At 36.4% G+C, this 71,523-nt stretch overlaps 5 protein-coding genes and 1 pseudogene across 7 annotated transcripts; 4 read left to right on the top strand and 2 right to left on the bottom strand.

The window, feature by feature from the left end:
- Positions 1-4,613: 4,613 nt before the first annotated feature.
- LOC141446727 (uncharacterized) lies at positions 4,614-10,614 on the top strand. The gene is made up of 5 exons (XM_074113443.1): positions 4,614-7,658; positions 7,739-7,881; positions 8,671-9,042; positions 9,862-10,158; positions 10,252-10,614. Exons 1-5 carry the CDS (start codon positions 7,542-7,544, stop codon positions 10,475-10,477), a joined length of 1,155 nt encoding a protein of 384 aa, XP_073969544.1. The 5' UTR covers positions 4,614-7,541; the 3' UTR covers positions 10,478-10,614.
- Positions 6,082-6,244, top strand: LOC141447655 (U4 spliceosomal RNA; annotated as a pseudogene).
- Positions 10,615-12,350: 1,736 nt separating the features above from the next.
- LOC141446729 (uncharacterized) lies at positions 12,351-18,946 on the bottom strand. 2 transcript variants are annotated; one of them, XM_074113445.1, is made up of 4 exons: positions 18,784-18,946; positions 18,518-18,687; positions 14,318-14,983; positions 12,351-13,978 (listed from the first exon to the last, which is right to left on the bottom strand). In XM_074113445.1, exons 1-4 carry the CDS (start codon positions 18,793-18,795, stop codon positions 13,924-13,926), a joined length of 903 nt encoding a protein of 300 aa, XP_073969546.1. In that variant the 5' UTR covers positions 18,796-18,946; the 3' UTR covers positions 12,351-13,923. The 2 variants fall into 2 exon arrangements, with proteins under 2 accessions (XP_073969546.1, XP_073969548.1); XM_074113447.1 differs by having other exon boundaries at positions 12,351-12,446.
- A 20,363-nt stretch (positions 18,947-39,309) lies between these two features.
- Positions 39,310-60,392, top strand: LOC141446571 (uncharacterized). Its single transcript, XM_074113114.1, has 13 exons — positions 39,310-39,318; positions 39,568-39,704; positions 39,790-40,005; positions 40,163-40,498; positions 40,672-40,881; positions 40,952-41,173; positions 45,709-45,713; positions 46,385-46,392; positions 46,741-46,886; positions 46,960-47,172; positions 47,263-47,505; positions 59,772-59,978; positions 60,059-60,392. The coding sequence occupies exons 1-13, from the start codon at positions 39,310-39,312 to the stop codon at positions 60,390-60,392; spliced, it is 2,286 nt and encodes a 761-aa protein (XP_073969215.1).
- LOC141446743 (uncharacterized) lies at positions 60,083-62,187 on the top strand. The gene is made up of 2 exons (XM_074113461.1): positions 60,083-60,669; positions 61,776-62,187. Exons 1-2 carry the CDS (start codon positions 60,443-60,445, stop codon positions 61,996-61,998), a joined length of 450 nt encoding a protein of 149 aa, XP_073969562.1. The 5' UTR covers positions 60,083-60,442; the 3' UTR covers positions 61,999-62,187.
- A 135-nt stretch (positions 62,188-62,322) lies between these two features.
- On the bottom strand, positions 62,323-68,124 carry LOC141446726 (peroxisomal N(1)-acetyl-spermine/spermidine oxidase-like). Of its 2 annotated transcripts, XM_074113441.1 has the most exons (4): positions 67,906-68,122; positions 66,425-66,739; positions 65,752-66,099; positions 62,323-63,518 (listed from the first exon to the last, which is right to left on the bottom strand). In XM_074113441.1, the coding sequence occupies exons 1-4, from the start codon at positions 67,962-67,964 to the stop codon at positions 62,471-62,473; spliced, it is 1,770 nt and encodes a 589-aa protein (XP_073969542.1). In that variant the 5' UTR covers positions 67,965-68,122; the 3' UTR covers positions 62,323-62,470. The 2 variants fall into 2 exon arrangements, with proteins under 2 accessions (XP_073969542.1, XP_073969543.1); XM_074113442.1 differs by lacking the exon at positions 65,752-66,099 and having other exon boundaries at positions 67,906-68,124.
- Between the last annotated feature and the right edge of the window lie 3,399 nt (positions 68,125-71,523).

The following is a 71,523-nucleotide window of genomic DNA, read 5'->3' as shown; positions in this document are numbered from 1 at the left end:
CAGTAAAACAGAGTGTGTAAAAGCACAAAATTTCATACGAATAAACTGTTGTTTACTATGTGAGTTATAAGGGCCCCATTTCACAGCAAAACCATGACCAAAAAAAATTTCAACTCTCAATATCTTCTCAACTAATGGATCTGTACTCATGAAAACTATAGCATACTACTCAGTAAAACAGAGTGTGTAAAAGCACAAAATTTCATACGAATAAACTGTTGTTTACTATGTGAGTTATAAGGGCCCCATTTCACAGCAAAACCATGACCCAAAAAAATTTCAACTCTCAATATCTTCTCAACTAATGGATCTGTACTCAAGAAAACTATAGCATACTACTCAGTAAAACAGAGTGTGTAAGAGCACAAAATTTCATACGAATAATCTGTTGTTTACAGTGGGAATTATATGGGCCCAATTTCACAGCAAAACCATGACCCAAAAAAATTTCAACTCTCAATATCTTCTCAACTAATGGATTTGTACTCATGAAAACTATAGCATACTACTCAGTAAAACCGAGTGTGTAAGAGCACAAAATTTCATACGAATAAACTGTTGTTTACTATGTGAGTTATAAGGGCCCCATTTCACAGCAAAACCATGACCCAAAAAAATTTCAACTCTCAATATCTTCTCAACTAATGGATCTGTACTCAAGAAAACTATAGCATACTACTCAGTAAAACAGAGTGTGTAAGAGCACAAAATTTCATACGAATAATCTGTTGTTTACAGTGGGAATTATATGGGCCCAATTTCACAGCAAAACCATGACCCAAACAAATTTCAACTCTCAATACCTTTTCAACTAATGGATCTGTACTCAAGAAAACTATAGCATACTACTCAGTAAAACAGAGTGTGTAAGTGCACAAAATTTCATACGAATAAACTGTTGTTTACTATGTGAGTTATAAGGGCCCCATTTCACAGCAAAACCATGACCCAAAAAAATTTCAACTCTCAATATCTTCTTAACTAATGGATTTGTACTCATGAAAACTATAGCATACTACTCAGTAAAACCGAGTGTGTAAGAGCACAAAATTTCATACGAATAAACTGTTGTTTACTATGTGCGTTATAAGGGCCCCATTTCACAGCAAAACCATGACCCAAAAAAATTTCAACTCTCAATATCTTCTCAACTAATGGATCTGTACTCAAGAAAACTATAGCATACTACTCAGTAAAACAGAGTGTGTAAGAGCACAAAATTTCATACGAATAATCTGTTGTTTACAGTGGGAATTATATGGGCCCAATTTCACAGCAAAACCATGACCCAAACAAATTTCAACTCTCAATATCTTCTCAACTAATGGATCTGTACTCAAGAAAACTATAGCATACTACTCAGTAAAACAGAGTGTGTAAAAGCACAAAATTTCATACGAATAAGCTGTTGTTTACTATGTGAGTTATAAGGGCCCCATTTCACAGCAAAACCATGACCCAAAAAAATTTCAACTCTCAATATCTTCTCAACTAATGGATCTGTACTCATGAAAACTATAGCATACTACTCAGTAAAACCGAGTGTGTAAGAGCACAAAATTTCATACGAATAATCTGTTGTTTACAGTGGGAATTATATGGGCCCAATTTCACAGCAAAACCATGACCCAAACCAATTTCAACTCTCAATACCTTCTCAACTAATGGATCTGTACTCAAGAAAACTATAGCATACTACTCAGTAAAACAGAGTGTGTAAAAGCACAAAATTTCATACGAATAAACTGTTGTTTACTATGTGAGTTATAAGGGCCCCATTTCACAGCAAAACCATGACCAAAAAAAATTTCAACTCTCAATATCTTTTCAACTAATGGATCTGTACTCATGAAAACTATAGCATACTACTCAGTAAAACCGAGTGTGTAAGAGCACAAAATTTCATACGAATAATCTGTTGTTTACAGTGGGAATTATATGGGCCCAATTTCACAGCAAAACCATGACCCAAACCAATTTCAACTCTCAATATCTTCTCAACTAATGGATTTGTACTCATGAAAACTATAGCATACTACTCAGTAAAACAGAGTGTGTAAAAGCACAAAATTTCATACGAATAAACTGTTGTTTACTATTTGAGTTATAAGGGCCCCATTTCACAGCAAAACCATGACCCAAACAAATTTCAACTCTCAATATCTTCTCAACTAATGGATCTGTACTCAAGAAAACTATAGCATACTACTCAGTAAAACAGAGTGTGTATGAGCACAAAATTTCATACGAATAATCTGTTGTTTACAGTGGGAATTATATGGGCCCAATTTCACAGCAAAACCATGACCCAAACAAATTTCAACTCTCAATATCTTCTCAACTAATGGATCTGTACTCAAGAAAACTATAGCATACTACTCAGTAAAACAGAGTGTGTAAAAGCACAAAATTTCATACGAATAAACTGTTGTTTACTATGTGAGTTATAAGGGCCCCATTTCACAGCAAAACCATGACCAAAAAAAATTTCAACTCTCAATATCTTTTCAACTAATGGATCTGTACTCATGAAAACTATAGCATACTACTCAGTAAAACCGAGTGTGTAAGAGCACAAAATTTCATACGAATAATCTGTTGTTTACAGTGGGAATTATATGGGCCCAATTTCACAGCAAAACCATGACCCAAACCAATTTCAACTCTCAATATCTTCTCAACTAATGGATTTGTACTCATGAAAACTATAGCATACTACTCAGTAAAACAGAGTGTGTAAAAGCACAAAATTTCATACGAATAAACTGTTGTTTACTATTTGAGTTATAAGGGCCCCATTTCACAGCAAAACCATGACCCAAACAAATTTCAACTCTCAATATCTTCTCAACTAATGGATCTGTACTCAAGAAAACTATAGCATACTACTCAGTAAAACAGAGTGTGTATGAGCACAAAATTTCATACGAATAATCTGTTGTTTACAGTGGGAATTATATGGGCCCAATTTCACAGCAAAACCATGACCCAAACAAATTTCAACTCTCAATATCTTCTCAACTAATGGATCTGTACTCAAGAAAACTATAGCATACTACTCAGTAAAACAGAGTGTGTATGAGCACAAAATTTCATACGAATAATCTGTTGTTTACAGTGGGAATTATATGGGCCCAATTTCACAGCAAAACCATGACCCAAACAAATTTCAACTCTCAATATCTTCTCAACTAATGGATCTGTACTCATGAAAACTATAGCATACTACTCAGTAAAACAGAGTGTGTAAGAGCACAAAATTTCATACGAATAAACTGTTGTTTACTATGTGAGTTATAAGGGCCCCATTTCACAGCAAAACCATGACCCAAAAAAATTTCAACTCTCAATATCTTCTCAACTAATGGATTTGTACTCATGAAAACTATAGCATACTACTCAGTAAAACCGAGTGTGTGAGAGCACAAAATTTCATACGAATAATCTGTTGTTTACAATGGGAATTATATGGGCCCACTTTCACAGCAAAACCATGACCCAAACAAATTTCAACTCTCAATACCTTCTCAACTAATGGATCTGTACTCAAGAAAACTATAGCATACTACTCAGTAAAACAGAGTGTGTAAGAGCACAAAATTTCATACGAATTTTCCCATCACTAAAAGCCTTCTACTGATGAGTGTGTGGCAAGTTATTAATAAACTAGACATACCGAACCCTTTCAATAATAACCTACCAGGTAAATCTTGGTAGAAAGCATTCCGGAACCGTAATCCTATCATTGCAAGAAGGATAAGCGAACTGTTTCTTGAGCCAAAGTAACCAATACTAGTTTGAACGTTTTGTATAGTGAAGTTCCTCGATAATTGAATGACGCAGATGCTCTAGAAGGTTTGAACGAAATTAAAACTCTCCGGTAGGATAGTTGTATAAGGGTTGATCGTCAATAACTGCATGAAAAAGCGTAATGTTGAAAAATATTACATTATTTAGGCGGGCCAATTTAAAAACCGATTGTTATTAATTATGAATAAGACTGATTTTTTTGTTAAAAATCTAAGTGGAACAGTGATTTAGGTATTTTGAATTTTTTAGGTCGTTTCAGGAATATACTTGTGGTCAATCACTAGTCCCACCCCATGTCAAACACTGGTACCACCGAAAATTCGGTATGTCAATCACCGATCATTGAAATACTTTAAAACAAGTAATAATTTTTGGTTGACATAAAAATCGAATTTACTGAATACAAAATACAATCTAAAGGAGCGGCACAATTGTACCAACCAACACCTGGAGCCAAAATAACGGAAGATATTCTAAACGAAACTCGAATTTTTTTTTAAGCTCTAAATTACCGGTCCCTTCACCCTATTTGTTTTGTGTGAGTGCTTTTTTAAACTCATTTTTGAAAAAAATAAGCATACGCTTAAAAAAAACCCTTTAGGCTGTTGTTTATTTTAAACTTCTCTGTCATAAACCTATTTATTTCAAACATTATTCTGAACAAAATTATTATTTAACAGTTCTGAGATCTGAGTATATCTATACCGATTTAAATCTTTAGATCTTTTAAAACGATTCCTCTTTTTTTTTGTGATGGTGCGGATTTCAGCCTCGTCAAATTCGATGATAGGTGGGGGTAGCATGGTGCTGATGGGTATGGCTTACAACTTCGTTGAACTCGATGATTACCCGGTCAGATTTGGAGGTGTTTGGATCTGGCACAATTTATGTGCGCCAGAACCGCCATTTTCTTTCTAATGATTCTACCCTATTTAGGAACCAAGTCTAAGACTCCTTCTAACGGCCTCAAACACATGTATTCCCGGTGAATGCCGGGAAATTTGACAAGATCTTAGTATTACTAAAAATGCATTTCCTCATAATTTCGTAAATTTTGATTACTTAATTTGAGAAACAATAACAACAACAACAACAAGTGAACTAATTAAAAGTGTGGAAAATAAATAAAATGTGCGCAAAAGATAAAAGAAAGAAAATGGAAAGATTTTCCGAATTAGAGAGGAGGATGATGTAATGTAACATATTGTTTTTCTTTGTTAGTATCATCTAATCTGATTGGTAACTAACCATATTGTGCCTGAATAGTCCAGTAACTTTAGATCGAAGATAATTTACAAAGAAAATAGTGAATTTCTTAATTTAAAGTTAATTTGATCAAAATTTAAATTAACTCAACATCCGCACTCACAATTACTTTACAGTTTTTGCCAATCTTGAATTTCGTAACACCGTCTAGACCAGGCATGTGCAACGTACGGGGCTCGAGGGCCGAATCTGGCCACGTGCAGTGATTTTACACGGACCGCCACGTCTTTACCAAACATCATCATCGAATCTGGCCCTGCTAACCCTACGAAAATGTCCGGTAAAGATCATTTTAATATAAGAAATAGGTTTTTAATAGGAAATAGGTAGATAGGTTAGATTAGATTAGACTAGGGAGGCCTCAAGGCCGACGCTACCAGCGACCCCTTTGCATCTATTGTGGCTCCCCTCACTTTAAAGCTCACCCTCCACACCCCTCCTTTTGATCAGACTCTTAATTCTGGAGAGCAACTTCTGGGGTAAAGCTGCTCAGGCCTTGGTTTTTTCCTCCCAGAGAAGTAACATCCTTCAACACAACACGTTCAGTGCCGTTTCCTCCTCTTCCAGACAGAACCTACAAAGGCTTAACATCTGCCAGGCCCTGTGTTTTCTGAGGCTGCAGTGGCCCAGTTAATAGGCCTACAATTATCTTTAAAGCCCCACGCGGCCTTGGCGGATTAATTCTGCAGTCAGCCTAGGAAATAGGTAGATATATAGTACAATTATACAAACAAGTTAAACAAAATTTGGTTCTTATCGTTTTTATTTGTTTATATTAATTAAAAGCTCCACCCCTTGCCACGACCACAGGAAACTACACTCCAATAGTAGTGCAATTAGTAAGTACATTGATTTGTCGATTTGCAAATGTTTTCGCTAGACCTTATACAGGGTGTACACGGAGGAGAGAGAGATCGATACTTCGGGAGGAGTTTCAGCAGCTCAAATGCAACAAAAAATATTCTATTCACTTTGGCCCGATTCTCAATAGAGTCCAAGATATTTAACCTTGCGCAATGGCAATATCGCAATACCAATGAAGGCCTCCTGAGGTGCGATTATTGCTAGTTGAAAACTTTTACCAATACCCCTCCATGAAGCCTTGAAACAAGACCTGCGAAGCTAACATGTATTGTTGGTTTAGTGGGTTCGATTCCCTATCTCTAGGCCACGGATTTTATTTAATATTTAATAAAATAAATTTACAGTAAAGTATGTTAGGCGGTTATAGGCTAGACCCGCAATGCTAAGATGTATTGTTGGTTTAGTGGGTTCGATTCCCTATCTCTAAGTCTTGGATTTTATTTAATGGTTAATATGAGAAATTTACAGTAAAGTATGTTAGGCGGTTATAGGCTAGACCCGCAATGCTAAGATGTATTGTTGGTTTAGTGGGTTCGATTCCCACGGTCTAGGCCTTGGATTTTATTTAATGGTTAATATGAGAAATTTACAGTAAAGTATGTTAGGCGGTTATAGGCTAGACCCGCAATGCTAAGATGTATTGTTGGTTTAGTGGGTTCGATTCCCACGGTCTAGGCCTTGGATTTTATTTAATGGTTAATATGAGATATTTATAGTAAAGTACGTTTGCTAGTCGCCTCCGTTCACGGCACCTAATTCGGCAGTTGGACGTTAAGCCCCGCCTGAAAAAAATAGGCGATTACTTTATTTAACATTTTTAACTTTTCCGTCGATATTCGCCTTATTCACCCATAAAAACGGCCATAACTTTTCTATCCTTTATCCTACAACAAATCTGCTTATTCCAACCGAAAGAGCATTAAATTTCCCCCAATAAATCTGCTTAACCCAAACCCTCAAAACGTTTCTTTTATAATCAATGAAATTTTTACTTTAATGTCTAAAAAAATTGGTTCTCGATGATTTCTGTTAAAAGTTTTAACTGGTTATTTTTTCAATGATTAATGAATCAAGGAGTCACCCTAATTTCAGGAAAAGTTGCGCGCATTTATTGAGCTTCAAGACTATGGATTTTTTTGGTTTTGTTTTTAATAAAGCCCTACTCCGAACAGAGAGGTTTTTATGGTGGAAAACGCGAATATCGGCCGTGACTCATGTTGGGCACCTAAATCACACATCTAACTTGGACATTTTTCACGATTTTTCCGCTATTCTATTTATGTCTACCATAAAAACCCATACGCATAAATTAAATCGTGAAAAAGAAAACACTTTTACGTACGTAAAGCATTACCCAAACTTTTATCTACGTAAGATCAATGTAAACGACCAAAAGAATATAGCAAGATTTCTTTCGTAAGTCCATTCTGAACATTCTGAATTTAGAAAAACCATCCAAAATTAGGGAATTAAAGTAGATAACCGAAGTCCACAGTACGTAGCACTTACAATATGTAGGCCATTCCGGAAGTTCCTGCACAAAGCAAAAGAGGATATTATCAAATAAACGCAACCGAGCAAATCCGTTATGTCAAGCCTTTATGGGTAATAATACAACTGCCGTATATAAATACGTAACATCTTTACAACATGACAACCATTTAGTGACGATCTGGCCAACAGTTAGGTTTAAGTGTTATTTTGGCATGTTCTATTGGGTGAGTTTTCTTTTTTAAAATAAGATTTTCTTTAAAAAAAAATCTATATTTCTAATAGATATAAATTTTTTTTTTTTTAGGCTTTAATGTTGGCCTTTTTAGGCGTGAGTAATGCCCAATATTGGCATTATGGAATCCAAGACACGCCTGAAGTAGCTGCCGCTAAAGCTGAACATTTTGCAGCTGTAGAAAGAGCTAAATTAGCTACATCATCAAGTCCAGTGTCAGTGTTATTTATCATGTTTTACAACAATTAGTTGCTACGGTTTCCAAGGGGAATCCTAATAAGGGCCCTTTTATTTGGGCGCGAGGTTAGCGTACTACCTCTAACGTACCATTTCAATGAACAAATACACTTAGTACCAATTAAATCTAACCCAAAATTAGATTTTTAACCAGAATTTTAAGATTGATGAGAACTGTCTGGTTGCAACTGCCATTTCAATTAGATTGTTGCGGGTTTTAATTTTTTGGCAGGTAGTGTGTGCCATTGGCAATTTGGTTCTAATTAGATGTCTGATTAGGGCGCCATTGTTGGACCTGACAATCAACGTTTGGTCAAAATGGGCCGACCGGAAAAGCCTCTTTTCCCCGTTTTTTAAAAAGATTTTCTTTCATTATTTATTGCCAATTAAGTTCTATAACTTATATTTCCGCGCGTGGAAATATGATTGAATTTTCCTCTTCGGTACCATTTCAGATTAATGGACAAAACACCTAAGAAATATTGACGGTTGAATACACAATAAAAATTCCTAATTTCAGGTAATCAAGCTGTTTGGAAGGTCCAATGATTTTTAGTAGTTCTTAGCGATTTTGACGGAAATGGTATCTTTAAACTGCACCGGAAGTCGTGTGCAATCATACCAGATTTCTATAGCTTCATTTTTTGCATGCAACTGTTTGTGCACACATGTGCATTTTGTGGCATTATCCAGCCAAATGAAGTATTACTTCTTAACTTGAAGTTTTTTTTTTTTTAAACCAAAATCTTTTACCAAATCCATTACAGACATAACGGACCTTACAGAAGAGCCTGGACAAACGATATGTACAATCTGCCCACCAAATACCATGGACCTGTAGCTCTGCCGCCCGGCTATAACCAACACGGAGCTCCACTGCCCGTACACGATACACCGGAAGTAGCCGCTGAAAAGGCGAAACATTTCGCTCTGGTTGCTAGATCAATGCTCCATCATCAGCATCACAGCCATGGATTCTATGATAGAGAAGATGATGGTGAATATCATGCAGAAGATGATGATGGCGTTCTCTCTTATCATGGAAATTATGATCATACTCCGGGAATGTACAGAGGAAAACGGTCTGCTGAACTTGGTTTCGAAGATGGTGGATTTGGAGGAGTCAACCATTTTCAGCAGTAATTATTTTACTTTTTTTGTTTTGTTTTGGAAACACTTATTTATAAACAATATTATGTTATCATTAAGAGGGTAGCCTTCGAAGTGGGCCTTTCTATCATAAGACTAGCGTCAGTGACACCGTTTCCTTCAAATAAGACTTTTGGGGACTCTCAGAATCTGGGAGCAGTTCTTTCTTTTCAGAACGAGAAACTGGTTGCGAGGGTATCCACACCTGGTGCCCATCACAACCACCATATACAATGAATTCCCTATTTTATTTCATGGATAGGTCATTCTGTGCGACTCTCAACTACAAGGAAGTCAAGGATATTAGCAATTCCGGTTGAAGGACAAGTTTTCGTATTAGCCCACCTTGTGAGGGTTAGAATAGAGTGAAGTTATCCCTTGCCCGTCTTAAGAGACGAACAGGCGACTACAATAGGACCTCCGTATTAAGTAAGTGTTAAGTACCTCTTGAACTATAGCTGAGCGGTTAGCATACTGGATTCCCAAGCGGAGATCATTTTGCTAGCCCTTAAACTTTCAGCTCCCAAGTTCAGTGATGGGTAGTGTTGAATATAACGAGAGAATATTGTCCAAAGGCTGGCAGTGCACTGAATAAAACCATAGGCGCCAATGATCCTTATATGTTGACGCATCTTAGATTACAAAAACAAAAAGCCAAAGGAAGTTTACCCACAGGAAACTCTTGGCTTCCCTCACTTGACGTCACGTTCGTCTAAGCACTTTGCGGCTTCACTAAGTCTCAGATTCTCAAGCCGTGCATTCCAATCACCTAAATAGTTCTTCCATTAAACATTTTTCTGATCTTGCAGGCCATTATTCTTCCCTCACGGCTTCAACCAATACCATGGTCCGATAGCCTTGCCACCCGGCTATGACAAACATGGAGCACCACTTCCTGTACAGGACACACCGGAAGTAGCCGCTGAAAAGGCTAAACATTTAGCAATAGTGGCCAAAGAACGTGCATGGTATGATGATCATAGTTTAGGCGATGATGGACATTTTGATGGAGGCAATTTCGGCGATAATGGAGGCCATGGAGCGGAAGGGATATCAAGTCTGCACGGAAGCTTTGACAATGATGCAGTTTATGGAGGATTTTCTGGGTTGGTTTTATTTATTCATTACCATAGGTCTTTTTTTTTATCGATTTGTTTGTTCTGTCTTAAGAAATAATTTAAATCTTGGAAAACTTCCAGGCTACAAACTGACTGGAAACCAACATTTGGTCCTTATGGTGACGACTTTAAATACAACGGACCAATTGCTGTGTCACCCGGCTACGACAAACATGGAGCACCGCTTCCTGTTCAGGACACACCGCAAGTGAACGCTGCAAAAGCCCAACATTTTGCCTCTTACGCTAAAATTGCATCTGACCATCAGCTGGACACAAAAAATAATCTATTTTATTCTCATTTTTAAAATAATCGATTTCTAATATTAATTTATGTAATTAATGCCATTAATTTATATTTTACATTAGATATATTTTTTGTAGTTGATTTTGTAATGTAATTTTTATATAAATTTTGTTGATAAATCTATCATTTTTTTCCCCCCTCACATTTTATTGGAAGTTTGCAAATTACATGTGTGACATGAAAACCAATCGCGTTAACACAGAAACCGGAAGCGAGATTAATGGATTGATTGCAGTACTTATCCAGTGATTGAACAGGTTTATCTTGAAAGACGTTCTAAACTCTCTGCAACGAACAAAAAAAAAAAAACTGCAGGTATCAATTGTTTTTATAGACATTTTTACTGGAATTATGGGATATTACCAAGAGCTCTAATTGTCAAAGGATTCATTCACTGTAATCCGAGGACTAGTGAATGCTCTAACGGGTTTATCTTGACGTCTTAAAAGAAGATTCCTGGGCAAAATTGTCGCTTCAGCCTTCTTGGTGGATTATCTGGAATGATATTTGCAGGAAGGATGGTACGATTAAGGAATGAGGGTGACCTTTTGTGTGTGGGAATTAAACCCGGGAACAAATGGTACTTTGGCTAGATCGCGTATAAGAATGATTTTGTGGTCTTTAAGACAGGGAGCATTCTCTGGATCTCGGATTAGAGGGAATGAGTCCTTTTACAATTAGAGCTCTTGGTAGTATCCCATAATTCCAGCCTGTAAGTTCCAGATTTGTCTATCAACCAATAGATACCTGCAGTTCTTTGTTCCTTGCAGAGAGCGTGGTAATTCTTTCAAGAAGTCTTGACAGAAGAAATTTACAGCAGCAGAAGATCATTAAATCTATATTATATTTTACAATTAAACCTAAATGATTTCCTGCCTCCAAAAACAAACACTGCCATTTCCGTTAAGCTGTACTTTCTTCAGCCACAAATCTAAAGTCCTAAAGCCCCTTGCTAGGGCAACTGACTTACCTGGGCCTACATCCTAAACCTAAAGAGTCTAAACTAGACTAAACTAGTTTAAACCAGATTAAACTAGCATAAACTAGACTTAACTAAACTAAACTAGACTAAAGTAGACTAAACTAGTCTAAACTAGACTTAACTATTCTAAAATAGGCTAAACTAGACTAAACTAGTCTACACTAGACTACACTAGTCTAAACCAGACTAAACTAGTCTAAACTAGACTAAAATAGTTTAAACTAGACTAAACAAGACTAAACTAGTCTAAACTAGAATATCTCTACTAAATTTCTTTAAAGCCTCCAAATGTTAGGAATTGCCTTCAAATATGACCCACAAACATTACTGTACCAGTTCTAAAAAATGTAACAAAAGAAAAACCTACCTGATAAATTTGGTTGCAAAATGGTTTTGTTAATTTTTTCCCCTCCAATTTTTTGTTTGTATTTATTTTGTTAAAATAAATTTTACATAAAATAATAAATTATATCAAGGTCTTCTCCCTTGGTAAAAATAAATTGGGCGGGGCCCCTATTGCAGAGCTTCCATAATAATAATAATAAAAGAAATTAAATATCAGAAATAGAAAAAGTCGGCCATTATACCACCAGACTAAAACCGCAATGACAGCTCACCAACTGAACGAGCGCATAAGTCCTTGAAACTTTTGTAAGATTTTGCCACCACTTTGCGCCTATCTTTGGGGGCTTCTGATTTGGAACAAAGAACATATTGCTTTTGTTCTGTTTTTTTTTTTTTTTTTTGTTCAAGTAATGGCCGACAAAAGTTCAATTTTATTTAACAGCTTTACTAATAGCTTTACATGTATTTCTATATATTTCAAATGGATTTTAATTCTTCATAGATCTTGAGATTCACTGTCTTGGTTTCGGTTTCCGTCTTCTCGGGGCAGTAGGCTGGCTAAGGCGGTAATGAGATAGCGGTACATGAAGAAGTCGACTGCTAGTTTGGTCATGTGAGTGTGAATGGCCTTGAATGTCCAGTTCTCCGGATATTTAAAAGAAAAATACTTATTTCAGAAAGGAATCAAAATATAAGCTATAGGCTACTCCAGGAATGTCTCTATCAAAATGGGGGAAATAGAAGGATACTAGGAGTGAATAATTTAAAATTCTGAATTCTCTTAGATTTGTTGTATCCCCTAGGATATTTAAAAAATAAAAAAATTCTGGTGTTTTCTTAAGGGACTCAATTGCACCGTACGACGCATAGTCATGCCCACGTAGATTATGTTCAGCACAGAAGAAATCATCGTTCTTGGTTGAAAGCGAATGGCTGAGAATTACTTCAGCGTGGAAAAACTATTGCCTAACCTAACCTAACCTAACCTTAACCCTAACCCAACCTAACCTAACCTAACCCTAACCCAACCTAACCTAACCCTAACCTAACCTAACCTAACCTAACCTAACCTAACCTAACCTAACCTAACCTAACCTAACCCAACCTAACCTAACCCAACCTAACCTAACCTAACCTAATCCAGATCCCTGTCTTAGATAAAGGATTATTGTTGCTCTAAGTTGTTGGCTAAATCAGGATATGTTCAGAAATTAAAAAGAAAAATAATCTGTAAATTAATTCTGAACTCTGAACCGGAAAAAATTAAATTAAATTAAAGGACGATATCTTACACACGAGATACAATACGCTTGGGAATGTGGAAGTTGATACAGTAAATGTCAGGGCTAAAAATACAGTAATGTAATTAATTATGTATTCGTGGCCAACTGAATTACAAAATGTATTAATAATAATAATAAAAAATTATTATTAGAATTTTTTTGGCTTTAAAATACAAATGATTTTTAATTATTATTTCCGCTTGATAAAGGAAATATTGAGATCGTGCCAAGTTTTCACCATTTAAATATAAAGCCGACTATAAACTAGCGATTAGAATCGCTGAACCGGAAATACCGGTATATAATCTATTATCCTTTTTATGATTTAAAATGTTCATATTATGATTTATAAGAAATTGCATTTTGTTCGTAATTTTCGGAGAGTTTCCTTTGATTTTCCTAAAAGTTACCATTTTTCACTTTTTGGTGATTATGTCGTATACTTCCTTTTCCTTTTTCGTACATCCATGATACCTTTCTTCAATAATCGAGGACTTCCTGAGGCAAGAGTTTCAACTTCCTCTTGCTGCTAATAGAAACAAATTTCGATTTGTATGATCGATGTATATTTGAGACTATATTTTGACCGGAACTACATGTTTGGTAATATTTTCCATTATTTATTTTGCATAAGTAAACACACAAAAAATGTAAAAATATTTAAATTTAGCATTTGTTTCTACCTACTATCGTTTCTTTCGCTGAGGATTTGATTGGATCCTGTCCACCGGAAATGCGACATTACTGGATGGATTTTGGTTTTGTTTTATCTTTTCACTATTTTTGTTAAATTCCTGTTACACCTAGAAATCGATCTGTAGCTTGAAGTTGACGTCATCATGGTCCATACGCTTTCTGCCTTTTGGAGTCCCTAACAGTAAATCTTCTGCAGCTGCAGAACCACGAATTTATGTGCTTCATATCTTTATTTTAAGTTTTTCAAAAATTTAGTAGCTTAATAAGGAAATGAGTAATTGCAATAGGGGAAGTTATGTATTTGACGTCAGGGAATGTTGTGAATTGCGTCGAAGATGCTGAAATTGTAGGTGTACAATGTGGATTTGAGACTTCATTTATTTTAACTTTATATTTATGATTTTGCTATACATTACTTAATTAAAGAAAGACAGTCTTAGAGCGTAATAGTAGGGATAATAAAGGGAAATGATGCTGAGGAGGTATTCTTTTAGTTCGGATCTCACTTCCTTCCAAAAAAAAAAAGTAGACCTACCAATAATGTGCAGCATAAAAAGCGGGTGCAGTCAAAACGTGGTGTGCACTTGGCACAACAGCGTGTGCAGTGTATGCAATTGGTGTGGCAGCCACCAAGGAACGTCTTCTACGACCATGAAGCTGAGCATGGGCGGCCAGATGTGCAGCCTTAGCAGCGGCTACTTCCGGTGTATCAGCTGGCAAGCCTTGTTGTTGTTGTTGTTGAGCGGCTGGATTCCATTGTTGAGCGTTCCATTGTTGTTGTTGTTGGGGAACAGCAGCGTTGTTCCATTGTGGTTGTTGTGGAGCAGCATTCCATTGGTTTTGTGGAGCAGCATTCCATTGGTTTTGTGCAGCAGCTGGATTCCATTGTGGTTGTTGTGGAGCAGCGTTCCATTGTGGTTGTTGTGGAGCAGCGTTCCATTGGTTTTGTGCGGCAGCTGGATTCCATTGTGGTTGTTGTTGTTGTTGTTGTCCAGCAGCGTTCCATTGATAGTTATTTGGTGCTCCATATCCGCCAACTAAATTGAAATGTCTTGCCCTTTCAGCGGCCACCTCAGCTGTATCTTGGACTGGAAGTGGTGCTCCATTTTGGTCGAAACCTGGTGGTAAGGCTAATGGTCCTTGATACCTAGACTGTGCTTGTTGTTGTGGGGCGTTCCACTGGTTCTGTGGTTGTCCCCATCTGAAGAGGGCAAACAAATATTTTAAACATCTTTTATTTTTGCAGTAAGTTGATTCGAGCCTCAGAAACTGTAGCCTAGAACATAGCAAATCTCCGAAGAACTTCGTAGTTCCAACCAATCCCTCAATCAATCAATTATTAGCTCAAATCTTATACGGATTTATTACTTAATTTTTGTTTAGACAGAACCATGGACAGAAGTAAACTAAATCTCCAGCGATCGTAGCGTCTCTGCTGGTATCCCAGCCTAACTTCTCAAACAACACTCACCCAATGATTCCTTGTGAAGAGAAAGTTGATTTTTTTTTCTAAGGAAAAAAAAATCTAACGGCCATCAGCTGGATTCGAACCCATGATCTTTGCATGGAAATTCAGGGCGGTAACCATCGAGCTAATCGTTTCCATGGTGATTTATTATTGTAACTATTAACGTTTGCTTTTTTCCGATACACTTTAATACACAGGGTGATCCATTTAAAACGCACCAATCGCTAATAACTTTTTAGGAAAGCGGAATTTCGAAAAACCCACAAAGTAAACTATATGTTTTTTTGGGTTTAGTTTTAAAATTTTCCACCCCCGATGCTGTATCTTCATTTTTGACGGAGTTCTTGAATAAGAACTTTAAGAGACTTGAATAATGGGTGCATTAAAATGAGGTGATGGTTGCTTTTATTTGATGATAAAACAAATTTATCCCTGATTCACCCACAACCATTACATTGCACTACAACTTTTAAAATCTTCAATTATTATTATTTTTTTTCTTTGCGTCACCAATAACAATTTTTCCGCAGTCAGAGGACCTCCCCAAAACTGGTGTATTTCTGGTGGAAAATTAATATTGAAAAACCGTTTTCGAATCAGATAAAATTGTAACTTTGATCTTAAATATCTCGACAAATATTAAGGGATATCGAAACGGGATTAACGTCATTTTCCACAGTTTTTTATGTAGTTTTCATACTCCGCCAAAAATAAAGATACAGCATCGAGGGTGGAAAATTTGAAAACTAAACCCAAAAAAACATATAGTTTACTTTGTGGGTTTTTCGAAATTCCGCTTTCCTAAAAAGTTATTAGCGATTGGTGCGTTTTATTGGATCATCATCCTGTATAAGTAATTCTCAGTAGCATTAATAAGATCAGCCTTTAAAATAGCCTAAGTTTTTAGTATCAGAGAAAAAATCCAAGATTCGAGTCCCAAATCCAGATTGTTGCCCCTAAGTTCCACATAAATCTGGACACGTTCATAGATCGCAGAGTGGTCTGTAAGGAGAGACCGGAAGCCGACATTGTTTCTGAGAAGGCTTTCACGCTACCATACTTTCAGATGTTGAAGCACATAATTAAAATTCACTACGTCATTTTTGGATAGATCATCTGTTTTGAGCATTCAGCTTGAATTGATCATGCTCCTATTTTAGCATTACAAAATAAAAATAAAAATAAAATAAAAGGAAAAAAAGGAGCGTATTTTGTAAAATTTAATTGGCTCCTTCCTCGGAAACGACCTTCACTCCAGAAAGAGCAATGCCAAGGTCATCGTTGCTGTGACGGCTGGGAGGGGAGATACGACAATTTTCGCCAACTTTGGTGTTGGGCCACATTAAGACTAATTCTTACAGGTTTTTTTAAACCTTTTTCCGGAACATTTTCTGTGTCTTTTTTTTTTTTTTTATAGGTTTGGTTATGAGCCTTGAACACGAGAGTAAGGTCTTCTTGCCCGATAACTTGTAAGTTGAAATGAATTTTGTCTGAGTATTGTGGTTTTCAGCTTCAAAAGAAGAAGATTACTTCTTTCAGCTGCTATACCAAGAAAAGAACTAAATTTTCAGCAGTTTCTCTGATGACTTTATCAGCCATCAAAGCCCATTTTTGAGTAGTCTTAAGTTAAAGTCAGCATGATGTTTTCTGTGGCTTAAAAAATAAAGTTTAGCATTCAGTTATAAAATTAAATCAGTCCTAAAAATGTGTGTTTTAGGAACAGCGATTCTCGAAAAATTACAAGATCAAATTTAATACTTCTTTTGACGACTAACTTTAAGACCCAAATTGACGCCATTAACACAACGGAAACTGGCTGACCGGAAGCCCCCCTTATTGTTGAAACGATTTTCCTTTCATTTCTCCAGCTGCTACGAGTTTTGGGGATACCCCAAATTTTAGATCAATCTTATTTTATGTTTACACAAAAAATTTTCTAGGATAATTGTTAAAAGTTTAGGAGGATTCTTAGGTGGGTGAGTGAAGTAGTGAACCTAAATAATAATGATGCTTTGTGGGTGGGGAGGGATTCCCACGCAGGGATTTCTAGATTTCAGTACAGTTTACGCTTAGAGGTTTTCCCTTGCTGCAAGCCTCTTTCACTGATGATGACAGTATTACGTTTAGCGGGGAATCATTGAACTAAAGCCATCTGTGAACTCTGCTTCTTCTCACTTTGACTGTAGCAAGTTGTAGTCGATACCAATAAAAATTTTTAAAGGACACCATAAAAAAGCTAATCCCAATCCACAGTTGTAATAGGGATGAAAAGTGGAAGTCGCTCTTTTGGGGTACATAATCTACTTCTCAGGATTGAAGCAAGCTATGACTCGGCTAAGTTCCGAGAAGTGCTTCAGCTTGATCCGAAAGATAGGCTACAGATGCTGGCAGGAGATAAGAAGAAATATAAAGATATGTCCTGCTTATATGTATTGTGGTACTGGGTTTGATTCCCTATCTCTAAGTCTTAGATTTTATTTAATGGTTAATATGAGAAATTTATAGTAAAGTATGTTAGGTGGTTATAGGCTAGACCCGCAAAGCTAAGATGTATTGTTGGTTTAGTGGGTTCGATTCCCTATCTCTAAGTCTTGGATTTTATTTAATGGTTAATATGAGAAATTTATAGTGAAGTATGTTAGGCGGTTATAGGCTAGACCCGCAATGCTAAGATGTATTGTTGGTTTAATGGATTCGATTCCCTATCTCTAAGTCTTGGATTTTATTTAATGGTTAATATGAGAAATTTATATTAAAGTATGTTAGGCGGTTATAGGCTAGACCCGCAATGCTAAGATGTATTGTTGGTTTAGTGGGTTCGATTCCCTGGTCTTAGGCCTTGGATTTTATTTAATGTTTAATATGAGAAATTTATAGTAAAGTATGCTTGCTGTCGCCTCCGTCCACGACACCTAATTTGGTAGTTGGATGTAAAGCCCGCCTATAAAAATAGGCAAATTACTAAAGATATGTCCTTAGAAAAAGAAGCAGTAAAAATTTAGCATCAACTTTAATTCCATGCTAAATAACCATTGTAGATAGGGAAGTAGAACCTGTATAATGTACAGAAATGGCACGTTAGGAAGCCTATCACCACCGCATTCCCCTCTTTAATTCCCCTCCCCCAAAAATAACTTAAACATGAATTTGGTCAAGTGATTTTTTTTTACCAGAAACTAAACTCAATACTTCCTTCCTCTTACTAGAAAAGTGGAAGCGGAAGTTAAAAAAAAAAAAAAAAAAACTAACTAAAAGCTAAAAACTTACTGAGCTTGCTGTTGTGATTGTGGTTGAACTCTGGCCAATGCAGCAAAATGTGCAGCTTTAGCAGCCGCCACTTCCGGTGTGTCTTGCACAGGAGCAGCAGGTCCTACCGCCCAATTTGGGTTGTTCCAATGTTGTGCGCTAGCTACGCTCAGTACAGCAAATATTGCTAACTGTTTTTTGATTAAAGCAAAACAAATATTATCAATATGGCATTTGTTAAAAGAAAACCAAAAAAGTTGTAATATTGTATAACACGTTACACTTACCATAACCTTCATGTTTAATAGGTTTTTTTGTTTATTTTTCAACTTTTAAGGGCGGTACTGACCAAAGATTCTGGATACTAAACACTGTTTTGGAGGGCTACTCAACCTTTACAAGCCCAGTACTAAGTATCTTGTGGACATATCCCTGGACAAATCCCAGTATTTATATATATGTAGCTATGCGTGTAAAGAATTGGAACGGGCGTAGCTGGAGTGACCGTGAACTGAACTTCCATGCTATTGGATCTATCTGGCCCCCACCACAAAGCGCCAAAATAAAAAATAAAAAATAAAAAATTGAAAAAAGTAAAATATAAGTTTCATAAACTAACCAAAACATTACGTTATACAAAAATTAGAGAAATAAAAATTAATAGAGATGAATACAAAATTATCTAATCGATGATTATTTTGATCAAGGTTGAAATGTCGATGTACGTACAAAAAGATCAAGTCATACCTCAGCTTCATCAGCCAAGATCTACGAAAGGTCACAGAAATAATTAGATAAATGCTGCACAGATTACAGGAAGACGTGTTTTCTTTTTTATAAACAAAATACGATTAACTCATCTTTTCATCTGGAAAAACAAAAAAAATTATTATTAATATTAATTTTTAATTACAAAATGCGTGAATAAAACTTTTAATTACTGTAATTAAATAGATGTGTTAATATTTCTCCCTAATAATTATTACTAATTTAAACCAAAAAAAAAGGCGTTTTGTAGTATAAAGAACACGAAAACGCGTTAAAAAAAAAAAATTGGTCAATGAGTGGGGGTGTACGACGTAATGGAAAATGGAAAAATCTCAAGACACTTTTCACGCAGATGTGATGCTGGGAGATGATTTTATTTTATGCGTCGAAGCAGAGGGAGTCCAATTTCAGTTTGATGTAGAGAATTTGGCTTTTTTTTTTTTGCAAGAGTAGCGTGAGACGGTCTTTACTTCAAACCGATTGAACTAGCCGCTGATGGTGGATGAATGTCTGAAAAAAAAACAAAAAATACGAAAGATAACTTTTCAACGATACAAAATCAAGCACTACGAATCCTAACCACAATTTTCAACGTCAACAAAGGAGCTTTGTTGGTAAACATTGTCTTCTTTTACAGTAAAGTGATTTGAACGCGTGAAATACAGTAAGGAATACAAGAGGTTTCACTGCTGAGGTCGAATTATGGGGTCTTGCAAATGACCAACTTATCGACTGGAAGTAGTGGCTTGATACTTAAAAAATTATGTGCATAGTAAATAAACACTTAGCCGCTGAATACTTCAATTCGGCTCTTATCTTAGACTGTGTTCGCTTAGTCGAACTGGAGCACTGATCGGCACTTGCCCGTCCATCTTCTTCTCTGAGAAGGTGACTAAATTCAGAGAGTTGTCTTCGTTTCTGGTCAAAAAAAAACTTACTGCCTCTCCTAAAAATCTTCTAATGCATTGGATAGTACCGTTCCTGCACTACATCGTCGGGAGGTGTTGGATTAGCGCAGTGATTCCTTCCAGGATTTGATGCCATAACTCTGGTCAATCAATTCCAGAAAAAAACTGGAGACAAAAGAAAAAGGTAACCCTTGCAGGTAAGAATGGTTTCCACTGACTACCATCAGTGTAGTCAATTCTTTTCACAGTTAGTTCAGGAGCTTTACCTGGAAGGGAGTGGCCCTACAGCGCTTCAATGATTAATGAAATTTCAATAGTTATTTTTATTTTGCTATTTTCCAAAATTCCAGGATGATTTAAATTAATTTCTCAAAAACAAATCAAATTGCCAAAATATTATGGAATTTGTTGGTTAACATCAAGGCAATGAAAGTTTAGTAGATTTTAGTTTAGCAAAAATAGCAATTGACAATAATATTTTTGTAAATTCCATTTATGTAGTTTAATTTAAGAAATTCTCATATTTGTTGATGATCTTAAGCTTTACACTCATGAGAGTCTAGCTGAATTTAAAATTTTTAAATTTCTTGAAGACTGTAAAAAAGTAAAAGTAAAGTAATTGCCAATTTTCTCAGGCGGGCTTTAAGTCTAACTACCAATTAGGTGTCGTGGACGAAGGCGACTAGCAAACATACTTTACTATAAATTCCTCATATTAACCATTAAATAAAATCCAAGACTTAGAGATAGGGAATCGAACCCACTAAACCAACAATACATCTTAGCTTTGCGGGTCTAGCCTATAACCGCTTAACATATTTTACTATAAATTTCTCATATTAAACATTAAATAAAATCCAAGACTTAGAGATAGGGAATCGAACCCACTAAACCAACAATACATCTTAGCTTTGCGGGTCTAGCCTATAACCGCTCAGCTACCGTACTTGAAGTCTCAATTTGGTAAAGATTTATTTGGATCTGTCCACTGTTTTTTAATGATCTTTTCTTCTAAATTTCATTTAAATTTTCCTTTTACATAAAAAAAAATTCAATTAAATAATTTTTCCGGGAAAATCTGTTCCCGGAACCACCAAAGATGTTTGTTTGTCTGTCCACTATAAGTCATCAATTCGAGTATCGTAGTAAGAGGAAGTTTTGTGGGTGTTCATTCCAGATTTTTCTTTTTTAAGAAATGAAAATGAAATTTTATGACGTCAAGTGGCCTCTATTTTCTTTTCTGTTTTCAATTGAAAAAAAAATTCATTCGTAGCAAAACGATGATTTTTATCCGCCTTAGAACGGAAAGAAGATCGTTTCAGTTATCAGTCCGTAATAATTATACCCCACTTACATCGCGGTGTTGTGCGTTATATTGCAAAAATCTTCTGCCCCCACTGTATGCGTGTTCCACTGAAGGATGTTGATTAAGGTGTATTTAGTTCAATTTACAAAACAGATTCAGGTATGGAACAAACAAATACTGATAGCCGAGATGAGATTGAAATATTGTTGTCCCAGTAGAGAATGTTTATGGCGGCAGTAACGTGACTAGAGACAAAGCAGGAAACTAGCTTTTAGAGGGTTCCCAAAGTGCATAACTCCAGTTTGGTACTTTGTAGGGTTAAAGGGCTTAGGAGGTGGCTGTGTCGAGAACAGAGCCACTCAGGTATCAAAGCGATTATACCAGTTATCGGAGATGGATATAACCTCTCTTGTCGGGCCTTTTATTGTAGATCGTGGGTAGTTTACTTAACGTTTGTTACATCCTTCCTGAAGTGGTTATCTGCTCTCGACTTCTCAGGTACCATAGTAAGCCCAACTGATAGGCCCCTCCAAGATTGGAAAGATTTATGCCCTCTCTAGATTCATCCCACCTTCTATATTTTTATGAACAACAGGGTCCCTTCTTCTCTTCTAGTGAGTCTAGTTTCCTTATTTTGAGAGAGAGAGCCATTTACAGGATATCTCTGGGATGCACTGGTGAGTTGCGCTAACCTAACTGAAGTCCAACCTGGTGATCCTGGTTATTAGGGGAGAAAAATCTAATAGTGAAGCTAATGTGTATTGTGGTTCTGGGTTCGATTCCCGGTCTAGGCCTTGGATTTTATTTAATGGTTAATATGAGAAATTTATAGTAAAGTATGTTTGGCGGTTATAGGCTATACCCGCAATGCTAAGATGTATTGTTGGTTTAGTGGGTTCAATTTCCCTGGTCTAGGTCTTGGATTTTATTTAATGGTTAATATGAGAAATTTATAGTAAAGTATGTTTGGCGGTTATAGGCTATACCCGCAATGCTAAGATGTATTGTTGGTTTAGTAGGTTCGATTCCCCCGGTGTAGGCCTTGGATTTTATTTAATGGTTAATATGAGAAATTTATAGTAAAGTATGTTTGGCGGTTATAGGCTAGACCCGCAAAGCTAAGATGTATTGTTGGTTTAGTGGGTTCAATTTCCCTGGTCTAGGTCTTGGATTTTATTTAATGGTTAATATGAGAAATTTACAGTAAAGTATGTTTGCTTGTCGCCTCTGTCCACGACATCTAATTTGGTAGTTGAACGTAAAGCCCGCCTGAAAAAATAGGCATCACTTTACTTTACCCTTCCGATTTCTTTAATTTCAGGATAGTTTCCTTCTAAATATACAGAGGTCGCACAGGAAGAGCTGAAACATGGCCAACCATGACCACAATTACTGATCTCTACAGCATCTCTACAGCACCTGGGATGATCTCATCATCCTAGGAAGACACAAACTCTCTTTGATCTGTGCAATCTACTGCAACGCACACAGAATACCATAAAAGATCTACCATCTTGCCTTGGAAGTAATCCATATGGCTTAATGTAAAACTCATTGCCTTCAATGTATCCATTTCTTAACACATAATACGTCAATTTGATACTATCGCTAGCGGAGACAATTCCTTGTTACTAGACTCGTGTTAGCATAGCTCCTTGGAACTCCTATAGGATTACACTGTATCCAGGTACAATACTCCATAATAATTACAGGTATTCAATTTCTATAAGTAGTATTAATCATTAGATTGTGCGACCATTTCCACAATACTTGCCAGGAAGTAGTTGTGATAGGCTTTCGGAATGGTTGAATTTCCGTATAATGTTGGTTACAATCAGTATGTTGTTGATAAGAATTAAAATTTAACTCAGAGTGTTCTTTTTATGTACTGTTGTATATGAGGTACATTCTTGAAATAAATATTACCTACTGGTGAGAATTTAAATTCTAAGTTGCGCAAAAGTAAAACACGAAGAATAATAATAAAGTAAAAATTTGTGAGGAAGTTAAATGAACGAACTGCCTTGGCGGTAAAATTTGTGGTACCATCTGCAATGCGGACAGGGCAGTTTAATTTAGGAACAAGTACTTTATATATAATACTTGGGGAAGGGGACTACAGGAGCTTTGTTGCTCCCTACAGACAAATAATAATAATGCGTATCAGGAGTTCTTTATGTAGCAGAATTTCATCAGTGCTAAGAGCTTGAACTACCTAAATGATAAGTTCATGAAGGCTGTAGCTTAGCCAATGGGAAGTAGCAATAAATCAAGCTGCCTGATTTGCACTAAAAGAATGAACTTAATCAACAACGTACAGGGTGTCCCAAGCTCCGAAACTAAGATAGCTAGAAAAAAAAACTAAAAAATACGTGCCCCCTTAGATTTTTATTAGAAATCCAAATTTAATTTGTAAATACTTTTCGGTGCTTCCAGAAGCGAGATACAGGCACCAACTTCATTTTTTCAAATTGGAAGGTGCGGTTTTTATTTCAGAAATAGATTCCTCTATTTTTTTTAAAGAAAAATTTACCTGAACGGTTTTTTTCTGTGAGCGATATTTTAGAAGTTAGGAATGAAAACATGATTCTTATAAGAAATTTCAAAATGATAATATTATAACGGTTTTTTGATTGAATAAGAAGAAAAGTAAAAATATAATATTACAGATCATGCTCGAACTGGCCTCCACCATTGTGAGATGCATAGACATGCTCTTTCCAGCCAATTGTCCCTTACTGCCAAAGAAATAGATTCGGCTTTAACCGAGTTACGAGCATCTATTATTCTCTGCTTTAGTTCATGTACAGATGCAATTCCGGCTTGATTCTGATGCACCTAGATTTAGAAATGCTTTTAGGTAAGCAGAAATAAGGAAAGAAAGAAAAAAAGTTATGAATAATCACCTTGTTTTTCAGGTATCCCCAAAGGAAGTAGTCCATAGGTGTCTAATTCGGTGAACGAGGTGGCCACTGAATCGCCCCCCCGTGTTGATATAACACCATTAGGCATGTAAAGAGATATCTCGATAGGCAATTTGATGGGCGTGTTATATCGACACGGGGGACGTTTCAGTGGCCATCTCGTTCACCGGATTTGAAGTTAAAAGAAAAGTTAAAAATTAAGATTTTGGTTAAAATTGGTCAATCGAATCTATTACTTCATTAAATCGATTTTTTTTGATATTATTTAGACAATATTCCGGATGCCTACAGTGTAGCCATATCAAAATTTTAAAGTGAAAAAAAATTCCCAGTTACAAGATTAATATTTCCAGCGTAAAAGAAAAGCCGTCTTAATGTTTCCCCCCCCCCAGGAAAATTGTACCCCCAGCGATGGTTGAAAATGGCGTATTTGCATCAATAGTTACTTAATTTTTTTTTTTTTTTTTTTAAAGGAAATTCTAGTTTTATAGCACGGTTGTAATTTAAATGGCATGTTTGTTAATTCTGCTCTAATTAGCAAAAACAAATCTTACAAAACCACATTCTAGTATAAAATCGAAATTTTATTGACATGCATTTTGTATTGTTCTTGTCGACATATACATCCTTTATTTCTGAACACTGAAACTTTAGTAGGGAGGGGGGTCTTAATTTGAATTCTCTCATTGTATAATACTTACTGTTTACTCACAAAAACTTATTGTAATCGTTCAATTATCAATAATTATTAAGTTTGAGGAAAATTGAGTTAAAATCTTGAGAATAGTTTTAGCAGGAAGTCATGTGAGTGAGCTCGCCAGACAATTTTCCCCCTTCTTTAAAACATTGTCTGGTCATTAAGGCTCCAATATACTCTCTAACCTTGCGAACAGCCTAGACCTATGACAGAAAGACTCAAAGCTAGACACCTCCCCACCCACACACACAGTTCATGGTGACTACTTCCGTTTAACCTCGGTCACTGGCTTATTGCGTCACTGCCTTTATAAATGCTTGCCCTCCTAACAGTAGTGTGCTCAGTCAAAAGTCAGTTTTCTGAGGTTTTGGATTGTGGACTAAGTCCAGTCTACCTGGGAGTAATAGGGGACCAGTCTTCTTCAGCTTCTTAGAGGCCAACTATCTCATTCTTAGAAGTGCCGAATATCTTGATCGACGTGGATATAAGTGAACGAAGATTTCATCTCTTAGAGGTAATCCTGGCTGAAAAAGTGGTGAAGATTCTGAAAGAATGCATAAATGTGTCGCGCAACAATCCTCATCTAGTAATGGTGTAGGTCCTGGGGAACAGTCCATCAATAAGACCATTCTGGGATTATTTATTCCCTTTTTTTGGGGGGGCATCACAAAGGGAGTTTTTGCCTGAAAGATTGTGGTTAGGCTGAACAAGATGACAAACCATTACTTGGCCCAGTTCACCCTTGTGTACTAGGAGCACCCTCCTGACCTTTACAAAAAAAAAAAGGAGTGGTTGCTTCTGCCAGACATGAAAGGGTCCGGCCCTATAAGCCTCTTTTGGCTGCGGTTCTTCGGGAAAAAGGGTGAACATATCTAAGGGAATGCAGTAAGTTTAAACAAAATCATTAGACAAGTAAGCATGATAGTCTGGGTACTGTTAATGACTTCAATAATTTCATTGATGAAAAGTTCTAAAGTAAAAGGGCTTTTTTTTTCTATTGTAGGGCTCACTGCTTAGGGAGGGGGAAGTGGTTTTTATTGTACCTCTCTCTCTCTCTCTCTTTGCCCTCAATTTGAATAGTTAGAACAGTTCTTTCTATTAACACAGGGTGAATGGAAATGCTATTGATAAAGGTTGCCTCAGGTATGGACTGAGGGAAAACACCAGGCGAGAAATGGAGGAGAGGATGTTGGAACTCCAGTGGGACACGTGCAACTTGCAGAGGGAACCTCTGCCTGGGAACAGCGGCGGCGGCAGTGTGCCCGGGTTTTCTGAGGTAACTGCATTAAAAGTTGCGGGTTGTTCCTTCCTCCATCGAGAGATAATGCAGAGAGCAATGGTAAGTTGGATGGGGGTTGGTGGGTGGGTGGGTGGTATAGGACTTTGTAGTCAAAGTCCATATCTATGCTTATAAGCTCCGCCCTCTAAGTACTTTGAAGTAAGAGCCTTGGAAGCGGGCGGTGAAGGGACTTTAAATAACTAAGTTACTGCAAGAAGGCGCAAAGACATCTCCAGCCATTGTTCCGATAATTTAATTTGTACTTATCACGATTGAAAGTAAAATCGGAACGAGGAAGAAAAAATAATTGTTACGTGTGACACTCTCACGACTTCCTTTTACCGCCAATGACGTAATGAAATTTCCTTTAAACTTTGAATTTGAATGAGAAATTTGTAAATTAAATTGAATTTACTCGTTGAATTTATAGTTATATTGCAAAAGAATTTGTGGGAGCCCTTAAATGAAACTTTAAACGTAAGTTTAACTATAAAAAGTAAAGTAAAGTAATTGCCTATTTTTTCAGGAGGTCTTTACGTCCAACTACCAATTAGGTGTCGTGGACGGAGCCGACTAACAAACTTACTTTACTGTAAATTTCTCATATTAACCATTAAATACAATCCAAGACCTAGAGATAGGTAATCGAACCCACTAAACCAACAATACATCTTAGCATTGTGGGTCTAGCCTATAACCGCCTAACACACTTTACTATAAATTTCTCATATTAACCATTAAATAAAATCCAAGGCCTAAGACCGGGAATCGAACCCAGTACCTTAATGCATATTAGCTTTGCAGGTCTCATAAGTTTAACTATACTCGTATCTCTCCCTTTTATAACTGCCTTAAGGAGCATTTTCCGGCGTAAATGTTACAAAACAATAGATTATAGAATTACAGGTATGCAATTAGTATTTATGCTAATGTAATGAAAAAATTTCAACCATCTGTGGTATTCCATTCTTTTTTGGTTATGCTGCGGGGTCTTAATATAGAGTAATTTGTAAAAGACACTTCTTCGAGCTCAGGGGGCCCTTTAAGCGGACATTTCCGGTGAAAAACGCCAAATCGGAAGCTTTGCGTGATTGCACTAGGTTCTCTAAACAGGGGGGAAGAGAAATAAATACATTTGCCATTACAATTAATTTGAATTCATGTAATTTAATGATCATTGAACTGCACCGAAGGCTCCTCCCCCGTAAACACACGTGCGAGCGAAAGAATGCATAGAACGGGGATAGAACGCAGAAGAGCGGAACTATGACAGTAGGCCAAGGTTATCTTTAATAATAGTTCATCTCAGTAGAAAGTCCATAACTAGTCTGATTATACAACTATATTATGTAACCAAAAACCTGGTGGAATGCATCCTCTAAATATAGATGAACGTAAGCTGGAGGTAGACATTGGTCTGGGTTGGATGTGACTCATCAGTTTGTCTCTCATAACGACTGATGCTCCCACAAGTCATTTACCTTTGTTCGTACTCTTACTAAAGAAGTCTTGGTAATTGCAACTCAATTTTGTGTTATCACCGGTGGAACTCTTTTTTGATGTCACTTTAGTGTTTTATACCTGGTATGGAAATGTGAGTGTAAGGGTAAACGGAAATCACAATATACTCTCACGACTTCCTTCCAAGAACTTCCATCTTGAAATTTTCATTAAAAATTTCAGTTCTACAAAGATAGTTAAATAGTTTACAAGTTTACTACAATAAAATACTCTACTTTTAAAGGAAAGGTTACGTCACAGGTTCTGCCACCAACACACTATATTCTCTGTGAAAACGTTACCAACTGTACTGATTGGTCTAACATAAGTTTCCAATGAATTTAAAAAGTGTTTTCTGCTAATTCGCACTTGTGGTGCATTGATATTCTTTCAGCTTGCAATTTAGGTTAGACATTAACAAATATTGGACAGATGATAGAAGCATTCAATATCTAAAATGGCACTTTAGAGGACAGCCTTACATGAACTGCATATAAAGTTGACTAAAGGGCGCTCACGGTAGCCGAGCGGTTAAGATACTAGACCTGCAATGCTAAGATGTATTGTTGGTTTAGTGGGTTCGATTCCCGGTCTCTGGGCCTTGGATTTTATTTAATGGTTAATAGGAGAAATTTATAGTAAAGTATATCAGGCGTTTATAGGCTAGACCCGCAATGCTAAGATGTATTGTTGGTTTAGTGGGTTCGATTCCCTATCTCTAAGTCTTGGATTTTATTTAATGGTTAATATGAGAAATTTATAGTAAAGTATGTTTGCTAGTTGCCTCCGTCAAATGACTCCTAATACGGCAGTTGGGCTTTAAAATCAAGGGTAAGAGAAAAAGAACCCTGAGTGAGAATTATGAGCACGGAATCGGGACCCGAAAAAGGAAATCCGAGGATAGTTATGACCCCTTCACAAGGAACAGACCTGGTACAAATCATGTTAGGACGAAAGCTATGAAGCCGGAAGGAGCAGGCAAAATAAGAAGAGGAAGAATTTTAATGGATTAATCCAGGAAATACTCACTAAATTATAATTAAATTTAGTAATTCAATGAGCCAGGATTTGCGTAGGCAGTCTCTGTCCATTGAACAATACATTTCTAACGTTTCAATACACACTTCAACTGGGCGTAGGAAGTTCCTCAATTTGGGGTTAGCATTTATTGACACAAAACTACCAACGGTTCGCAAATATTGCCTTGACTTGTGCACAATACTCTATAAAGTAGCAACATTGCTGATTACATCACCAGCTGACGTTTCTCTTTAATTTTTAATTTACATCTTCTGCGCTTTGAATAGCTGACTTCATATGTGTGATCACAACTTAACATTTAAAGAGCACCTAAGAACAGTAACTCTTTTTTTCTACTCTAGGTGAGCATTAAGAATTAAGCTTAGGTGTGTGTGCTACTGAAAGGGCGTGTCTATTTTTGTAACAAAGAAACTATGATATCATAGTTTTTTTTTTAAAAAAGTTTTATCGGACTGTGCTTGACAGCTATTCTCAAGGAGCTTATAGTTTAAATCCAACCCACCCCAAACTAAGTGCACTGAGTTTTCTGCGCTAGTCAAAGTTTGAGAAACTTCAGTTTCCAGATTTTTTTTTACTTCCTCCAGTAAAAAAGGAAGTACTTCGATCGTGACCGGAAACAACAGCTTCGGGAATCTCTGAGAATAAAAAAAAATGATATTCACACATTTGTCTCCGCGTGTGTAAAACTTGAAACTAAATCAGAAAATCGCCGTAAGTTCTGACCTTGAACTAAAAAGCTTTTTGTCAAAAAACAATACACCGGAAGTGCCGCATTGCTGCATTCATTTTTTTAGATAATTTTAATTAATTCGAACTTGCATAACTTGCTTTTTTGAAACATTTCAAACATGGGAATTCTACTAAAGATCGTTCTCTGAGTACTGCTAGGTTCTGGCATCCCTCTAATGTGCCACTTATGTACTAATAGCGACCTCACCACCTGAATTAAACTGTTAGTAATTCAATAAGTAAGTGAAATTCTAAATTAAAAGTATAACGATAGGGCGAAAGTATTAACACTTAACGGAATATAATTTGGTGTTCTCTCAGTGATTTCTTAATCACTGACAACTGTAATGTTGATATAGTTTAACATTAAACTCCATAAATTTTTTCTCTGAAGAAGGTAATAATATATTTACCGAAACTTTGGTAAGAAGAAAGAAATTTGTTGGGAATTTATTGATCGCACTTCAATATTTCCCAAAATCATTATTATTACTATTATTGGGCGCCATTGGTAGCCGAGCGGTTATAGGCTAGACCCGCAAAGCTAAGATGTATTGTTGGTTTAGTGGGTTCGATTCCCTATCTCTAAGTCTTGGATTTTATTTAATGGTTAATATGAGGAATTTATAGTAAATTATGTTAGGCGGTTATAGGCTAGACCCGCAAAGCTAAGATGTATTGTTGGTTTAGTGGGTTCGATTCCCCTGGTCTAGGCCTTGGATTTTATTTAATGGTTAATATGAGAAATTTATAGTAAAGTATGTTAGGCGGTTAAGAGGCTAGACCCGCAAAGCTAAGATGTATTGTTGGTTTAGTGGGTTCATTCCCTATCTCTAAGTCTTGGATTTTATTTAATGGTTAATATGAGAAATTTACAGTAAAGTATGTTTGCTAGTCGCCTCCGTCCACGACACCTAATTGGTAGTTTTGACGTTAAGCCCTGCCTGAAAAAATAGGCAATTACTTTACTTATTATTATAATTATATATATTTTTTTAATGATTTAAGGCGCGTCCACATCTAAGGTTATTGGCGCCCGGAGCTTTTTTTAGTGCACTGCCGGCCTCCGGACAGTGTTCTCTCGTTACAGACAACACTGTCCATCACCGGACAGTAAGCTGTAAGAAGCTCCTAGGAAGAGAAAATCTAAGGGTCAGCAGCTGGATTCGAACCAGGGACCTCCGCGTGGGAGTCCAGTACGCTAACCCTTCCCTCTATTATTATTATTATTATTATTATTACTTCTCCTTACCCTACTAAGAGGAAGGATATTTTTGAATTTGAAACGGAAATATTTGTTATAAGGTCTCATGGTCAGAATAAAAAATGGGTTTTCACCACACCCTAGGGACCGTACATCCTTCTCCAGTATCAAGCCCTTTAATCAGGGAATGTCTCCTTTCTCCCAGGGGGCGCTTTTTGCTTTACCGCTAGCATCATCCCTTCTGTGGCTTAATAAAGTTCCCTTTAAGGCGGAAACAGGGATAATGGGAACTGATCTTTGAGACCCCTTAACTGCTCATTTCACTTGTTTTTGTGGAGGCCCCCTTAATGTAGATTAGATTGGGTAAAAGCTGTAAATAAAGCGAGTGTCAACAAAGCTGATAGCAGCAGCAGAAAAAAAACATAAGTTCGTTATTAATGAACTGTGTAAACAAAATGGAAAAAAGGAAAAGCGAGAAAAATTGTTTGAAAACAAAGAAAGAAAAAACCAGAACAGAGGCAGAGACAGAATCCTGTATTTTATTTGCATCATAACTCATCAATATGTCCAGGGTGGGTCCGCGCGGTGGGTTCTACCGAAATTGAATTTCTGCACTGATCAAGTTATAAACAAAGCGGTACTGATGAACCTGCACGTGCACCTAGCCCACGTGTAATTAATGGTCTACAACGTTCTAACAGCAACAATTTACTATCCCAATAAAAAATAGGAAAAAAAAGGTATCACCAAATGTATTACTCCCGTTTCAGATCATTTGCAAACGTTTATAGCTTTTGCAAATCGGCATTTACATTAAGTGGCACTCTCCCCCCCCCACACACGTACAAACATGTTTAGACATGCAACATTGGAAATTGGTTTCTCCCCCTCCTTATCCTCTTTATAAACCGAGAGGTTCTTTATCTTTTTTTGAATCTATGATGTATCGTATTAACAGTACTTTATATATATTAATTAATATACATTAATATAAGGCACCACGGTAGCCGAGCGGTTAGAGGCGAGACCCGCAAAGCTAAGATGTATTGTTGGTTAGTAGGTTCGATTCCTTAACTCTAAGTCTTGGATTTTATTTAATGGTTAATATGAGAAATTTATAGTAAAGTATGTTTGCTAGTCGCCTCCGTCCACGACACCTAATTGGTAGTTGACGTTAAGCCTGCCTGAAAAAATAGCAATTACGAGTACTTTACTTTTTTATACATTAAAATATATTAATATATTAGTATTTAATTATTTTTGTAAGCTTGTTGTAGTATACAAGATCTATTTAAAGGGTTAGAAGGTTCTATAAAGATATGAGGAGAAATAAGAGTACATATATTTAAAACCAAGTAAGTTAATTGTGCCGAAACGAGCTAAGAAATTGTATAAGCAATCAAGAGATAATTCCAAAAATATGGGAGTAACACTTTCAGCGGCTGCTTATCTCTTCTGCGAAAACCAGTTAAGGCAGTGGAAACGGAAATGTCTTTTAGTTTACTGAAGAAGGAATTACCTTCAGAAGAAGAAGAAGAAGAAGACATCGAAAAAATGGTAACTTAATTGCAAGACTTCAAGGTGTCACCAGGCGTAGATGGGGTTCATGCTGAGTTCCTTGTGCATCGGAAGACTTCTTAATAGAGTTATAGGGTATATAGAATAGATTATATATAGTACATGACGAAATGAAAAGATGTCAATAGAATAGAGACAGGAAATCTTGAGTTTGACACAAGAAAAAGTCAAGTTGGACTCCCAGGCATTACACCAGATCTCGGTAGAGTGCCTATTTTCACCAGTTTCCGGGTACGTAAACATTTGGCAAAGAAATTCCTTGGTAAGAGTACCAATGTGGGCTTCAGATCAGGAAAATCTAACGTCAACCATACTACTCTTACAAACAAAATTTTAGAATAATCCTACGAAATTAACGAGTATGAAATCTACATACAATAATTTGTTTATAGATGATTTAAAACAAGTACACGACAATTTGAGCAGAAAAAAAGCTCTGGAGCGACTTAAAGGCGCTTCGTGTTCCAATTAGGTCAACCAGGCTAATAGATATGACTTGCTAAGCACGAGTAACAACGTGAAAGTTGCACAACTAAGGCAAAGAGGTCTTCCCATGCTTTGTGGTATTTAACCTCTGCTTAGAACAAGCATAGGGCGTGGTCTTGTGGCAATTGCAGCCCTTCAATACTTGTACCCTTAATTCTGGTCTTCAGATTTCCAAAGGTACGCCTCTTCTCTCTTTCTCTTGGAAGCTGAGGAGCTTGATCTTAATTTGAGTCCTGTTTGATTTTTTTTATTCTTTAATTAAAAAAATTTACTATAAAACTATTTGTAATTAACGCATAAAACTGCCTGTAACAACAATAACAATAAACAACAATGTCAGCTAGTTCAGTTTATGAGTTGGATTACAAAAGTTAATAAGCCGGAAATCCAATTTCTACTTTTGCAGTAGCACGGACAAATGGAATGCGGGTCAAACATGCGGCATGTTGTTGCATGCATCGTTACGTACGCTAAATGAACATTGTTAAAAGGAAATGTTGTAAATCTTTTGTAGTGAGAGTGGTGGGGGGAAAAAACTACGAGTTCGACATTGAGGAAAATATGAAAAAGGAAACTGTTAATTTTCTGAGTTGATTCCTTCAAGTTAATTTGGTTAATTTCTCTAAATTCTTGTAAGAACGGAAGTACTGGTAGTATGGTATAGATATTCGCTTTTTTAGGCATACACCGGAAATATCTAATTTAAGGTCCCCAAAGTGGGGAAAAAAGTTGCTTTTTTTTTTCACTTGCTCTCTGCTGTAACCTTGCCACAATATCCTCTCTCGATCGTCGTTTTGTACACTACTTAGTTAGCCTCCTAAAGAATCTAATACCGGGAACAGTTTGACTCTGTGTCGAGTGGGAGTCACCCCATTTGTGGTGGGCTTGGCAAAGCAGATCTGTAGACCTAAATGGGAGTGTACTCTACAAAAAGGAAGGAATAGCTATTATCACCAGCCAAGTCTTAAACCACAGGAAGTTTCTTATCATTGATTTAAAATTAATACAAGATGCAATCCACGAGGTCCAAGGCAGTTACTACTGCTCCGCAAAGTGATTCTCTAGGGAATCACAGATCAAGGCTAGCTGCAGAGTTTATTGCACCTAATACTCCCCATGCCGGAAATAAAAAAAAAAGTAAAGTAAAGTAATGGCCTATTTTTTCAGGCAGGCTTTACGCCTAACTACCAAATTAGGTGTCGTGGACGGAGGCGACTAACAAACATACTATAATATAAATTTCTCATGTTAACTATTAAATAAAATCCAAGACCTAGAGATAGGGAATCGAACCCACTAAACCAACAATACATCTTAGCTTTGCGGGTCTAGCCTATAACCGCCTAACATACTTTACTATAAATTTCTCATATTAACCATTAAATAAAATCCAAGACCTAGAGATAGGAAATCGAACCCACTAAACCAACAATACATCTTAGCTTTGCGGGTCTAGCCTATAACCGCCTAACATACTATAATATAAATTTCTCATATTAACCATTAAATAAAATCCAAGACCTAGAGATAGGGAATCGAACCCACTAAACCAACAATACATCTTAGCTTTGCGGGTCTAGCCTATAACCGCCTAACATACTATAATATAAATTTCTCATATTAAACATTAAATAAAATCCAAGACTTAGAGATAGGGAATCGAACCCACTAAACCAACAATACATCTTAGCATTGAGGGTCTAGCCTATAACCGCTCGGCTACCGTGGCGCCTCCAAGCCGGATAGATACAGCTTCTTCATTTCGAAGCCAAATCACAGTACGAACTTTTCAATTCTCACAAAAAATAAATTAAAGTAATAACAATTAATAAAGATATCTTTATATTTATTATTAAGGTTAACATCTATTTATTTTATCTGCTTAACTAAGCAGATAATTTACGTTGCTAAGTTAATTTATTAGTATTATAATCATGTATCACATATGTATTATTGTATAATAATGGTCTATTATACAGTGTTTATATAAATTGACAACATAAACAAAAACATGCTTATATATGTGCATATAAATATAGTGCAAATGTATTATTTAGCTAAAATAAAATTTCCTTCAGCTATTACCTAAAGGCAATATTAATATGGTTAATTTGTATTATGTATTTGATGAGGAAGTTTATGATGGGGGTTAATTATCTAAAAATTTGGTAAGATCATTAACTAATTATCATTAACTAAGATCATTAACTGGACAGAGACAGGCGAAGGAGTTCATCAGAGGCTATTCGCCGAGGCTGACTGCAGAATTAATCCGTCAAGGCCGGGGGGCTATAAGGATAATTGTAGGCTTATTAACTGGCCACTGCAGACTCAGAAAACACATGCATCGCATGGGCCTGGCAGATGAGAGCCTTTGTAGGTTCTGCCAGGAAGAAGAGGAAACTGCACTGCACGTGTTGTGTCAGTGTGAGGGGCTTGTAGGGCTAAGGATGTTACTTCTCGGGGAGGAAAAACCAAGGCCGGAGAGCTTTACCCAGGAGTCACTCTCCAGAATTAAGAGTCTAACTAAACGGACGGGTCTGGAGGGTGAGCTCTAAAGTCGGGGAGCCACAATAGATCCAAAGGGGTCGCAGTGGCGTAGGCCTTGAGGCCGCCCTAATTTAATCTAATCTAATCTAACTAATTTCCGGTAGTTTTCTTACTTACTCGGCTCTACAGTCCATCAATGGGCCTTGGCCTCCTAGATCCGCTTCCGCCAGTCCTCTCTGTTCAATGCGGCAGCTTTTCAATTGCGGGTGTTCAGCATGTTCTTGGCGTCCAGAGCTGACACCATCAACCCATAGTAACCTAGGGCGTCCAACACTTCTTCACTGCACATTATCTGCCATTCTAATTATATGGCCTGCCCACCGCAACCTACTTAATTTTATCACCTTGAGGATGTCCGGGGCCAGGAATTGGTGTATCCAGCTTCGCGTTAGAGCGCCTTCTCCAGGTTTCCTCCCTCTCTAATAGGTCCCATATATTCGCCTGAGAATCTTTCTTTCAAACCTTAATAACAGTTTTTCATCGGCTTTTGTTATTACTCAGGCTTCTGATCCGTATGTGAGAACAAGGCAGAAAGAGCGTCTTCTAGAGGGTTACTTTCGTATTCCAAGATAGAAGTTTGCTCTTTATGTGTCGGCCGATCCTGAAGGAACATTTCTTCACCTAGGCCACTCTTTTCTTGACCACTACGGATACATCGTTTCTATAGTAACGATGGTGCCTAAGTAGGAAAATGAGTTCACTTTTTCAATACTAAAACCTCCTATATTCAAACGAAGGTAACCGAGCGGTTAATTTAATGATTAATATGAGAAATTTATAGTAAAGTATGTTAGGCGGTTATAGGCTAGACCCGCAATGCTAAGATGTATTGTTGGTTTAGTGGGTTCGATTCCCTATCTCTAGGCCTTGGATTTTATTTAATGGGTAATATAAGAAATTTATAGTAAAGTATGTTAGGCGGTTATAGGCTAGAACCGCAATGCTATTGTTGGTTTAGTGGGTTCGATTCCCTAACTCTAGGCCTTGGATTTTATTTAATGGTTAATATGAGGAATTTATAGTAAAGTATGTTAGGCGGTTATAGGCTAGACCCGCAATGCTAAGATGTATTGTTGGTTTAGTGGGTTCGATTCCCTATCTCTAGGCCTTGGATTTTATTTAATGGGTAATATAAGAAATTTATAGTAAAGTATGTTAGGCGGTTATAGGCTAGACCCGCAATACTATTGTTGGTTTAGTGGGTTCGATTCCCTAACTCTAGGCCTTGGATTTTATTTAATGGTTAATATGAGGAATTTATAGTAAAGTATGTTAGGCGGTTATAGGCTAGAACCGCAATGCTATTGTTGGTTTAGTGGGTTCGATTCCCTAACTCTAGGCCTTGGATTTTATTTAATGGTTAATATGAGGAATTTATAGTAAAGTATGTTAGGCGGTTATAGGCTAGACCCGCAATGCTAAGATGTATTGTTGGTTTAGTGGGTTCGATTCCCTATCTCTAGGCCTTGGATTTTATTTAATGGGTAATATAAGAAATTTATAGTAAAGTATGTTAGGCGGTTATAGGCTAGACCCGCAATACTATTGTTGGTTTAGTGGGTTCGATTCCCTAACTCTAGGCCTTGGATTTTATTTAATGGTTAATATGAGGAATTTATAGTAAAGTATGTTTGCTAGTCGCCTCCGTCCACGACACCTAATTGGTAGTTGGACGTTAAGCTCGCCTGAAAAAAATAGGCGATTACTTTACTATATTCAAACGATCAGTAAACGATCAGTATTTACAATAGTTTTGGCCTGGAAGTTTTCTAAGATAATCAATAAATTATGTTCCATGCTTTATTATTTTAATGCGTTGCTGTTAAATTTTTAAAATAGAGTTTCCAGAGGGAAGAATAACGGTATTGGAAATGGAAAATCTCTTTCTTTAAAGTGGTTACTTCCGGATTTTCTTAAAATTTGGAAAATTGGTCACACATTTTCCTTGTCTTTTTTAATATAAAGGATTTAGGACCGTGCTGAAATGGTACTTTAGACAATTAACACTTTCCATCATCGGCTGTAAGAAGCACCTAGAAAGAGAAAAATCTAGAGTCTGGGATCACTGTGTGGGGGGGCATCCAGTACGCTAAACACTGAGCGAAGCTTCCCTATTAAGGGAATAAATCACGTTTCTTAGCACTCCTGAACTAGATACGAGGGTCGTTTGAAAAGTCCGTGCAAAAATAAAAACTACTTAATTTTTTGGGGTAAACCTTTTTTATTTTTCAACATAGTCTCCTTTTAGGCTTATACACTTCGCCCAACGCTGCTCTAGTTTGTTGATCCCTTCCGAATAATAGGATTTGTCCAAGTCTGAAAAATAGCCATTCGTTTCTGCAATCACCTCCTCGTTTGAATAAAATCTTTTTCCCGCCAGCCATTTCTTCATATTGGGGAACAAATAGTAGTCCGAGGGAGCCAAGTCTGGAGAATAGGGGGGGATGTGAAACGAGTTGGAACCCTATTTCCATTAATTTTGCGACCACAACTGCTAAGGTGTGAGCTGGTGCGTTGTCGTGATGGAAAAGGACTTTTTTGGGGGCAAATCGTGGGCGTTTTTCTTGCAGCTCGGTTTTCAAACGGTCCAATAACGATGAATAATTTTGCACCTGCAATAGTTTTACCCTTTTCCAGATAGTCGATGAGGATTATTCCTTGCGAATCCCAAAAGATAGTCGCCATAATCTTTCCGGCCGAAGGAAAGGTCTTCGCCTTTTTTTTGGCGCAGATTCCCCCTTGGTAACCCATTGTTTAGATTGTTCTTTGGTCTCAGGAGTGTAGTGATGTATCCATGTTTCATCCACAGTGACGAAACGACGCTTAAAGTCCTGCGGATTCTTCTGGAACAGCTGCAAACCGTCCTTGCAACACTTCACACGATTTCGTTTTTGGTCAAGCGTGAGTAATCGCGGCACCCATCTTGCGGATAGCTTTGTCATGTCCAAATGTTGATGCAAAATATTATGTACCCGTTCATTCGAGATGCCCACAGCACTAGCAATCTCACGCACCTTCACTCTTCTGTCATCCATCACCATATCATAGATTTTATCAATGATTTCTGGAGTAGTAACCTCAAACAGGGCGTCCAGAACGTTCAGCGTCACTTGTGCCTATATGGCCACTCTGAAAATTTTGAAACCACTTATAAACTGTTCTAATCGAAGGTGCAGAGTCACCATAATGTTTATCAAGCTTCTCTTTAGTCTCTCCTGAGGCGTTTTGCCTTTCATAAAGTAGTGTTTAATCAACACACGAAATTCTTTTTCGTCCATTTTTTGGAAATCACTCGACTTCCTCGATTCAAACGAATGCCAAAAACAAAGAAATAGACCGATCTGGCTGAAACTTGGTGTGTGTTCTTCCAAGAGATGCTACTAACTAAACATAACCTCGATACGCGCCAGTGGTGCTATCTCTCTGACTTTGCACGCACTTTTCAAACGACCCTCGTATGTAAGAACTGCACAATGTTCAGCTGTTCTGTCTATAAATCGAAAGACAAATTAATACTGATAGTTTCGAATCGCTTGCAGTTGAAAATTTGAAGTGAAAAACTATGAGTTCCATTTTGCTAATTTTCCGTTCACACACACGATGACTATATTCTTCAAAAATGTACGTATCATGAAGAAAAATCATTTTCCAAACAATTTAACTATGGAATTTTAATGGCATAGAATTTTCCCCTTCTAAAAATTAAAGAATTTTTCCAATCAACTGATGAATTAAACAAAAGAAAAGAAAAGAAAAAAAAAGTACAGGAATAGAATAGTTATCATAAAACGGAAATTAAGAAAGATTAAGATCATCCGGCAAGGAATTCGTTGTTGCATGAACATGCAACAGGTATATTAGCTAGGATCTATCCCCTGAACTGCAACAGTCTACAGTTTGCATCTGGTGCAGTAAAAATAAAGTGAAAGAGAGTGTTGTTGTTGTTTGGTTGAAGATGAAGTTGTTGGTATGTGCTGTTTCTGGATTCGAAACTTCCCCTTTTTTTTTTCTTTTTTTTAAAAAAATATGATTCTTCTTCTTGTAAAATCGATTCAAAGATCGAAGTCAAATTCTGATTAAAAATTATGTGTATTTTTTAAGCTGCTACTGTTCACTTCCTTGGGGGTACATGCTGAACATTGGGGCGAAGTGCAGGACACGCCGGAAGTAGCCCACGCTAAAGCCCAACATTTGGCCGCCGTTGCCAAGGCTAAGGCGCACATTTTAAATTCGGCCACGTAAGCAGATTTCTTTAATATTTTTTGTATTTTTTAACATTTTTTGATTATTAATTATTTTATTGAACTATTTTTTTCTGTCTAGATGGTACCATGGGACATCGAATCCCTGGTCGATACCACATTATGCGCCACAGTTAAAATACCACGGTCCTGTGGCTCTGCCTCCTGGATATGATAAACATGGAGCTCCACTTCCTGTGCTTGACACGCCGGAAGTAGCTCATGCTAAATCTTTACATTTGGCTGCTGTTACTAAAGCCGGAGGAGACATTCATCCTTCTACTGGACCCGATCTGTAGTAAGACTAGCTTTTCTTTTTGCCAGTTTCTGTGCTTGATATCTGAGCTTTCTTTTGTAGCTGGTAAATTATCAAGGTGGAATTTCCATCGAGAAAATTCTTTCAAGATAATATCGCGACCGTCTTGTTTTTCTTTCTCATTTACCGCATTTTCCAGCTGGTCTCACGCAGGACAAAGTGATGATTGGCCGACTGTGCAGCATTATGCACCAACCATAAAGTACCATGGTCCTTATGCTTACTCCCCTGGTTTTGATAAGCATGGTGCTCCATTGCCGGTGCTGGAAACGCCTGAAGTATCGCACGCTAAACATCTACACTTTGCCGCACATGCTGAAGCTGCCGCTGCCAATGCTGCCAATGGTCATGCACATCATGGACATCATAAATGGAAACGATCGCTGCATGAAGCACATATTGCAGCTGCTAAACATGCACACTATGCAGCTGTGGAGAAGGCAAAAGCGGAAATCGCTTCGGCCGTGCATCATCAGTAAGTGACTTTCTACTTTTCTCTTAGGCTGTTGAAAGGTAGTCATGCGATCGCTTTTCACCGGATATATCCGTCTTTGAGGTCCCAGGAGTCCGAAAAAGTGATTTTTAAAAAGGAATAAGCCATGTGAATGCTGGAAAAAATTGATATCTTAGTGACTTTGGTTTTTGCAGGATCCAACAAATGCACAATGCTTGGACATTTCCACACTATGCACCTGCAGTTAAGTACCACGGACCTATTGCTCTACCACCCGGATATGACAAACACGGAGCTCCACTACCTTTCCACGATACACCGGAAGTAGCGCACGCTAAAGCTGCCCATCTGGCCGAAGTTGCCAAAGCTGGTGGACATATACATCCCGCTGGACCAGAACATCCGTGAGTATATTTCAATCGAATAGCAAAAATACAATAAACAAATATCATCAATAAATGATCAAAATTCCAGATCATTCTCCAGTGGATACGAATCATCTTGGGCTGTCCCCTACTACGCTCCCCACATCAAATACCATGGACCAATCGCTCTGCCTCCAGGCTACGACAAACATGGAGCTCCACTTCCTGTACTGGACACTCCGGAAGTGGCCGCCGCAAAAGCCGAACACTTTTATTTATACGCTAAAACTCTAGAAAGACAACATAGTCCAATCTTATTGTATGGCCACTGGCAATAGGTCTTAACCAGCCATTGTAAAACTATCGTATTATAATTTTCCAAGTCTGTGATTGCAAATTGTTAAGTGTAACAATGAAAATATAAATTTTCTATAAGAAAACCTGGTGTGATAAGTCACACGGCTTTCCCCTGACTACTACTCTAGATTTGTGAACTCGTTGGAAAATAGATCTGAAAATGGCTAAAATGAATTTCCCCCAAAAAATTATTGAAATAGAAAATTCGGAAAATTTGTTGTTTAGAGAAAATTTAGGAGAAATTTTCTTTCAAAAAAAAAAGCCAGAAAATTACTAATCACATTCTTTAATGTGGTTTAATTCGGAATTAAATCAAGATATTAAATCGCCCTTTATAATATAAAACTTGTTAGACTGTACTTTGTGCTGCACTTCAGGGAGATCAGCATGAATGCTTTTAAATCGAACTGCATTGGGGAAAGCTGTATACCAACTTAAGAACCACGAGAATGGAAAGGTTAAAGAAAATCTTTGAAACTGTTTTTATTTTATGGAAATCTGAAAGTCCAGTGGAAAAATCTCAAAGACCCAGATCATCAGTCTCTTTGTAATCCAGTGGAAGGAACCATTCGGATCACATTGCATGTTCATCAAGAGCCTCATCAACTCTCTTCAAATCAAGAGTCATCAAATTCTTTCTTTGGTCTCTATTAGTGTTTTTTTTTTTTTTACTACATTAAAAATATTTCAATTTTTCGCAGGCTTTATTCCAGATGTTTTATTCCGGACCCTTTATTTCAGATGCTTTATTCCAGATGTTTTATTCCGGACGCTTTATTTCAGATCCTTTATTCAGGACCCTTTATTCCAGATGCTTTATTCCAGATCCTTTATTTAGGACCCTTTAATCCAGATCCTTTATTCGAGACGCTTTATTCCAGATCCTTTATCCCAGATCCTTTATTCACCAGATTGCAGAATAAAACGTTGAAAATGAACTAGAATTAGAAGTAAAGTAACGCACAGAAAGGCTTCACGCCCACTATCAAGTTAGGTGAAGTCGTGAACTTAGACCAATAGCAAACCAAAACTTTTTTTTTAATCTTTTATTGGAATTTACCACTGCATGGTAAAAGAAAAAAGAAATAAAAGAAAATCATGAGTGGAGAAGGCACGCAGTGGTGCCACTCCAGTAACGTGCTTTGCTCTCACGATAAGGAGTAGATCACGAGGCCATCTTCTCTTCAATCTCCTTGGAGGATTACCTCTGGTAATGGGGAGGAAGATAGGTGTTCTATGAAAGGGTTAGGATGAGCTGCTGTAGAGTGGAATGATGAATTTGAGAAAACGAGTGTTAGCAAGATCTGTAAAGGAAAGGGATTTTGAGGTCATTATGGATAGTGAGGTTAGATACATACAGGAACGGAGCGTTAAGAGGTTTTCTAAGTATTTTTGGACTGTAATGTCTGGACCCAAACTTAATAATTTACTTTCAAATGCAAGTGAATTTATTGTTTACATAAGTGTGTTACTTCACATGCTTATTTATTTATTTTGATTAGATCATTAGATCGATATTTTGGAAAATAAATGTACCTTTCGATTAGAATAATAATCGCTGGTTTACGGTATGAGGCCTGTAAAAAAAAAAAAAAAAAAAAAAAACGGGGACCTTTGGGAATGAATAAACTGAGTTTCTTTTAAAAGGCCTAGAGAGCAGGACTCGTCCTATCGATTAGGGTTATCGATCTGATAGATTAGAATCTATAAAAGTAATCGATTAATAGAAATCTAAACAAAAAAATTGATCTATCTTTATCTGGGTTAAGTTTAAAGGCAAAATTAATGGAGAGTAAGATAACTAAATAGTTTGTGGGTAAAAATTAGTTGAGTAGAAAAAAAATACTATAAAAAGTAGTTAAAACTTTATAAGAGGAAAGTTTAAGATACAAAATAACAGAAATAAATGATCACTTTGGTCAGACATTCCTGCTGGAAACTCCAGCGAGGGAATCTTCTCCAATTCATTAACCATCCAATGCAATAGAATTTTTTAAAAGAAAAAGCAGTACTGACCTAATATTTTCTCCAGCGCCTGGAGTCCGCAAAAAAAACACCTCCAAGCAAACTCTGTTATCTCCAGGCCCTGGAACAACTAAAAATAAAAACATTGGTACAAAATAATGGGTCAAGATAAATGTAATCAAGGATAAAAGAAGAGAAGCCATATTTTCCACACCTCAAGTATACCGGAAATTGTTTCAAAATTTTCAGTAAATGAGCTTTTAAATAGTGTAACGTGAAAATTAATAAATTATTTGCAAAAAAAATTGTCCAACCTGATTTCCCTAATTAAAGCCCGCCAAAAAAAAAAAAAATTAACTAATCAGCTGAGAACATTCCCTCAACTTCCACTGTAATTCTCAAGCCTCTCCCCAACACAGATACACTTTAAAACTACGAACAGTTGAGATATAAATATTTTTAATGTTTAACAACAATATGCAGTTTCATTAAATCGGTGCATTACACTGTGAAAAATACTAACCTGACACTATGCGGTTAGCGTATTGGATTCCCACGCGGAGGTGCCCCCGGGTTCGAATCCAACTGCTTGGCCCTTATATTTTCTCTTCCTAGGAGCTTCTTACAGCTCACTGTCCGGTGAATTGGACAGTGTTATCTGTAACGAGAGAACACTGTCTCCGGAGGCCGGCAGTGCACTGAAAAAAAGCTCCGGGCGCTAATAACCTTAGATGTTGACGCGCCTTAAATCATTACAAATAAATAATAATAATATGCAGTTTCATTAAATCCGGTGCCTTACACTGTGAAATACTAATCTTACAGGGAAGCTGTTATTCCCAGCTTCATCTCAGAAATTACCATTAAAAGATATGGTTTTTTTAATCTCCAAAAAAGTGAAACACCCATTGGAGTAAAAAGACCTACTTCCGTTACAGGATTTTTCTCCATCTAAACTACTCTCTCAGAAAAATTCTTGGTCAAATTTTCTGAGAAAATCTTTCAAAATGAGCCGCTTACGAGAAAATTTTAGAAAAGCCCGGAAGTAAGGTTCTATACTTCCGGTAGACCGATTTCGACCAAAGCCTTAATATAGCTTCCTCTGTTTTAGCACCTAGACCCAGGGGGGTCGGCAACCTATTCTAAGTAGAGAGCCATTTCTCCTTAAATAATTTTAATAAATCTTACCAAGAGCCGCAAGGATGATAGAGTGTAAACAACTCTGTAGATCATTTGTATTCATAAATTATTATTTTATGATATTCAATAACATTTAAATGTTTTATATATTTATTTTCACATATTGCAAAGTAAATAAACAAATAAATAGTAACTAAACCTGTGTTTGAATGAAAATGGCGGCAGTCCTATACATTACGTACTGTATTTTAATATAATTCTATTCAATTTCAAACCAATCGCATTTAAAATTATTTTTGGAAAAATATCTTTACTTTAATAAATTTGAATTTGAATTTGAAAATGTTTATTTACAATTTAATTTTTTTTATATAAATATATATAAAAGGAGGTTTCAGGCTGCATGCCTATATCCTCTCCACAACATATCAACATTTACATTGGGTACAAGTCGAACTTAATGCTTAGGTAAAAAATTTAAAAAAAAAAACCTTACTGCATAGAGTTAATTAAAGCAAGATATGCTTTAGCCTTTTGTGCTTGTATTTTCTATAATTAAGAGAACTTAAGTTATAGTCCATAATACTTTTTATATGCGGGTAGGGACTATGTGTACAGGAAGTTACAAAGTTTTCCGTAGCGTTGTAGATAAATGTGAACACGCTGGCAACATCAAGTGCTGCATGCATGTAATCTATGGGTGTCCACCGGGGATATGACCCAACTAACCTTAAGCATTTGTTTTGGACTCTTTGTAACTTCCCGTAATTGGTGCAACAAGTATTGGACCACACAGGGGCTGCATATAGTAGTACGGAGCGGATATAGAGATAGTAGATAAGTTTTTTATTAAGAAAATCTAAGTTAGAGTTGCGGTTCAAAAGAGGAAAGAGACTGCACATAGTTCCTACCGCTTTATCGCACACTGAGTTTATGTGTTTGGTGAAAGTTAATTTGGAGTCTAACACCAACCCGAGGTATTTAACTTCCTTACTCCACGGTAGGGAGTCGCCGTTAATTTGGACAAATCTATTCACAACCGGTCTGCGGCGTGTAAACAAAATAATTTGTGTCTTGGCATGGTTTGGCCTTATTTTCCATTTTGCAAAGTATTTGAAACATTTTTCAAGGGCTATCGATAATTGTTTGGCTATTGTGTCAACTCTGAAGGAAGAAATAAAGAAGGCAGTATCATCAGCAAACAGGGAGCAACTGGATTTGAGTTTCAGCTTGGTGACGTCATTAATAAATGAAATTTTCATTTGTTTCAATAAAATTGAAATATACAATTTATTTTGGACAGGCTGAAGAGCCACAAAATTTGGATAATAGAGCCGCATGCGGCTCGCGAACCGCGGATTGCCGACCTTTTACTATTATTTTTTTTTTGGCATTGTTTTTCAGTTCCGGTTTGATACTTACGCACACACATATACTCAGACCGAATCGTGAAAACTACTTTTCCCAAACTTTGGAGACGTAAAAAACGATTATTTCCGGTAAAACTCTTACAAAAACTCTACACGATTACAATACAGTCCCTTACCATAAACAGGATGTGAACTATTCAAAATGAAAACTTCACTAATTAAGCACACCCAACAATATTGTACAAAACATTGACTGAAAAGTATTTTCAACCACAAGTGAGTAAAATTTGAACATTCTAAACTAAAACTTACTGCTAAAAATTTAGCATAATAATTGATCTATAATGTATCATTTATGGGAAAACTTGGATACCTAATATGGAAAATTACGTTAAAGCTAATTTCAGGGAAGTCGGAAAAACTAAAATACGTGAAACTCTGCTGAGCAAAGGAACTCTGATGGTGTACCCTCGTAGAATTTGAAGAAAAATCAATAAAATTTATATCTACTTTTGAATTAGAGATTTCCTGTGTTTTTATTTTATTTCCGCCAGCGGTAAGACATAGACAGACAGACTGACACTTACCAATTTTCGAGTTCAGCTTTCCTTCGATTTCTGCGGGAAATCTTATAAATAAATATCGATTGCAATGTTTTCTATAAGAAAAGGGCAAATTAAATTGTTAATGTTTAACAATTGTGATTTCAGGAAGTCGTGTGAGTGTATTCCCTAGCTTTTGCCTTGCACTTCCGGGTATTTTTAAAAAAAATTACTTAGTTCTAATTAGATATCGATTACTTAATCTCCTGTTTGTCAAAGTAGCTGATTAAAATGCAATGTACATAGAAATATGTGAATTTAGCAACAATCGCCGGTGCGTAGCCTCTGGATTGGTATAAATGTATCGCCGAGACTGACAGTAGCTACAGTTGAGTGACTGACACAGTATTAGTACCAAATTAGTGAATATGAAGTCTGTGTTGGTAAGTTCCTGGATCTGCCGGTGTTTGGTTGAGAATATATATTTTTGGGGGGTTTCTAATCTATCTGAATGATTGCCACAGGTTGTAGCGTTGCTGGCGTTGAGCCAAGCTCTTGGCTACCAACTGGGCGTTGTGCAGGATACTCCCGAAGTGGCCCACGCTAAAGCGGAACACTTTGCCGCCGTCGCCAAGGCCAAAGAGTTAACCGCAGGAGCTGGACATGGATTGTAAGTGTGATTGAACTCATTCCAAGGAGTTACTGACTGGAGGATCGTAATCCAGAACCGTAATCTGTTTTAGATGGGGCGGCGCTCTGGCTAACACCTGGGCAGTTCCACATTACGCTCCAGCGTTGAAGTACCATGGACCTATCGCTTTGCCTCCAGGCTACGACAAACATGGAGCCCCACTTCCTGTACTGGACACTCCAGAAGTGGCTCACGCTAAAGCAGCTCATCTGGCGGCTGTGGCTAAAGCTGGAGGTCACGTCTACCCGGCTGTCTATCACACACCGTGAGTAAACTCTCTAATCCAAATCACAGCCTCTTTAAAGAGTATATACATACATAACTAAAGTTAACAATCCCCCCTCTTTTTACACAGCATCCTCTCTGGAGGACATGGAGCCTGGACCGGACTACAGCATGCTCAGTACGCCGCTGGACACATCAAGTACCATGGACCAATCGCTCTGCCTCCAGGCTACGACAAACATGGAGCTCCACTACCTGTACTGGACACTCCAGAAGTGGCCGCCGAAAAGGCTAAACACTTCCATCTGTACGCTAAGACTTTGCACAATCTTGGACCAGTTGGTTTGGGCCATCATCACCATCATCACTCATGGTGAATGCTGGGAAAATCCCAGTAAATGTTCCAAGTTTTGGCCCCTCCCCTCCCAAATAACTGTGATTTTTGTCTGTATGTTTTAAAATAAAATCGAAATTATTGATCAATTCAGGTGCATTAATGGCGTAATCCTACCTCTCTCTCTGCAGGAAATCAGTAGCTCTCCTACTTCCTGCAACCCATTTCAGGATTAGCTTTAAAGCCCAATCATTGATACTATTCGAGATAACACACATCGAGAGGAAAACTGAAGCTATTTTCAATTTAAAAAAAATAAAATAAAATAAAATATGTGACTCGACAGGTTAAAACATGTTTAATCCTTACTAGTCATGGTCGAGATTGCCGAACTGTACATCACGCTGTAACCGCCTCTTTCCGCCTGACCATTCATCTCTTCCTGGAAAATACGCTGCAGCGTAATTTAATGGGAAAATGTTACAAATAAAAATTGAAGACCATCTTGAGTACTATGAATTCAAAGGAAAACCTCGGTTTCCGCTTTAAAAAAAAAGAAGAAAAGGAAAAAGGAAAAATTCTTTTAGTAAAGTGATACTTCCGGTTCCAATATTTTGATGATTACGTCATTGTTGGTCCCCTGGTGGCAACCAAGCTAAGTAAAATCATTTAAAATCACTTTTTCGGACACTTAAGGATCACAAAAAACGAATTTTGATACCTACAAACTAAATTTCTAGAATTTGATCCTATCGTCATACTTCTAAGAAGGAATATACTTATAAACGGAAGGGAATATGTAATGTGGTACTGGGTTCGATTCCCGGTCTTAGGCCTTGGATTTTATTTAATGGTTAATATGAGAAATTTATAGTTAAGTATGTTATGCGGTTGTAGGCTAGACCCGCAAAGCTAAGATGTATTGTTGGTTTAGTGGGTTCGATTCCCTATCTCTAAGTATTGGATTTTATTTAATGGTTAATATGAGAAATTTACAGTAAAGTATGTTTGCTAGTCGCCTCCGTCCACTGCCACCTAATTGGTAGTTGGACGTTAAGCCCCGCCTGAAAAAATAGGCGATTACTTTACTTTACTTTTTACTTATAAGCGGCGGGGTAAATATCTATAGATAAAAGGAAGAAGTAAACGATATCCAGGAATTTCAAAATCTCAGCCAAAACTACTTCATATTTTAAATGAACTCTTCCACTTCCTTCAGTAAACTAGTGACGACCAAATAGATAATGACGTCCAAATTACTGCAAAAAGAAAAACATTGCTTCAATAAAAAAAAAAAGAAAAAGTTTGTTCCATATTTTGTTCCTGCTCAGTTTATTTTAAGCCCAACTTGAGGCGATAAAGAAATAAGCATAGGTAAAGTGCACGTCTATTGCTTTTCTTCTTTTTCTGTTAAGCACGTGCTTTGAATGAAATTACTTAACTAAGTTATCAAACAAGGTTTTTTTTTCTTTTTTTTTTTTTTAATACAGGAAAAATAAAAATACAGCATCCAAGTTAGTATATAAAGTTTATCTTGTGGAGAAAGTTACAGAGAGGTGAAGTTTAAGGTGGGGTAGAATGAGGGCCATAAAGTTGAAGAAGCCCAACTTTGAAGCTTTTCTAAAGTATTCATTAATTCATTTGAATGAAAAAAAACTTTGGTAAAAAACACTGCTTTTCATTTTTTTATTTCTTTGTTTTTCTTTTTTGGTTTATTTATTCAGATTTATTGTTGAATTGTTTGTTTTACGTGTTTTTATGTTTCCGGTTAATATTTTAGGTTGTTACGACCTAGTTCCGCCCAGGGTAGATCTCAGGTAGGCTTGGGGTTAAAACTTCTCAAAGATAACACGCATGCGTCTACTTATTTTTGAAAGTACAACTTCTAATGGTTAGGCTATAAGTCAATTTAAGGTAATATTTGGATATGATTGTATAAAATTATAACCTCGTAATTAGGTAGGGGTAACCACACAAAATTACACGCCCACATACCACTTCTATCGTCCACCATTAAGTCTTTTTAGGCTATAAATACTCATCAAAAATGTACTCTAGAATTTTTTCACTATTTTTCCCTCCGAAGGTATTTAATAAAAAAAGAAATTAGGCAAAAATAAAAAGAAATGATTTTGAAGATTTATTTTACGTTTAACCATCTACTACGATTTATGAACGATTGCAGAATATGTTTTATTTCAATGATGATTTACCTAATTTTGATTTGATTGAAGAACTTGATCGGAATAAAACAGTTAAGTTAAAAATTACATCAATTTTTTTAGTCAAAATTTTTATTGCATAAACTGATTCTTTAAGAAATACCTACGGAGGGAAAAATAGTAAAAAAATTCTAAACTATTGTTTTCATGGAGATAATTAAGGTTAAAAATCTTAATGGCGGAACGAACAAGTGTCTAGTGGGCGTGTACGCTGGCCAATAGAACTGTAGGTAGGTAGTGGTCAATTACACGCCCACATACCAATTCTATCGTCCACCATTAAGACTTTTTAGGCTATAAATACTCATCAAAAATGTACTCTAGAATTTTTTCACTACGTTTCCCTCCATAGGTATTTAATAAAGAATGAAATTAGGCAAAAATAAAAATAAATGATTTTGAAGATTTGTTTTACGTTTAACCATCTACTACGATTTATGAACGATTGCAGAATATGTTTTATTTCAATGATGATTTACCTAATTTTGATTTGATTGAAGAACTTGATCGGAATAAAACAGTTAAGTTAAAAATTACATCAATTTTTTTAGTCAAAATTTTTATTGCATAAACTGATTCTTTAAGAAATACCTACGGAGGGAAAAATAGTGAAAAAAATCTAAACTATTGTTTTCATGGAGATAATTAAGGTTAAAAATCTTAATGGCGGAACGAACAAGTGTCTAGTGGGCGTGTACGCTGGCCAATAGAACTGTAGGTAGGTAGTGGTCAATTACACGCCCACATACCAATTCTATCGTCCACCATTAAGACTTTTTAGGCTATAAATACTCATCAAAAATGTACTCTAGAATTTTTTCACTACGTTTCCCTCCATAGGTATTTAATAAAGAATGAAATTAGGCAAAAATAAAAATAAATGATTTTGAAGATTTGTTTTACGTTTAACCATCTACTACGATTTATGAACGATTGCAGAATATGTTTTATTTCAATGATGATTTACCTAATTTTGATTTGATTGAAGAACTTGATCGGAATAAAACAGTTAAGTTAAAAATTACATCAATTTTTTTAGTCAAAATTTTTATTGCATAAACTGATTCTTTAAGAAATACCTACGGAGGGAAAAATAGTGAAAAAAATCTAAACTATTGTTTTCATGGAGATAATTAAGGTTAAAAATCTTAATGGCGGAACGAACAAGTGTCTAGTGGGCGTGTACGCTGGCCAATAGAACTGTAGGTAGGTAGTGGTCAATTACACGCCCACATACCACTTCTATTTAGGACTTTTGTGGCTATAAATACTCATCAAAAATGTACTCTAGAATTTTTTCACTACGTTTCCCTCCATAGGTATTTAATAAAGAATGAAATTAGGCAAAAATAAAAATAAATGATTTTGAAGATTTATTTTACGTTTAACCATCGACTACAATTTATGAACGATTGCAGAATATGTTTTATTTCAATCATCATGTGCCTAATTTTGATTTGATTGAAGAAATTGATCGGAATAAAACAGTTAAGTTAATAATTACATCAATTTTTTTAGTCAAAATTTTTATTGCATAAACTGATTCTTTAAGAAATACCTACGGAGGGAAAAATAGTGAAAAAAATCTAAACTATTGTTTTCATGGAGATAATTAAGGTTAAAAATCTTAATGGCGGAACGAACAAGTGTCTAGTGGGCGTGTACGCTGGCCAATAGAACTGTAGGTAGGTAGTGGTCAATTACACGCCCACATACCACTTCTATTTAGGACTTTTGTGGCTATAAATACTCATCAAAAATGTACTCTAGAATTTTTTCACTACGTTTCCCTCCATAGGTATTTAATAAAGAATGAAATTAGGCAAAAATAAAAATAAATGATTTTGAAGATTTATTTTACGTTTAACCATCGACTACGATTTATGAACGATTGCAGAATATGTTTTATTTCAATCATCATGTGCCTAATTTTGATTTGATTGAAGAAATTGATTGGAATAAAACAGTTAAGTTAATAATTACATCAATTTTTTTAGTCAAAATTTTTATTGCATAAACTGATTCTTTAAGAAATACCTACGGAGGGAAAAATAGTGAAAAAAATCTAAACTATTGTTTTCATGGAGATAATTAAGGTTATAAATCTTAATGGTGGAACGAACAAGTGTCTAGTGGGCGTGTACGCTGGCCAATAGAACTGTAGGTAGGTAGTGGTCAATTACACGCCCACATTCCACCTCTATCGTCCACCATTATGACTTTTTAGGCTATAAATACTCATCAAAAATGTACTCTAGAATTTTTTCACTACGTTTCCCTCCATAGGTATTTAATAAAGAATGAAATTAGGCAAAAATAAAAATAAATGATTTTGAAGATTTGTTTTACGTTTAACCATCTACTACGATTTATGAACGATTGCAGAATATGTTTTATTTCAATGATGATTTACCTAATTTTGATTTGATTGAAGAACTTGATCGGAATAAAACAGTTAAGTTAAAAATTACATCAATTTTTTTAGTCAAAATTTTTATTGCATAAACTGATTCTTTAAGAAATACCTACGGAGGGAAAAATAGTGAAAAAAATCTAAACTATTGTTTTCATGGAGATAATTAAGGTTAAAAATCTTAATGGCGGAACGAACAAGTGTCTAGTGGGCGTGTACGCTGGCCAATAGAACTGTAGGTAGGTAGTGGTCAATTACACGCCCACATACCAATTCTATCGTCCACCATTAAGACTTTTTAGGCTATAAATACTCATCAAAAATGTACTCTAGAATTTTTTCACTACGTTTCCCTCCATAGGTATTTAATAAAGAATGAAATTAGGCAAAAATAAAAATAAATGATTTTGAAGATTTGTTTTACGTTTAACCATCTACTACGATTTATGAACGATTGCAGAATATGTTTTATTTCAATGATGATTTACCTAATTTTGATTTGATTGAAGAACTTGATCGGAATAAAACAGTTAAGTTAAAAATTACATCAATTTTTTTAGTCAAAATTTTTATTGCATAAACTGATTCTTTAAGAAATACCTACGGAGGGAAAAATAGTGAAAAAAATCTAAACTATTGTTTTCATGGAGATAATTAAGGTTAAAAATCTTAATGGCGGAACGAACAAGTGTCTAGTGGGCGTGTACGCTGGCCAATAGAACTGTAGGTAGGTAGTGGTCAATTACACGCCCACATACCACTTCTATTTAGGACTTTTGTGGCTATAAATACTCATCAAAAATGTACTCTAGAATTTTTTCACTACGTTTCCCTCCATAGGTATTTAATAAAGAATGAAATTAGGCAAAAATAAAAATAAATGATTTTGAAGATTTATTTTACGTTTAACCATCGACTACAATTTATGAACGATTGCAGAATATGTTTTATTTCAATCATCATGTGCCTAATTTTGATTTGATTGAAGAAATTGATCGGAATAAAACAGTTAAGTTAATAATTACATCAATTTTTTTAGTCAAAATTTTTATTGCATAAACTGATTCTTTAAGAAATACCTACGGAGGGAAAAATAGTGAAAAAAATCTAAACTATTGTTTTCATGGAGATAATTAAGGTTAAAAATCTTAATGGCGGAACGAACAAGTGTCTAGTGGGCGTGTACGCTGGCCAATAGAACTGTAGGTAGGTAGTGGTCAATTACACGCCCACATACCACTTCTATTTAGGACTTTTGTGGCTATAAATACTCATCAAAAATGTACTCTAGAATTTTTTCACTACGTTTCCCTCCATAGGTATTTAATAAAGAATGAAATTAGGCAAAAATAAAAATAAATGATTTTGAAGATTTATTTTACGTTTAACCATCGACTACGATTTATGAACGATTGCAGAATATGTTTTATTTCAATCATCATGTGCCTAATTTTGATTTGATTGAAGAAATTGATTGGAATAAAACAGTTAAGTTAATAATTACATCAATTTTTTTAGTCAAAATTTTTATTGCATAAACTGATTCTTTAAGAAATACCTACGGAGGGAAAAATAGTGAAAAAAATCTAAACTATTGTTTTCATGGAGATAATTAAGGTTATAAATCTTAATGGTGGAACGAACAAGTGTCTAGTGGGCGTGTACGCTGGCCAATAGAACTGTAGGTAGGTAGTGGTCAATTACACGCCCACATTCCACCTCTATCGTCCACCATTATGACTTTTTAGGCTATAAATACTCATCAAAAATGTACTCTAGAATTTTTTCACTACGTTTCCCTCCATAGGTATTTAATAAAGAATGAAATTAGGCAAAAATAAAAATAAATGATTTTGAAGATTTGTTTTACGTTTAACCATCTACTACGATTTATGAACGATTGCAGAATATGTTTTATTTCAATGATGATTTACCTAATTTTGATTTGATTGAAGAACTTGATCGGAATAAAACAGTTAAGTTAAAAATTACATCAATTTTTTTAGTCAAAATTTTTATTGCATAAACTGATTCTTTAAGAAATACCTACGGAGGGAAAAATAGTGAAAAAAATCTAAACTATTGTTTTCATGGAGATAATTAAGGTTAAAAATCTTAATGGCGGAACGAACAAGTGTCTAGTGGGCGTGTACGCTGGCCAATAGAACTGTAGGTAGGTAGTGGTCAATTACACGCCCACATACCACTTCTATTTAGGACTTTTGTGGCTATAAATACTCATCAAAAATGTACTCTAGAATTTTTTCACTACGTTTCCCTCCATAGGTATTTAATAAAGAATGAAATTAGGCAAAAATAAAAATAAATGATTTTGAAGATTTATTTTACGTTTAACCATCGACTACAATTTATGAACGATTGCAGAATATGTTTTATTTCAATCATCATGTGCCTAATTTTGATTTGATTGAAGAAATTGATCGGAATAAAACAGTTAAGTTAATAATTACATCAATTTTTTTAGTCAAAATTTTTATTGCATAAACTGATTCTTTAAGAAATACCTACGGAGGGAAAAATAGTGAAAAAAATCTAAACTATTGTTTTCATGGAGATAATTAAGGTTAAAAATCTTAATGGCGGAACGAACAAGTGTCTAGTGGGCGTGTACGCTGGCCAATAGAACTGTAGGTAGGTAGTGGTCAATTACACGCCCACATACCACTTCTATTTAGGACTTTTGTGGCTATAAATACTCATCAAAAATGTACTCTAGAATTTTTTCACTACGTTTCCCTCCATAGGTATTTAATAAAGAATGAAATTAGGCAAAAATAAAAATAAATGATTTTGAAGATTTATTTTACGTTTAACCATCGACTACGATTTATGAACGATTGCAGAATATGTTTTATTTCAATCATCATGTGCCTAATTTTGATTTGATTGAAGAAATTGATTGGAATAAAACAGTTAAGTTAATAATTACATCAATTTTTTTAGTCAAAATTTTTATTGCATAAACTGATTCTTTAAGAAATACCTACGGAGGGAAAAATAGTGAAAAAAATCTAAACTATTGTTTTCATGGAGATAATTAAGGTTATAAATCTTAATGGTGGAACGAACAAGTGTCTAGTGGGCGTGTACGCTGGCCAATAGAACTGTAGGTAGGTAGTGGTCAATTACACGCCCACATTCCACCTCTATCGTCCACCATTATGACTTTTTAGGCTATAAATACTCATCAAAAATGTACTCTAGAATTTTTTCACTACGTTTCCCTCCATAGGTATTTAATAAAGAATGAAATTAGGCAAAAATAAAAATAAATGATTTTGAAGATTTGTTTTACGTTTAACCATCTACTACGATTTATGAACGATTGCAGAATATGTTTTATTTCAATGATGATTTACCTAATTTTGATTTGATTGAAGAACTTGATCGGAATAAAACAGTTAAGTTAAAAATTACATCAATTTTTTTAGTCAAAATTTTTATTGCATAAACTGATTCTTTAAGAAATACCTACGGAGGGAAAAATAGTGAAAAAAATCTAAACTATTGTTTTCATGGAGATAATTAAGGTTAAAAATCTTAATGGCGGAACGAACAAGTGTCTAGTGGGCGTGTACGCTGGCCAATAGAACTGTAGGTAGGTAGTGGTCAATTACACGCCCACATACCACTTCTATTTAGGACTTTTGTGGCTATAAATACTCATCAAAAATGTACTCTAGAATTTTTTCACTACGTTTCCCTCCATAGGTATTTAATAAAGAATGAAATTAGGCAAAAATAAAAATAAATGATTTTGAAGATTTATTTTACGTTTAACCATCGACTACAATTTATGAACGATTGCAGAATATGTTTTATTTCAATCATCATGTGCCTAATTTTGATTTGATTGAAGAAATTGATCGGAATAAAACAGTTAAGTTAATAATTACATCAATTTTTTTAGTCAAAATTTTTATTGCATAAACTGATTCTTTAAGAAATACCTACGGAGGGAAAAATAGTGAAAAAAATCTAAACTATTGTTTTCATGGAGATAATTAAGGTTAAAAATCTTAATGGCGGAACGAACAAGTGTCTAGTGGGCGTGTACGCTGGCCAATAGAACTGTAGGTAGGTAGTGGTCAATTACACGCCCACATACCACTTCTATTTAGGACTTTTGTGGCTATAAATACTCATCAAAAATGTACTCTAGAATTTTTTCACTACGTTTCCCTCCATAGGTATTTAATAAAGAATGAAATTAGGCAAAAATAAAAATAAATGATTTTGAAGATTTATTTTACGTTTAACCATCGACTACGATTTATGAACGATTGCAGAATATGTTTTATTTCAATCATCATGTGCCTAATTTTGATTTGATTGAAGAAATTGATTGGAATAAAACAGTTAAGTTAATAATTACATCAATTTTTTTAGTCAAAATTTTTATTGCATAAACTGATTCTTTAAGAAATACCTACGGAGGGAAAAATAGTGAAAAAAATCTAAACTATTGTTTTCATGGAGATAATTAAGGTTATAAATCTTAATGGTGGAACGAACAAGTGTCTAGTGGGCGTGTACGCTGGCCAATAGAACTGTAGGTAGGTAGTGGTCAATTACACGCCCACATTCCACCTCTATCGTCCACCATTATGACTTTTTAGGCTATAAATACTCATCAAAAATGTACTCTAGAATTTTTTCACTACGTTTCCCTCCATAGGTATTTAATAAAGAATGAAATTAGGCAAAAATAAAAATAAATGATTTTGAAGATTTGTTTTACGTTTAACCATCTACTACGATTTATGAACGATTGCAGAATATGTTTTATTTCAATGATGATTTACCTAATTCTTCGATCGCTCATTATGCTAGAACTAGAACTAGAATTGGAATCATTTGCTTAGGATAAACCTTGAAGCTATGCTGGCTATACTGCCCTCAAAGCTATGCAGGCTATGATTTCTTTAAAGCATGTCTGTTATTCCCTTATGCAAGGGTAGAGCTTACGAGTGAGGTTTTCTCCTAATGTATGGCCATTTTTAAAAGAAATGAAAATTCATAAATTGATTTTTAGAGATCTCCAAAAGATTTCGTTTGAAAATCACATGTACATTTTCCCTGGTTATTGATATTGTATTTTTTAGATCATGGTTCAGTTCTAGTGGTCGAGAGCGTGGCTTTGTAAGTGGGAGATCCCCTAATTCGAATCCCGAGTATGACTACTTTGTATTTGTTAGCAAAAAAGTGTTTACAGAAAAGTATGAGCTTCCGCCCCCTCCCCGTCCACGACACCTACTTGTTGGACGTTAAGCCACGGCTGAAAAAAAATAGGCGATTTCTTAACTTTTTGTACAGTTCTAATAACTATAGGCTTTTCCGCCCTATTTTCTGTAAATTTTTGGTCACTAAAGGGGTTTTATTTGTACATTAAGTCTACTTAAATATCACTTCCTGTTCTCGACTTCCGGAATATGGCTTTTTAGCTCGATTAGAGGAGCTGTGAGGTCTCTTTTGCTTTGATAGTGGGCAGTGAACTTGCATAATATTGTTACTAAATATTTATTTTCTTAGACAAGATCCAAGGAAATTTAATGACGTATACTGAGATACATGAAAGTCGCCTGCGAGTTTACACCAGATTTTAAGAAAATAATAATAATAAACTCTGGTTATAAAATGGTGCAACATGAAAGAAAAATATTCAAATGAAATTTGTTCATGAGATAGAGATAGATAGATAGAGAGAGAGATAGAGAGATTGGAAAACACGCGGCAGAATTTGGCAACAATTGTCGGTGCGTAACCATCTAGTTAACATAAATACAATGGTACGAACCAGAGCGCGCACAGACTGACAAACGTGCCGAGTCGTGGCTTACAACTACACCAATATGTTAGTGCTACTGGTAAGAGGAAAAATGGCTTTTCCCTTTCATTTTCTTCAATATCTAAGAGTTCGGAGTTTTTTCTAAAAGAAGTTTATATGGAAATATTAATTTTCTAGCTATTCTCTTCATTGGCGGTTCTAATCCAGACAAGTTCCGGCCATCTATGGAATGCCCCGGTGCAGGACACGCCGGAAGTGGCTCACGCTAAAGCTGAACATTTTGCAGCCGTGGAAAAAGCTAAGGCACAGACTTATAGCGCTGGGAAATCACTGTGAGTGTTGGGAAAATGATGTTTTCTTTTTTTTTTGCACAAATATTTTATTATATTTTTTTGCGTTGATGCTGCGATGATTTAAATTCACTAATTACTAAAAAAAGATGGTGTTTTAAAACGACCAATTAAATTTGTACGCTTGAATTAGTTATCTTTTAGAGGATAATGTGAGAATTTGATTGGGTCAAATCGTTTTCCAGTTTCTCTGACAACAGGTAAGAAAAACTATTGTCATTGGGTCAAATTTTCAATATTAACTTTCCCCCAGTATGACCCGTTCTGTGGTCCATTGAATCCGAAAAAGTGTTTATTAGTACACAAATTATGACGACATCTTTTAATTACGTCATAAAGTCTATTTGCAAAAAAAAAATCTGCTGTCAACAGTCAAACGTCATTCTTGTTCTCCTTCCGCAATTATTACGTCATGACAATTTCCCAAGAAAAATAAAAAATAAAAATAACCACAATATTTATTCAGTAAAGTGGCATTTCCGCATAATCGATTTTCTTAAATATTAAATTTCGATTATTATAATTGAAATAATGAGACCATACATTACTCTTGAAGAACTTTTGAGGCAAGCTTAATTCCAAGCTTCTCTCTAAGAGTGGACTTAAGGAAGTATTTTTTATCAGGGGAGATGTAGACGTGTGCAGTTGGTACAGGAAGTTTAAGGGGGGAATCCTAAGCAAGGCACTTCCGTTTAGCTAATTTGCACCAGAATCTTACTGCCGGTTCTTGTAGTGGCACCTCGACGAAATAATCAAAATTCGAGCTTTCGGCAATTTCCTGTTTCGGAGATAGCTGATGTTATATATCGACCCCATTTTACACTCTAAATCGAATCTCTGCATGAATGCATTCCTTTTTATTAGAATCGATCATTACTCTGTCAGAAGTTTCCATGATTTATTAAAGTAAAATAAATTAATCGCCTATTTTTTCAGGCGGGGCTTAACGTCCAACTACCAAATTAGGTGTCGTGGACGGAGGCGACTAGCAAGGGCTAAGACCGGGGAATCGAACCCACTAAACCAACAATACATCTTAGCTTTGCGGGCCTAGCCTATACCCGCCTAACATACTTTACTATAAATTCCTCATATTAACCATTAAATAAAATCCAAGACTTAGAGATTGGGAATCGAACCCACTAAACCAACAATACATCTCAGCTATGCAGGTCTAGCCTATAACCGCCTAACATACTTTTCTATAAACTCATATTAACCATTAAATAAAATCCAAGACCTAGAGATAGGGAATCGAACCCACTAAACCAACAGTACATCTTAGCATTGCGGGTCTAGCCTATAACCGCCTAACATACTTTACTATAAATTTCTCATATTAAACATTAAATAAAATCCAAGGCCTAAGACCGGTAATTGTATCCAATACCACAATACATATTAGCTTTACTGGTCTCTCCTCTAACCTCTCGACTACCGCGTGGCGCCTTAGTTTATTTAAATATTCAAATTTGGCAAAAAATTAAGTAAAAATTTTGGGAAATTTTTAGTTGGACTCCTACTAACAACTGGCAGTTACCGCAATACGCTCCAGAAACCAAGTATCACGGTCCAGTAGCTCTGTCTCCTGGATATGATAAACATGGTGCACCACTTCCTGTGCTTGACACACCGGAAGTAGCTCATGCTAAAGCTGCACATCTAGCTGCCGTTGCTAAAGCTGGAGGGCATATTCTTTCATTAACCGGATCTAGTCTGTAAGAGAGTAACATTTTTAATGAGGGAAGTTATGGTAACGTCTTCAGATAGTAATCGGAGGATTTTGGTCTTCATTTAGCTGGACACCAACTGAAGATGGATGGACTAACAGTGGACAATATGATCCAACCTTACAGTCCCACGGGCGTCATGCTTACTCCCCCGGATATGATAAACATGGAGCCCCATTGCCAGTACTGGAAACACCGGAAGTGTCGCACGCTAAACACCAACATTTTACCGCTTACGCTAAAGCGGCCGCAGCAAATGCTGTTCATGCACATCATGGACATCATAAATGGAAACGATCCCTGCATGAAGCTCATGTTGCAGCCGCTAAACATGCACACTTTGCGGCTGTAGAGAAAGCGAAAGCGGAAATCGCTTCGGCTGTACATCATCATCATCAGTAAATGTTTCTCCTTGATTTGAGTTACGAAAAGTTTACATTTTACTGAGAAACATGCTTTTTTTTTTTTCTTCCAGGGCTCAGCATCAAAACGCTTGGGCATTTCCACACTATGCGCCTGCAGTTAAGTACCACGGACCTATCGCTCTACCACCTGGATATGACAAACACGGCGCTCCTCTTCCAGTCTTAGACACACCGGAAGTTGCCCACGCTAAAGCTGCACATCTAGCCGCAGTTGCCAAAGCCGGTGGACACGTATATCCGGCTTATTATGCACCGTAAGTCCCCCGCCCCCATTTCTCTAAGGTTAGATTAGGTAAGAATGTGGGGATTCTCTTCTGTTTCCCAGAATTTGCCGTCTGAATCTACTAAAAGTAGGGAAAAGTTTTTGGTATTTAAAGGGTCCAAGGTTTAGAAGGGGTGGACTTGAAGCTCGCCCTATTAATTAATCCCTCCAGCTCTAATGAGCGTGGGTAAAGGGTGTCACTTAGACAGAAGCTAGATTATCACTATTGGGTCCAAGAACCAGTCTTCGCCCCTTACGGGCGCCTTAGAGGCCCAAATTTAGAAAGCAGAACTCCCAACCTGGAAATTTAACTCTAAAAAAACTAGTCCTGGAAGTACAAGCAGTATCCTACCGCCGACATTGAGTAGCCACTTCCTACTACATTTCCGCATAACTATACAGGGTGTTCAGCATAAAACTGCGGTAACTTCGGGAAGCGATTGTGGGCATCATTTGCAACAAAAAATTCCATATAAACTATGGCTCGATTCGACTCCGTTTTATAGATATTTTTAATTTTATGTTTTTTCCAGGTGTTACTACTTTTTAGCAAAAAGTTGCCTATATTTCTCAAACTATTAAAGCTACAGCTATTTTAATAAGCTCATTAGATAGAAGGTTAAATTTCCTTTTAAATAAGCAAATTTGTATTCCAAAATAATAATATTAAGTTTTTTACTTTGTGGCCCAAACATAAGAAATAGCAAGTTTCTAATTTTTTCCAAAAACTTTGACTTCATTTTTCTCAAAAACATTTAATATGAAAAAACCGTGCACTATTCAGGAAAAACATCTACATACGATCACCTTTTGAACGGTATACAATAATTGGGGTTATGTAAAAAATTGATGCAGAAATCTGTGATTAATTGCAAAAAAGTAGGCCTCAAAACAGCGTCGGCATTAAGAAAGGAATTCACCTACCATAAGAATATAACTGATCAGAATCATCAAATCCAGTACGATTTTTAGCAAACGTGTAATTTAATAATTAATAATTGTTGCAAATGATGCCCAGAATTGTCTCCCGAAGTTACCGTAGTCTTATGCTGAACGCCCTGTATATACTAAAATGGATTTCTTCTATGTCACATACAGCATCATCGCAGCTGGACACGGATCTTCTTGGGCTGTACCACATTATGCTGCTGCTCACATCAAATACCATGGACCAATCGCACTGCCTCCAGGTTATGATAAACATGGAGCACCACTACCTATACTCGACACACCGGAAGTAGCCGCTGGAAAACTACATCATCACCATTTGTATGCGAAAATTGCGGCCGAACATGCTGCCCATCATAAACATCATTGGTGATTTACGCCAATCGTATTGATTCATCTATCTGTGATTTTCTAGATTTCTTTGTTTTAAATTAAAATATTTTTGTTACAAACTAAAGTTTATTATTGTTAATCTTCAGTTTAAGTTTAAACTGAATAAGTTGCAGAAAATTTAAACTGATAGTTTGAGAACCCACCATAAGAATTGTAAGTTGAGTCGTGTAGCAGTCGAACTCGAGAAGCGTTAAAGTCTCTGACCACCAATTTCTCCAGAGAATCGTGTATTTTCTTAAGATCATTCTGGAGAATTAGCATAAACTGTGAAGCTAATTTAAAATTAAATAAGACAAAACACAGGTAATTTACAAAACTTAGACAGATTTTAATGGAATGACGGACACAAAATTTCACAAGAGCACACACAACAAAAGTACGGAGAGGGAAGGAAGTACAAAAGATAAGAAGAGGACTTAGTTTGTTGTTGAGGGAGGGGTGACTCTGGAGCTTCAACAGGTAGCTGTTGATTTCCTGCCTTCGCATTGCTCTTGCTCCAGTTCAGCTTGCCTCTGGCACTCGCACATCTGCCTCTCAAACTCTGATCGTGCGACAAATTGCAGATAACTTTCCCTAACCGTTTTCGCAATTCTGTTAGCTTCTCGGATGCCGGAAAGCCGGGCCGCGTGTACAGTACCAAAATACAGGTGGTGGGTAGCTTCCCCGGCAAACAGTACCGGCATGGGACAGTCTAAATCATCGCATCTGCCAATTGGAGGCTCGTACAGATCTTTAATATGACCAATCGTTGAGCCCATAGGCATGTAGCACTGGGCACCGCGGAAATGCGGACTACAAGACCATCTGGACAGGATTACATTGTTTGGAAACGGTATGGACTTGTTGTCCATAATTTTGCGTACAAAATTTGTGAACTCAATGGCCAGCTCTTCAGCGGTGATCAGTTCTAGATCGATGGCCTGTTGGGCGCCTAACGTGAACGACAGTACATGTTTACTTCCGGGGATTTCCGTTATTTTGTTGATACTTTTGGTCCATTTGGTCGTATTGATCAGTTCATCTTTGTTCAACGCTAAGCGTAGATTAAATTCACCCGGTGCCCACCAAGGATTCACATATTCCAGATAGACTCGGTTAATATGGCCGATCGCTAAAGCTCTTATTGCTTCCTGTTTTGTCTGTGGCAATTCCGGTTCAAACATGCAATCGTACTTCTCTTTCAGGACACCCAAGGAAAAGGTGACGATCACGTAGTCGGCTTCAAACTCTTTACCATTCAGGCAGGTTACTTTTACCCGCGGTTCATCGCAGAAGCTCCATTTGATGGTGTGCACAGCGTGGTTATAGTGTAAATTTTCCCGCGGGATGTCTCGTACAAGGGGCGCCAACAGGGTGATAAATCCTCCAGGAACTCGAACTTCCCCACCGGGAATGTTCACCATTTTGGCCAGACCGTTAGCACTTATATCTTCCAATGCTGCTCCGTACTTTCCTTTGACGCTGTTCAACAGTCCGTAGAACATTCTTTCCGTGTCATACCTGGTACAGGAAAACAAAATATTAACTCAAAATTAGATATTAAATTTAAATTTTACTAAAATCTGTTATGAACACTCACACGACTTGGTTTTATACCAAGTTAGTTCTTAAATTTACAGAAATCCTGGCAGCTGTTTTCGTAAAAAAAAATTGACCAGCGCTATACTTCCGGATGTGAAATTCAACAAGTTTTTCCTTTAATAGGGAAATAACACCGTGCGCTATTAGAGGCAATCTACTGACTCGCTCCCTCTTTCAGGAGTATCCCTAATCGAACTTTTCAGGATCAAATAAAGGTTCAAAGGATACATTATAGTAAAAGTAAAGTAATTGCCTATTTATTCAGGCAGGCTTTACGTCCAACTACCAATTAGGTGTCGTGGACGGAGGCGACTAGCAAACATACTTTACTGTAAATTTCTCATATTAACCATTAAATAAAATCCAAGGCCTAAGACCGGGAATCGAACCCACTAAACCAACAATACGTCTTAGATTTGCGGATCTAGCCTATAACCGCCTGACATACTTTACTATAAATTTCTCATATTAACCATTAAATAAAATCCAAGGCCTAAGACCGGGGAATCGAACCCACTAAACCAACAATACGTCTTAGATTTGCGGGTCTAGCCTATAACCGCCTGACATACTTTACTATAAATTTCTCATATTAACCATTAAATAAAATCCAAGGCCTAAGACCGGGGAATCGAACCCACTAAACCAACAATACATCTTAGATTTGCGGGTCTAGCCTATAACCGCCTGACATACTTTACTATAAATTTCTCATATTAACCATTAAATAAAATCCAAGGCCTAAGACCGGGAATCGAACCCACTAAACCAACAATAAATCTTAGCATTGCGGGTCTAGCCTATAACCGCCTGACATACTTTACTATAAATTTCTAATACTAACCATTAAATGCAATCCAAGACTTAGAGATAGGGAATCGAACCCACTAAACCAACAATACATCTTAGCTTTGCGGGTCTAGCCTATAACCGCCTGACATACTTTACTATAAATTTCTAATACTAACCATTAAATGCAATCCAAGACTTAGAGATAGGGAATCGAACCCACTAAACCAACAATAAATCTTAGCATTGCGGGTCTAGCCTATAACCGCCTGACATACTTTACTATAAATTTCTAATACTAACCATTAAATGCAATCCAAGACTTAGAGATAGGGAATCGAACCCACTAAACCAACAATACATCTTAGCTTTGCGGGTCTAGCCTATAACCGCCTGACATACTTTACTATAAATTTCTAATACTAACCATTAAATAAAATCCAAGGCCAAGACCGGGAATCGAACCCATTTCCACATACATATTAGCTTCGCAGGCCTCGCCTCTAACCGCTCGGCTACCGTGGCGCCTGATACATTATAAATTTATGTGTTTGTAATCATTACGCTAAGTTTAAATAAAATTGGAGAAAAGCTCCAAAATATGGAAAATTTATTCAGTAAAGCCACACTTGGGATTAGCTGATTTTATTCAAATTTGGAAATTCAATCACACCGGGGCTTTTTAATACAATTTAAGAGGTGGCAAAGGGAGCGAAGTGTCCAAAAAAGGACTTTAGAGGATAGCCTATCTATCTTCTTCCCTAAAAAGAGTATTTCCCTTCAACGAGCAATTAGATTAGATTAGATTAGACTAGGGCGGCCTTAAAGGCCTACGCCACTGCGACTTCTTTGGATCTATTGTGGCTCCCCTCACTCTAAAGCTCACCCTCCAGACCTGTCCTTTTAATCAGACTCTTAATTCTGTGGAGAGCGACTCCTGGGTACAGCTCTCAAGGCCTTGGTTATTTCTTCCCGAGAAGTAACATCCTTAGCCAGACAAGCCCTTCACACTGACCCAACACGTGCAGAGTGCCGCCCTCCTCCTCCTCCTCCTGCTGACAGAACCTACAGAGGCTATCATCTGCCAGGCCCCCATGCGATGCATGTGTTTTCTGTAGCCTGCAGTGGCCACAGTTAATAGGCCTACAATTATCCTTATAGCCCCACGCGGACCTTGACGGATTAATTCTGCAGTCAGCCTCGGCGAATAGCCTTTAATAAATTCCTTCTCACGAGCAATTAAGAAAATGCTCATTTCCCAAAGAACAAAGTGAAGAAAATGGAATTAGATCAATGTTAATATATTATTACGTCCAAGTGAAAAACCCAGCAAACTTGGTATTTACTACTGGGAGCTAATTACCTCAGTTCGGCCGGAAATTTCATCACTTCCTGTCCGATACGCAGCACCAGATAATTTAGCAAAGAAATGTTTTGCGATGTACGACGACTTCGAAAATAATCAGGCAAATCGTTCAACATCTGCTGGAAGACCATGTCTTGAGTATAATGGTCGGTTATAATTCGTCCATCTCTCATCAGATAGTCCTCTGGCGGATTTTCGGCTCTGAGAACTGGTCTATTTTTGAACATCCCTTCAAGACAGGCTAGAGTAAACATTGGATTGGCCACGCTGCCTCCATGTATCAGTTTGGGCCCCATTTCTACGATTGAATCGCCCATCCAACTGGTTCGAATTCGGCCACCAATTCTGTAAATGAACAATAAAACTTATTAAAGGTAGATTTTGAAATCTAAAATAATCCGCTTTTTCAGGGAAGGGATTAGCTATGCGGTTAACGCACTGGACTCCCACGCGGTGGTCTCGGGTTCGAATCCAGCTGCTGACCCTTAGATTTTCTCTTTCTAGGAGCTTCTTACAGCTCACTGCCCAGTGATGGACAGTGTTGTCTGTAACGAGAGCACACTCTCCGGAGGCCGGAAGTGCACTGAAAAAAGCTCCGGGCGCCAATAACCTTAGATGTTGACGCGCCTTAAATCATTAAAAAAAAAAAAAATCTCTCAAATTCACTCACCTATCTGTAGCCTCCAAGATGAGTACATCTTCGAAACCACACTGGATCAAGCGTAAAGCGGCCGAAAGACCAGCAACGCCTGCGCCGACAATGATCACTTTCGGCTTTTTGGCACATGGATCCGGACACAGTGGGTCGCATAAAGTTAATCGACCTTTCATTGCTTCATTATGACATTTTAAAGTCTTGTCTCGCATTGGTAACTTCCGTTTTTCTTTCTCTCGTTTCTCCTTGAGTATAGCACAAACATCCTTGTCTATGAAGCACTCACCACAATCATTGTCTTTTCTCACTAAGGCCGATGTAGAGATCAATCTGTTACAAAAAAAAAAAAAATAATAATAATAATGTGGAGTGAACACTCTCATGACTTCTTGCTACTGCCATTCTCAAGATTCGAGAAACCCATTAATATCTTGCCAAGCTCGCATATTAGACCCCCCCATATTAATTCTCAGCAGCATTATAGTTTGTAAAATGTGAACATTACAGAGATTTTGCTCAGTTTACGGAAGCCATTTTCCAGGAAGTGGAAGTATCCATTGAATTGGAGCGGAACTTCCGAGGGGTTGAGAAATATTTCCCTTCAAACTTCCAGCTTTAACGAAACATTTAACCTTCCTTATCGAGTAGTATTACAAGAGATAGAACAGACACATTACAGGGAAATTAGCACCTTCACAGGGCCACTTCTACAGGACTTCCTGTCACTCCCTCAGAATTGTCCTTAATCGAGTTCGAACCCCCCCCCCCCCCAACAAATGTTTCAAATACTAGTCGATTTTTTTTTAATGTTTTGAAACACTGTACGAAGTTTTATTGAAATCTTAGGATCCGGTTTTTTTTGAGAGGAAATCTCAAAATACGCGAAGTATCTAATCAGCAAAAAGTGGCCACTTCCGCATAGCCGATCTTCATCAAATTGGGAAATTCAGCCTGAAACATGGATGCTTATCAAAGATTATACAAGTACAAAAAGGAAATAGCACTTTATACAGCCTAAACCCTGAAACCATAACTTCCGCTCAATCAAATTTCCATCGGAAAAGTCTTACAATCTAAAGTTATAGATATCCGTAAGCACATTTTGAGGTAAGCACTTCAAGTTCTCCTCTTAAATTAATGGTGGTTTTTTTTTGAAAAAATCACGTTTAAAAAAATAAAAATAAAATTAACTTAAATTAGTACTTCCGGTTGCCCAAAATTGACTAAATAGTGGTGTCCTCTATTTCTAAATTTAAATTTAAAATTTTAGCTATTTTTTTTTCCGTTTTGTTTTTGAGTTATACCGGATGCAGGACAGTCGTACATATCGTGTATTTTTTTGTAGCACCAAAAATGTTCGTTTGCGTTCTATCGAACTCGTAATATGCATATCCGGTGAAAAATTCAAATTTAAGAATTGACCCAATCAACCAACACTTTCTTTGTAATTATAATAAAATAAATAATATATATACTTATATATTTTTAATAATTACCTTTTTAAAAGGTTTGAAGTTTTAGTGAAGAAACGCTTTGCACTTAAAAGTGTGTTCATACTTAATGTGCTTCGAATTTTGAACTTATATTGATAAAACCAACTAATATTACTTTTTCTAATACTTAAAACTTATTAAAAAAGAAAATTTTCATATTTCTTCGACTTTTTTTTTACAAATTCCTTGAAAAGTATTTACTTTGATTTCTATGGATATAATTTTAATTCTTAAACTTCGCCAAACAACATATGGCTTTTCAGTGAACATTTGCGTTGCATAAAATTTGTAATCATTTTTTGCCGGAAGTGCCAAGTACTGGTGGAGGGGGGAGTTTCTTAGGACTAGTGTTCCTCATGAGGAATGAGAAGCTTTTTTGACGTGAATACGTCTTTAAATTTGCTATCATATGGAGGCAATCCAAGAAAACCTAATGATAACAAAATCGGGGGATACAGTTTGGTGTTAAAGTTTCGAATCTATCGTCTACATTCAAAATTAAATTACACCACTGGATAGCTAATGGATCATCAGAATTCATTACGATAAGCGAGGACTGTGACACATCGCGCGCGGTCAAGGGGGAAGCGCCGCCATTTTGAGATCATTTTGCTGCGTATCGAGACTAGCAATTAGTATATAACTTTTGACTCGGAGAAGCTACGATGTTCGTTTAAGTTTCAATCGTCAGCTGTCGTCACAATCTATCGATTGTATATAAAACATTAGTATAAAATGGTGATAGTGAATAAAATAAAGGTGTTAGAATAAAAAAAATATCAAAAATATATAATGTCGGCCTATAGGCGTCGAAAAGCCTAAAAACCAAATACAGAGATCGTATACGGTTGGAAAGGGCTTCTCAAGAACAATCGAATGGTAATAATAAAACACCATATGACCGAGTCAAGCTGTGCCCGGGAACGTAAAAGAATGAATGCGGCCCTGGCGGATCAACGACGGTGTCCAGTCCATCTGTGCAGCTGGGGTGGTTGAAATTATGCAAGTAAGATGATGAAATCGCTTCTAAATCGACAACGGGACTGTATAGGCATAGATTGTGTTCGATCGTCGATTATGTAGACACATTGTTTCATCCTAAAAACGTACGAAATAAAAATATTTTATATAAAAAAAATATAACCCGTTACGTAAACGTATTCACGTACAACACACGACCGTGTCCATGACACAGCCACACGTTAATTTTTTTTTTTTAATAGGAGTTTCTCGATAAAGGGTGGCATTGGATAAAGGCTAAGCTATCGCAAATCCATTGACTTGTTAACATAAACTTCATTGGTTAATCCAGAATCATTTTTCTCTTCGTAGGTACAGCAAAATCTTGCAGCTTTTCACTTTATGGAGTTTCCAGCATAGAAAAAGCAGGTTATCCTTATTATTTAGTGTAACTAAAAACTCTTTATTGGAAATATGAGCACGTTATAGTGAACAGAGCGTAAGTGATATTAGTTTGTACATCGGTTCGTAAAGGTTGCAAAAGGACCGCGACCCCACAGTGACTGGGCCACCTGACGGCTCGGCAGAGAGTTAGGGAGAGAGAGATTCGTCCTGCACTCAAGGAGATCGATGCAGCAACATCACCATTCTCTCTTTGGCCACCGCTAAACCAACTAACGTCATCTCTACGTCATCTATATTTATTCATCAGCATAATCAGGAAGCTGAAATATATTAATGCAAAACTGAGTAGTTGATGAAAATGAATAACTTTATATTATTATTGTTGCTATTAACCATGAACTCCATTCATGAGGCAGAAAATGTTACGTTGCCATCATGTCCATATCCGCTACGGGCACGTTCACCTAAGTACGAAATAGTGGACTATACCATTTCCCAAAAAGAATAAAAAAGAAAAAGTAAACCCAAAAAGTTCCGATTTGATACTTCAGGGTTTTCGTCCAAAAAAAACCAACCGGAAATGCAACATTACCAAAAAATTATTGTTAAGGCAAAAAACCAACGATTTCCCATTAAATAAATCTAACGTTCGTAAACGGAAGTTACAATAAGCTCAATAAGTTGCTCACCAGGTTAGCTACAAACAAAGAAATTCAAACCGCACTGTTCATTCTCATTACTATACAGCTTCCAAGACAATGGACTATCGAAAAATTACTCTTCGGGAATGAGCGTAACCACCTCCAAAAACCAGGAGTGAATTTAAAAGGATCTTCCTCCAGTGATGAAATAGGAAAAAGAATAAAGCTAAATAAATTGATAAATAACGGAAGGTTAAAAATTGCTGCTTTTCCAACTGCATCAATTTTCAATCGTTTATATCTCACTTCCTATTACTCAGTTTTTATTGAAATCTTTGCCGAATTGTTGAGAATAGATAGTTCTATTACAACCATAAGCGGCATTATTCTAGCAATAATAGGTAATAAAATATGGAAGGTTAAAATTTTCATTGTTTCATTGTAAGTTTCCAATTCATTCAAATGTCAAACCTCAATATCTCTTTTTCTACTGTACCGATTTTAATGATTCCTTCACCGAATCGTAGAGAATAGTAAGCTGTATAAGCGGTACTAATCTCATGGTTTTACTGATAATAATTGTTGAGATATGGAAGGTTAAAAATTGCTGGTTTTCCAATTGCTCCAATTTTCAATCGTTCATATCTCACTTCCTATTACTCAGTTTTTATTGAAATCCTTGCAGAATTGTTGAGAAAAGATAGTTCTATTACAACCATAAGCGGCATTATTCTAGCAATAATAGGTAATAAAATATGGAAGGTTAAAATTTTCATTGTTTCATTGTAAGTTTCCAATTCATTCAAATGTCAAACCTCAATATCTCTTTTTCTACTGTACCGATTTTAATGATTCCTTTAGCGAATCGTAGAGAATAGTAAGCTGTATAAGCGGTACTAATCTCATGGTTTTAGTGATAATAATTGTTGAGATATGGAAGGTTAAAAATTGCTGGTTTTACAACTGCATCAATTTTCAATCGTTTATATCTCACTTCCTATTACTCCGTTTTTATTGAAATCTTTGCAGAATTGTTGAGAAAAGATAGTTCTATTACAACCATAAGCGGCATTATTCTAGCAATAATAGGTAATAAAATATGGAAGGTTAAAATTTTCATTGTTTCATTGTAAGTTTCCAATTCATTCAAATGTCAAACCTCAATATCTCTTTTTCTACTGTACCGATTTTAATGATTCCTTTAGCGAATCGTAGAGAATAGTAAGCTGTATAAGCGGTACTAATCTCATGGTTTTACTGATAATAATTGTTGAGATATGGAAGGTTAAAAATTGCTGGTTTTACAACTGCATCAATTTTCAATCGTTTATATCTCACTTCCTATTACTCAGTTTTTATTGAAATCTTTGCAGAATTGTTGAGAATAGATAGATCTATTACAACCATAAGCGGCATTATTCTAGCAATAATAGGTAATAAAATATGGAAGGTTAAAATTTTCATTGTTTCATTGTAAGTTTCCAATTCATTCAAATGTCAAACCTCAATATCTCTTTTTCTACTGTACCGATTTTAATCATTCCTTTAGCGAATCGTAGAGAATAGTAAGCTGTATAAGCGGTACTAATCTCATGGTTTTACTGATAATAATTGT

Source organism: Rhodnius prolixus, unplaced genomic scaffold (genome assembly GCF_049639745.1).
Source record: "Rhodnius prolixus isolate KJV_2025 unplaced genomic scaffold, Rpr scaffold_7, whole genome shotgun sequence".
Classification (NCBI taxonomy): Eukaryota; Metazoa; Arthropoda; class Insecta; order Hemiptera; family Reduviidae; genus Rhodnius; species Rhodnius prolixus.
Note: the sequence above shows the minus strand (reverse complement) of the source record. Positions and strands in the feature narration are given on the sequence as shown.

What these genes read in the sequence shown, in the direction of transcription:
- LOC141446727 (XM_074113443.1), top strand. Translation starts at nt 7,542, where the DNA reads ATGGGTAATAATACAACTGCCGTATATAAATACGTAACATCTTTACAA. An exon ending in ATTTTGGCATGTTCTATTGG is followed by an intron (nt 7,659 to 7,738) that starts GTGAGTTTTCTT and finishes TTTTTTTTTTAG; the next exon opens with GCTTTAATGTTGGCCTTTTT. An exon ending in GGAGTCAACCATTTTCAGCA is followed by an intron (nt 9,043 to 9,861) that starts GTAATTATTTTA and finishes CTGATCTTGCAG; the next exon opens with GCCATTATTCTTCCCTCACG.
- LOC141446729 (XM_074113445.1), bottom strand. An exon ending in CAATCACAACAGCAAGCTCA is followed by an intron (nt 14,984 to 18,517) that starts GTAAGTTTTTAG and finishes TGCCCTCTTCAG; the next exon opens with ATGGGGACAACCACAGAACC. An exon ending in TTTTATGCTGCACATTATTG is followed by an intron (nt 13,979 to 14,317) that starts GTAGGTCTACTT and finishes GTGGTTCTGCAG; the next exon opens with CTGCAGAAGATTTACTGTTA.
- LOC141446571 (XM_074113114.1), top strand. An exon ending in TCTACTGGACCCGATCTGTA is followed by an intron (nt 40,006 to 40,162) that starts GTAAGACTAGCT and finishes CGCATTTTCCAG; the next exon opens with CTGGTCTCACGCAGGACAAA. An exon ending in TCATTAACCGGATCTAGTCT is followed by an intron (nt 59,979 to 60,058) that starts GTAAGAGAGTAA and finishes GTCTTCATTTAG; the next exon opens with CTGGACACCAACTGAAGATG.
- LOC141446743 (XM_074113461.1), top strand. Translation starts at nt 60,443, where the DNA reads ATGCTTTTTTTTTTTTCTTCCAGGGCTCAGCATCAAAACGCTTGGGCA. An exon ending in TATCCGGCTTATTATGCACC is followed by an intron (nt 60,670 to 61,775) that starts GTAAGTCCCCCG and finishes TGTCACATACAG; the next exon opens with CATCATCGCAGCTGGACACG.
- LOC141446726 (XM_074113441.1), bottom strand. Translation starts at nt 67,964, where the DNA reads ATGAACACACTTTTAAGTGCAAAGCGTTTCTTCACTAAAACTTCAAAC. An exon ending in ATCTTGGAGGCTACAGATAG is followed by an intron (nt 66,100 to 66,424) that starts GTGAGTGAATTT and finishes GTTCATTTACAG; the next exon opens with AATTGGTGGCCGAATTCGAA. An exon ending in AAATTTCCGGCCGAACTGAG is followed by an intron (nt 63,519 to 65,751) that starts GTAATTAGCTCC and finishes TTCCTGTACCAG; the next exon opens with GTATGACACGGAAAGAATGT.